The sequence below is a fragment of the Papio anubis genome, chromosome 10 (genome assembly GCF_008728515.1).
Source record: "Papio anubis isolate 15944 chromosome 10, Panubis1.0, whole genome shotgun sequence".
Taxonomy (NCBI): Eukaryota; Metazoa; Chordata; class Mammalia; order Primates; family Cercopithecidae; genus Papio; species Papio anubis.
In genome coordinates this window covers 41790303-41862391 of record NC_044985.1, presented here as the reverse complement: position 1 = coordinate 41862391, position 72089 = coordinate 41790303, and the positions used below count along the sequence as shown (strand labels likewise).

Here is a 72089-nt window from a genome sequence, read left to right as displayed (position 1 = left end):
TTGTTTTTTCCCTCTTGCTGCTTTTAGGACCTTTTCTTTATACTTGACCTTTGGAAGTTGGATTATTAAATACCTTGAGGTAATCTTCTTTGGGTCAAATCTGCTTGGTGATGTATAACCTTCTTGTACTTGGATATTGATATATTTCTCTAGGTTTGGGAAGTTCTCTGTTACTTTTATTTTTGAATAAACTTTCTACCCTTGTCTCTTTTTTCTACCTCCTCTTTAAGGCAGTACCTCTTAGATTTGCCCTTTTGAGGCTATTTTCTACATCTTGTGGGTGTGCTTCATTGTTTGTTATTCTTTTTTCTTTCGTCTCCTCTATGCATTTTTAAATAGTCTGTCTTCGATTGGATTAAGAAAATGTGGCACATATACACCATGGACTACTATGCAGCCATAAAAAAGGATGAGTTTGTGTCCTTTGTAGGGACATGGATGCAGCTGGAATCCATCATTCTTAGCAAACTATCACAAGAACAGAAAACCAAACACCGCATGTTCTCACTCATAGGTGGGAACTGAACAATGAGATCACTTGGACTCAGGAAGGGGAACATCACACACCGGGGCCTATCATGGGGAGGGGGGAGGGGGGAGGGATTGCATTGGGAGTTATACCTGATGTAAATGACAAGTTGATGGGTGCAGCACACCAACAAGGCACAAGTATACATATGTAACAAACCTGCACGTTATGCACATGTACCCTACAACTTACAGTATAATAATAATAAATAAATTAAAAAAAAAATAGTCTGTCTTCAAGCTCACTAATTATTCTGCTTGATCAATTCTGCTATTAAGAGACTCTGATGAATTCTTTAGTGTATGTATTGCATTTTTCACTCCCAGAATTTCTGCTTGATTCTTTTCAATTATTTCAATCTCTTTGTTAAATTTATCTGATAGAATTCTCAATTCCTTCTCTGTGTTATCTTGAATTTCATCGAACTCCCTCAAAACAGGTATTTGGAGTTCTCTGTCTGAAAGGTCACATACCTCTGTCTCTTTGGGATTGGTTTCTGGTGCCTTACTTAGTTTGTTTGGTGAGGCCATGTTTTCCTGGATGGTCTTGATGCTTGTGAATATTCATCAGTTTCTGACTATTGAAAAGTTAGGTATTTATTGTAGTCTTTGCAGTCTGTGCTTCTTTGTACCTGTCCTTCTTGGGAAGGCTTTCCAGGTATTTGAAGAGACTTGAATGTTGTGGTCTAAGATTTTGGTCACTGAAGCTATATCTGCATTAAGTGGCACCCCAAGCCAGTAAGGCTGTGACTCTTGCAGACTTGTAAAGATACTGCCTTGGTGGTCTTGGGTAAGATCCGGAAAATTGCCTGGATTTCCAGGCAGAGATTCTTGTTCTCTTCCCTTACTGTCCTCCAAACAAATGGTGCCTCTCTTTGTGCTGAGCAACCTGAAGATGCAGGAGGGTGACACAAGCACCCCTATGGCCACCACCACTGGGACTGTGCTGGGTCATCCTGAAACCAGCATAGCACTGGGTCTTGCTCAAGGACCAGGATGGCCACTGCTTGCCTACCACCTAGGTTTACTCAATGGCCAAGGGTTCTACAATCAAGAGGTGGCAAATCCAGCCAAGCTTGTGTCATTCCCTTCAGAGCAGTGAATTTTTCTGGGCCCAAGGTAGGTCCAGAAGTACCATCTGGGAGCCAAGGCCTAGAGTTCAGAACCTTACATGTATACCCAGTGCTGTATTCTACTATGGCTGAACTGGCACCCAAGCTGCAAAACAAAGTTCTTCTCACTCTTCCCTCCCCTTTTCTTCCTTCCTTCCTTCCTTCCTTCCTTTCTTTCTTTCTTTCTTTCTGTCTTTCTTTCTTTCTTTCTTTCTTTCTTTCTTTCTTTCTTTTTTTTGGGAGTCTTGCTCCATCGCCCAGGCTGGAGTGCAGTGATGCGACCTCAGCTCACTGCAACCTTCGTTCCTGGGCTCAAGCAATTCTCCTATCTCAACCTCCTGAGTAGCTGGGACTACAGGCATCTGCCACTGCACTCGGCTAATTTTTGCATTTTTAGTACAGATGGGGTTTCACCTTGTTTTTCAGGCTAGTCTCGAACTCCTGACCTCAGCTGATCCACCCGCTTCGGCCTCCCAAAGTGCTGGGATAACAGGTGTGAGCCACTGTGCCCAGCCTTCCCTCCTCTTTTCTTAAGCAGAATATTCCTTGTAGCCACCAGTGCCCTAGATCTACGGTGAGTATTGCCTGGCTACTGCTGATGTTCATTCAAGGCCCAAGGGCTCTTCTGTCAGCTTGTGGTGAATGCTGCCAGTCCTGAGTCTCCATTCAGAGAAGTGGGCTTCCCTGTGGCCCAGGGCAGGTCCAAAAATGCCATCTAGGAACCTAGACCTGGAATCGGGGACTCCAGGAGCCCACTTGGTGCTCTATCCCACTGTAGCTGCGCTGGCAACCAAGCTGCAAGACAAAGTTTCCTTTACTCTCCCCTCTTCTTTTCTAAAGCTGAAGGAATCTCTCCCCATAGCCGCCACAGCTGGGAATGTGCTTGGTCACACCTAAAACCAGCACATCTCTGAGTCTCAACCAAGGCCTGTGGTGAGTATTGCCTGGCTACTGCTGCTGATAATTCAAGGCCCAAGGGCCCCTTAGCCGGCAGGTAATAAATCCTGCAGCAGCTGCATCTTTCTCTTAAAGGCGACAGGTTCCCTTCGGGCCTATGGTGTCTAGAAATGTCTCTGGGACCTAGGTCCTGAATGGGGGCCTCAGAACTTTGCTTGGTCCCTATTATACTGTGGCTGAGCTAGTATCCAAGTTGCAAAACAAAGTCCTCTTTACTCTTCTCTCATCTCCTCAAGCAGAGTGAAGGAGTTTCTCCTGGAGCTGTGAGCTGTGCTGCCTGGAGCTGGCGGAGGGGCGATGCAAGCACTCCTTTGGCTGTCCAAGTTAGTGTCTCACTAGGTCACATGCCCTTTAAGTCCACTGGTTCTCAGCCCAGCACAGCACCAGGACTTGCCCAAGAATTGCAGTCTTTGTGGCCTAGACTGCCTTTCAAGTTTATCTAGAACTCTAGAGAACTTTAGCCCATCGTGGTGAGACTTGTCAGAACTCAGGTTCTGACAACTGGGATGGACAATTCACTTCTGGCTAGGGTTGGTCTAAATGCTCCCTCTGTGGGCACCGACTGAGTTCTACCCCAAGTCGTTTTCCACTATGACAGGCCAGCTCTGAGTTCCAATGTAAATTTCCATGATTTCTGCACTTTTCCTCTCCCAGATGCCCAGATTCTCTCTCTGCATCATGTAGCCACTGCCAAGGGATGAGGAAGGAATGGTGTAGGTAATTCAAGACTGCCTTTCATGCCCTCTTTAGTGCCTCTTATGATGTTAAAACTAGGTGCTGTGGTCACTTACCCGGCTTTTAGTTCTTATGAAGGTGCTTTTGTGTATGGATAGTTGCTCAGTTTAGTGTTCCTGTGGTGGTGGGGGGATAAGTGCTAGAGGCTTCTATTCGGCCATCTTGCTCTGCCCCCTCCTCCAACCTTGTATTTTAGTATACACAACTAATAAAGTCTAATGTTATTTCAAACCTCTCCTGTCCTCTCCAGTGATGGTGGGCTCTTAGGACCCTTCAACTCTATATTTCAGATTTCCATTTTAATATTATTTAGTACTTACTTTTAATCCCTCAGATTTTTTTTCAGTTATTATTTTTGTATTCCTTTGCTCACCATTTCTTCTTGCATCCTATTTTCCTATCTGAGTCAATTATTTTTTTACCTGAAGTGTATCCTTCAATTAGCTATTCTTTCATCAATAACCTAAGTGTAGGGGAGTCTCTCCATTTTTATTTGCTTAAAAATGTTTTCAGTTTGTCCTCATACTTGATTGGTCTTCTACTTGCTTATAGAATTCTAAGTTGAAAATATTTTTCCTCAGGACTCTGCAGATATTATCACCTAGATAATCTAGAATTTTTTAGTGTTTGCAGTTGCTATTGAGATATGTGCTATCCATCTAACTGTTCCTTCGTAAGAAATCTCTTTCCTTTTTTGCTTCCTTTTAACAGTTTCTCTTAGTTTTCTTAGACAACCTTATTACATATATTCATTTGTGATGTATCTTTATACTGTGCTTCTTGAATATTCATGTCTTTTACCAACTTTGGAAATTTCTTAGTCATTATATTTTGAATTTTGCCTCTTTATTGTTCTCTGTATTCTTTCCTTCTGAAACTTTCAGAAATATATTGGATCGTCTTACTTTCTTCTCTTGATTTCTTACTTTTGCTTATATATTTGCCATTTCTTCCTTTTTATACTACATTCTTAGATTTTTTCAGTTCCATTATACATTATTATACATGCCTTTTTTCTTCAACTATGCCTAACTAGCTCTTTAACTCACCTGCTGAATTTTCTCTACAATTACCAACATTTTAACTTTCGTAATTCTCAAATCCTGAAGTTCTTTTGAAATTTCATTTGGAAATAGATTTAGTTCTTAATTTAGTATAGTGCCTAAGGCCCTGTACTCCAAATAAAGAATGCGCTTGTGCAAATGTCAACTCTTGTCACTTATTAGATCTATGACCCAGGGCAAGTTACTTAACTTCACTGTCCTTTAGTTTCCTCAACTATAAAATGGGAAAATAATAATGCCTCATAACACAATAATAATACTATAATGTTGTGAGAATTAAATGAGTTAATATTTGCAAAAATAGAGTGTGTAGTATGTGGTCAGTGCTATGCTATCATCATCATCATCATTAACATCATTCGAAGCAAACTTGTCTTTTTGTATTTCTTTTAAAAAGTTTAAAATTTTTTTTTTTTATTTCTATAGGTTATTGGGGGAACAGGCGGTGTTTGATTACATCAGTAAGTTATTTAGTGGTAATCTGTGAGATTTTGGTCCACCCATCACCCGAGCAGTATACACTGCACCCTATTTGTAGTCTTTTATCCCTCACCCACTTCCCACCCTTTCCCTGAATCCCCAAAGTCCATTGGGTCATTCTTAGGCCTTTGCATCCTCAGCTTACCTCCCACTCATGGCTGAGAACATATGGTGTTTGGTTTTCCATTCCTGAGTTACTTCACTTAAAATAATGGTCTCCAATTCCATCCAGGTTGCTGCGAATGCCATTAATTCATTCCTTTTTATGGCTGAGTAGTATTCATACGTATATATGGATACTACTATACATCTATCTTTGATTATATATATATATATATAACCGTTTATCCACCTGTTGATTGGTGGGCATTTAGGTTGGTTCCACATTTTTGCAATTGTGAATTGTGCTGCGATACACATGCGTGTGCAAGTATCTTTCTCATATAATGACTTATTTTCCTCTGGGTAGATACCCAGTAGTGGGAATGCTGGATCAAATGGTAGTTCTACTTTTAGTTCCTTAAGGAATCTCCACACTGTTTTCCATAGTGGTTGTACTAGTTTATATTTCCACCAGCAGTGTAGAAGTGTTCCCTGTTCACCACATCCATGCCAACATCTACTATTTTTTGACTTTTTGATTATGGCCCTTCTTGCAGGAGTAAGGTGGTATCCCATTGTGGTTTTGATTTGCATTTCCCTGATCATTAGTGATGCTGAGCATTTTTATATGTTTGTTGGCCATTTGTATATCTTCTTTTTAGAACTGTCTATTCATGTCCTTAGCCCACTTTTTGATGGGATTGTTTGTTTTTTTCCTCACTAATTTGTTTGAGTTTGTTGTAGATTCTGGATTAGTCTTTTGTCAGATGTATAGATTGTGAAGATTTTTCCCACTCTGTGGATTGTCTGTTTACTCTGTCAACTGTTTCTTTGCTGTGCAAAAGCTCTTTAGTTTAATTAAGTCCCAAAAATTTATCTTTGTTTTTATTGCATTTGCTTTTGAGCTGTTGGTCATGAAATCCTTGCCTAAGCCAATGTCTAGAAGGGCTTTTCCAATGTTATCTTCTAGAATTTTTATAGTTTCAGATCATATATGTAAGTCCTTAATCCATCTTGAGTTTATTTTTGTATAAGATGAGAGGTGAGGATCCAGTTTCATTCTCCTACATGTGGATAGTCAATTATTTCCGCACCATTTGTTTTGAAAAGGGTGTCCTTTCCCCATTTTATGTTTTTGTTTGCTTTGTCAAAGATCAGTTGGCTGTAAGTATTGGGTTTATTTTTGGGTTCTCTATTCTGTTCCATTGATCTACGTGCCTATTTTTATACCAGTACCATGCTGTTTTGGTGACTATGGCCTTATAATACAGTTTGAAATCAGGTAGTGTGATGCCTCCAGATTTGTTCTTTTTGCTTAGTCTTCCTTTGGCTGTGTGGGCTCTTTGTTGGTTCCATATGAATTTTAGAATTGTTTTTTCTAATTCTGTGAAGAAATGATGGTATTTTGATGGGGATTGCATTGAATTTGTAGATTGCTTTTGGTAGTATGGTCATTTTCACAATATTGATTCTTCTCATCCATGAGCATGGAATGTGTTTGCATTTGTTTGTGTTGTCTACGATTTCTTTCAGCAATGTTTTGTAGTTTTCCTTGTAGAGGTCTTTCACCTCCTTGGTTAGGTATATTCCTAAGTAATTTTTTTCTTGCAACTATTGTAAGAGGGGTTGAGTTCTTGATTTGATTCTCAGCTTGGTCACTGTTGGTGTACAGAAGAGCAACTGATTTGTGTACATTAATTTTGCATCTGGAAACTTTGCTGAATTTTTCTTAGCAGTTCTAGGAGCTTTCTGGAGGAGTCTTTAGGGTTTTCTAGGTAAAAAATCATATCATCAGCAAACAGCAGCAGTTTGACTCTCTCTTTACTGATTTGGATGCCCTTTATTTTTTTCTCTTGTCTGATTGCTCTGGCTAGGACTTCCAGTACTACGTTGAAGAGGAGTGGTAAGAGTGGACATCCTTGTCTTGTTCCAGTTCTCAGGGGGAATGCTTTCAACTTTTCCCCTTTCAGTACTATGTTCGCTGTGGGTTTATCATAGATGGCTTTTATTATATTGAGGTATGTCCTTTGTGTATTGACTTTGCTGAGAGTTTTAATTATAAAGAGATGCTGGATTTTGTCAAATGCTTTTTCTGCATCAATTGAGATGATCATGTGATTTTTGTTTTTAATTCTGTTTATGTGGTGTATCACATTTATTGATTTGCATATGTTAAACCATCCCTGCATCCCTGGTATGAAACCCACTTGATCATGGTGGATTATCTTTTTGATATGCTGTTGGATTTGGTTAGCTATATTTTGTTAAGGATTTTAGCATCTATTTTCATCAGAGATATTGGACTGTAGTTTTCTTTTTTGGTTATGTTTTTTCCTGGTTTTGGTATTTAGGTGATACTTGCTTCATGGAATGATTAAGGGTAGGTTCCCTCTTTCTCTGTCTTATGGAGTAGTGTCAATAGGCTTCATACCAATTATTCTTTAAATGTCTGGTAGAATTTTGCTGTGAATCCGTCTGGTCCTGGACTCTTTTTTGTTGGTAATTTTTTAAATTATCATTTCAATCTCGATGCTTGTTATTGCTCTGTTCAGGGTATCTAATTCTTCCTGATTTAAGCTGAGAGGGTGGTATCTTTCCAGTAATTTATCCATCTCTTCTAGGTTTTCTAGTTTATGCACATAAAGGTCTTCATAGTAGCCTTGACTAATCTTTTGTATTTCTGTGGTGTCAGTTGTAATATCTCCCATTTCATTTCTTATTGAGTTTATTTGGATTTTCTGTCTTCTTTTCTTGGTTAATCTTGCTAGTGGTCTATCAATTTTATTTACCTTTTCAAAGAACCAGCTTTTTGTTTCATTTATCTTTTGTATTTTTTTTTTTTCAATGTCATTTAGTCCTGCTCTGATCTTGGTTATTTCCTTTCTACTGCTGAGTTTGGGTTTGGTTTGTTCTTGTTTCTCTAGTTCCTTGAGGTGTGACCTTTGATTGTCTGTTTGTGCTCTTCCCTCCTTTTTGATGTAGGTGTTTAGGGCTATGAACTTTCCTGTTAGCACCGCCTTTGCTGTGTCCCAGAGGTTTTGATAGGTTGTGTTGATATTGTTGTTCAGTATAAAGAATTTTTTAATTTCCATCTTGATTTCATTGTTGACCCCATGATCATTCAAGAGCAGGTTATTTAATTTCCATGTATTTGCATGGTTTTGAAGGTTCCTTTTGGAGTTGATTTCTAGTTTTATTCCACTGTGGTCTGAGAGAGTGCTTGATGTAATTTCAATTTTCTTGAATTTATTGAGGCTTGTCTTGTGGCCTATCATATGGTCTATCTTGGAGAAAGTTTCATATACTGTTGAGTAGAAAGTATATTCTGTGGTTGTTGGATGGAATGTTCTGTATACATCTGTTAAGTCCATTTGTTTCAGGGTATAGTTTAAATCCATTGTTTCTTTGTTGACTTTCTGTCTTGATGAGCTATCTAGTGCTCTCCATGGAGTATTGGAGTCCCCCACTATTATTGTGTTGCTGTGTATCTCATTTCTTAGGTCATTATCACTTGTTTTATAAATTTGGGAGCTCCAGTGTTAGGTGCATATATGTTTAGGATTGTGATATTTTCCTGTTGGACAAGGCCTTTTATCATTATATAATGTCCCTCTTTGTCTCTCTGAATGCTGTTGCTTTAAAGTTTGTTTTGTCTGATATAAGAGTAGCTACTCCTGCTTGTTTTGGTGTTCATTTGCATGAAATGCATTTTCCCACACCTTCACCTTAAGTTTGTGCAAGTCCTTAATGTTTTAGGTGAGTCTCTTGAAGGCAACAGATAGTTGGTTGATGAATTCTTATCCATTCTGCGATTCTGTATCTTTTAAGGGGAGCACTTAGGCTATTTACATTCAAGGTTAGTATTCAGTTCCATTCATCATGTTATTTGTTGCCTGTATAACTTGGTTTTTTGTTTTTGTTTTTTAAATTATATTTTTGTTTTATAGGTCCTGTGAGATTCATACTTTAAAGAGGTTCTGTTTTGATGTGTTTTCAGGATTTGTTTCAAGATTTAGAGCTCCTTTTAGCAATTCTTGTAGTGGTGGCTTGGTAGTGGCAAATTCTCTCAGCATTTCTTTGTGTGAAAAAGACTATCTTTCCTTCTTATATGAAGCTTAGTTTTGCTGGATACAAAATTCTTGGCTGATAATTGTTTTGAAGAAGCTGAAGATAGGGCCCCAATCCCTTCTAGCTTGTAGGGTTTGTGCAAGACATCTGCTGTTAATCTGATAGGTTTTCCTTTACAGGTTACTTGGTGCTTCTGTTTCACAACTCTTAAGATTCTTTCCTTCACCTTAACTTTAGATAACCTGATGACTATGCCTAGGTGATCTTTTTGCGATGAATTTCCCAGGTGTTCTTTGTACTTCTTGTATTTGGTTGTCTAGGTCTCCCACAAGGCCAGGGAAATTTTCCTTGATGATTCTCCCAAATACGTTTTCCATACTTTTAGAATTCTCTTCTTCCTCAGGAGCACCAACTATTCTTAAGTTTGGTCATTTAACATAATCCCAGACTTCTTGGAGGCTTTGTTCATATTTTCTTATTCTTTTTTCTTTGTCTTTGTTGGATTGGGTTAATTCGAAGACCTTGTCTTTGAGCTCTGAAGTTCTTTCTTCTACTTGTTCAGTTCTATTGCTGAGACTTGCCAGAGCGTTTTGCATTTCTGTGTGTCCATTGTTTCCTGAAGTTTTTTTTTGTTTGTTTGTTTGTTTTTTTTTTTTTGAGACGGAGTCTTGCTCTGTCACCCAGGCTGGAGTGCAGTGGCCGGATCTCAGCTCACTGCAAGCTCCTCCTCTCGGGTTCACGCCATTCTTCTGCCTCAGCCTCCCCAGTAGCTGGGACTACAGGCACCCGCCACTTCGCCCGGCTAGTTTTTTTTTTTTGTATTTTTTAGTAGAGACGGGGTTTCACCGTGTTAGCCAGGATGGTCTCGATCTCTTGACCTCATGATCCGCCCGTCTCGGCCTCCCAAAGTGCTGGGATTACAGACTTGAGCCACCGCGCCTGGCCGTTTCCTGAAGTTTTGATTGTTTTTTATTTATACTATATATTTCCTTGAATATTTGTTCCTTCACTTCTTGGATCACTTTTTGGATTTCCTTACATTGGGCTTTATCTTTCTCTGGTGCCTTTCTGATTAGCTTAATAACTAACCTCCTGAATTATTCTTCAGGTAAATCAGGGATTTCTTCTTGGTTTGGGCCCATTGCTGGTGAGCTAGTATGATTTTTTGGCAAGTGGTAAAGAGTCTTATTTTGTCATATTACCAGAGTTGGTTTTCTGGTTCTTTCTCATTTGAGTAGGTTCTGTCAGAGGGAAGGCCTAGGGCTAAAGGCTGTTGTTCAGATTATTTTGTCCCATGGGGTGTTGCCTTGATATAGTACTCTCCCCTTTTTCCTATTGATGTGGCTTCCTGAGCACCAAGCTGTAGTGATTGTTATCTCTCTTTTGGATCTAGCCACCTAGTGAGTCTACCACTACCTGGCTGGTACTGGGGGTTGTCTGCTGAGTCCTGTGATGTGAACTGCCTGGGTCTCTCAGCCATGGATACCAGCACCTTGTTATGTATAAAGTTTTGGTGCTGCAAAAGAAATAGCACTCGAATATAAAATTTTCTTTTCAATTCTCAGCAAGGCAAGGTACTTCTATAGAAGGGTGCGCCCTTACAGATGAAGCAATGGTGAGCACACACTTGGACAAGGAAGGGGAAAGGGTTCGTATCCCTGATGCAGGTGGCCCATGCTGCTGTGTCATTCCCCTACTGGCTAGGGTTAGACTGCACAGGCTAAACTAAATTCCGATTGGCTAATTTAAAGAGAGTAACGGCGGGGGGAGGTGGTGAGTGATTTGGCGGGAAAAATGGTTATGACAGAGCAGGTAATCAGAATGAGTCAGGGTGGAGCAGGTGATTGAAATGAGTCAGGGTGGAGCAGGTAATCAAAAAAGTTTGCTTTATGAGGAAGTTTAAAAGTAGACGGTAAAGAATTGAACATACTGACATATTGATTCTTTGAAAAGAAATTTAGAACTCATATGTAACAACCTGTTCCAGTGGAGGTGGCAGAGTGGTGAAATGGATTCTGTGAGGGTTCTTAGCTTCAGTGGTTAAATGCACTATTTTTGTGCTGTTTGGCCTCTGGCCGGGAGGTAGTGCTTTCCAGAGAGCATCAGCTGTGATAGTATGGGGAGGAACAGGTGGTGGGCAGGGCCTCAGAACTCCAAGAGTATACACTTTTGTCTTCAGCTACCTGGGCTGAGAACTTGCCCCAGGCTACCTGCCTCCCAGCTGCAAAAGCAAATATGGCTTTCCTTCTTCCCCCACCTGTGGAGTCAGCACATCGGATTGACGCCCTCCCCCAAGTTCTGGCCAGGAGGCTTCTCCATCAGTTCAAATTGTTACAAAATTCAGCTGGAGATTTCCTTCTCCCTGTGGCTTTTTCCCAGCACCTTTGGCTATCCTTTCAAAGCACCCCTGTGAGGCCAGGCAAAAACAGCTTGCCAGGGGACCCAGCGAGCTCCCAGGGCTTTTCCCACTGCTTCCTCTACCCCTGTATTTCACTCGGCTTTCTAAATTGACTCAGCTCCAGGTAAGGTCAAAATCTTCTCCCATAACCTAGGCCTTCCAGGGAGGTGTGTTTTGGGGCAGACAGTCTCCCTTTCCCACTTCCGTTTGGGCACTCAGAGTATTTGGGTTGTCCCCCAGACCCTGCAGGAGCAATCTGCTTTCTTCAGGGGGTCTGTGGGTCCTCTCAAGTTTCCTGATTTATTCCCGCAGCCGTTGTGGAGCAAAAATTCACGATGCAAGCCTCCACACACAGTTCTGTCCGAGATGGAGTTGCAATCTAGTCCTGCCTCCCGTCCGCCATGATCCTCACATGTCTTTTCACATTTCTTATTCTTATGTTTTAATTACTTCTGGTATGGCTTTGAGATTTTAAAGCTATTCTATGGCAGTTGCTTTCTAAGGCCCAATTCTAGTCACATTCTTGGGTCTAATCCTCCTGTTGACTGTGCCTCACACAAATATTGTTACCCACTTATTCTGTGACTTTCTATCACAAGCTTATCTTCAACAAGGCTGGCTATTTTGTGAGAATCATGTGTCACCTGGGTGCGTCTGCTTCCCCAGGTGGTTTTGCATTTATTATGCTAGAAGTACCAGGGGCATCTCTGTTCCATGACCCAATTTTCTGTATATCTTTTAAAATGGGAGTTCCTGAAACATAAATTCAAATTTTAAGCCAGACTCAGGCATGGAGTTTGACTTTCTTAGGGAATTGTATGTTTTTTCCCATTGCCTTGTTAAACAGAGACAAACTAGATTACTAGAATCTCCTGTGTAGGCGGGAAGATTTCTTCAGCTGGGTCTTAGTTCCAATATCCACCTCACCTGACATAAGGCTTCATGTCTACATGAAGCTTTAAACCTTAACCTTCATATTTGGTATCAGCTGTAAGCTCAGGTCACAAACCTGGCTTTAAGTTTTCTCTTTTTTTCTAGCATGTTTTGATTCTCTTCCCAAAATATTTCATGCAGGCTTTGTAGATGTTCTCGATGCTTTGGGGTATAATAGCTCTCCCTCTTGCAGAACCCCCAGTAAACTTCTTCTCATAATATCCTTCCACAACTGTCCTCCTTGCTTACTAGTCTCCCTTCCCTCTCAATATTTCCTTTCATTTTTTCTTATTATTTCCCTCCACTTCATGATAATTCATTTCTTTCTCTAACAACATATTTTGATCCCACAGGGTCCTATGTATGCTATGACAACCTGAAAAGATAAATTACCTTATTAGTTGTTCTTCTGTTAATGAGACACCAGAGTATTTATACCCAGGGTAATGCCTATTGGATTGATGCAGGAAAATTCCATTTTAAACTCACAGACTTTGATCCTGTAGAAATATTCCCTGGTGTGTCTACCTTCTTCTCTTCTCTCTAGTATTTTAGATTTAATCATTCTGTCTGATTGCTATTGATGTGTCAGTCATATCTTCTCACTGCATTCCTGAGTCTGATAAATTGTTTTAAAAAATAACTTCAGTCAGCTATGCTATCTGGAGCAAGAATGCCTGAACTGCCTGATTCAAAGATTTAGGACTTGATACAGTCTTATATTGGAGATAAGAACACTGGGCTACACAGTCTCCCTGCTGGTAGCAATTACGACACTCAACTCCTTTGCTGTGACTCATCACTCACCACAGAACCTTCTTAAAGCCATTTAACTAGTCCTGTAGATCAGAGAAGCCCACATAGAAATAGCAACCTGCAGGCATGAGTATCAGCAATGAGTAAACTAATAAAATTAGTAAATTAGAATTTGGTATAAAAAAACACAAAATAGACCTCACCGAGCCTTTACATTTTTATAATAGTGAAACTTACATAACATTTATCATTTTAACCCTTTTGCATGTACAATTCAGTAGCATTAAGTACATTCACGTTACTGTGCAACTATCACCATTATCCATCTTCAGAACTTTTTCATCATCCCAAACTGAAACTCTGTGCTCATAAAACAATGAATCCCACTTCCTCTTTTTCTCAGCCCCTGGTAACCAGTATCCTACTTTCTTTCTCTGTGAATTTGTCTAAGTACCTCATACAAGTAAAATTGCACAGTATTTATCTGTATGTGTGTAGTATTTCATTTAGCATAATATCCTGAGGTTTATCCATGTTACAGCATGTATCAGAATTTCACTGAGACTTTACTTTTTAATGAATCAAATTTTATACATTTTTTTGGAAAAGCTAATTTTTTATTAGCCGCAAAACCATAAAAGGTTTTATCTGCATAGATGCTGAGATCATCACTGACATCTCTCACTCATCAGTCATTTCAGTGCCACTGTCTTCCACAGCCTCTGCTCAGGCTCTGTCATATTTGAACTCTCCTTAGCCTTTTAACATAAGAAGATTTTGGAAGCACATGATCTTTCACATGAAAAGGCAATTTTTATTCTGAAATATGTAAGCGGCTTGACTTTTTAGGTAAAAATCTGAAGCCACTGACCTTCACAAGTAAGGGAACTGACTAATCTGACAAGCAAATAGTGTCTTTGGAGGCCTCATCTTATCTTTAATCTATCTCCCCCGATCACCCACCACCGCCTTGGAAATTGTGAAATGTAGCCGGTCAAGTAGTGGTCATCTACATCCAGGTGTTCTTGTTAGTGATCTTTATCTGAAAAAGAACCAGTGCTTTTACACTTTTTAACAACTTCCCATTGCCTGGCCAATGCGGTCCAATCTTCTTAAGCTGACTTTTAGGACCCTCCCTAATAGACTCCCAAAATACATTTCCAGATTCAGCCAACCAGGAATCTTCACCATTCTAGTCATAAATCCTGTATTTTCCTCATTTTTCTTAATGCTTTTCCTTTTAGTGGCAACACTTCCCCTAGAACCTCTATCAAAATACCCTTAAGTAAAGCTCATTTCGAATATCCACCCTAGCCCAAAACCCTTTCAAACCCTCTCAGCTCTGTAGTATCATTTTCTTGGTTTAACCTCTCAAAACACTTGTATTTCTACCTCTTTTTTGGAGTCTATCAGATTATCCTTTGAGTCCTAGTCATTCACACATTTGTCTTAGTGCCTTGAACTTATTAGGTTGCAAATTGCTTAACAGAGCTGGCTGCATCTTGTTCTCTCATAACACCTAGTCTTGTGACTTACAGAAAGTAGATTCTTTATAAATATATTTGTTCTGTCATTTGCTTGTTTACTTGGAGTGAGTTCATAGCATTGCAGCCTTAAACCAACAGTGGGACTGGCTCTTTAAGAGGTGAGTCCTCTGAGGTCCTAGGGGAAGGAAGAAGATAGCGCTGAAGGTAGGACCATGAAGTGTAGAACACAGATCTGAGTAGAGGACTCATGGTCACTGCTGATCATTTACCTAGAGGAAGTGGAACCTGGGTGACATTTTATTTCATCTTCTCATTGGTTTTTGTTGGTTGGAATGCTGGTAGGAAATGTACAAACTTGATCTCAAATGAAAAAAGTTGATTTGGATATGAAAAGCATCTAGATTTTTAAAGATCCATCTTCCTGTTTTAACAAGGAATGGGCAAAATCCAATGACCCAGATAATGTCTGTAACCCTGGAACATCCACAGTGCTTCACAGTGTTAACAATTAAGCTACAATAGATGGTACAGCTTTTCTAAGAAATATTAGAAATTTAGAAAAATAGACACAACCTTAAATTACTATTTTTTGTTAGGGTAATTCTAGGCCAGTCCTGTGCAAAATATACTGGTCTAGGTTGTTTGCCTAATGAATTTCTAAACTACTTTATACTAATAAAAATAATATTTAAATCAAGCTTAATGCTTCAAGGGGAAAAAGTGGTTTAAAAGCTTTTGTTCTCAAGTGAAAACTGCTATGCTCAGTTTTTTAGAAAAACGAATGTTAAATTGATTCTAGATTGAATGACTTCTGTTTGGGAGGAGTGAAAAAAATCAGAAATTGAGAAAATCATTGAGAAGTGAGTAATGAAGCAGATTGCAAATGGTAAGTTTTTCCAGTTATTCATTTTAGGAGACAGTGGTTTGCAGAGTCACTGGCTATAGTTTTAGGATCATTAAAAGATGGAGAAAGTCCTGGAGGATTGGGAAAGAAAAAACATGTATAATTCATGTATTTTTAAAAGGAACAAAGGGAGATCTTAACAATTAAAGATTAATTTACATAGCTCCAACCCTGAGGTGAAGACTGTTGATCAAATCCTCAAAAAAAAAAAAAATCTATTTATGGTATAGACATCTAGAGGCGCACAGGATCCTGGAGAGGAACAGTGCGGCTTTATGAAACTCAGTATGTATCAGACAATTTTAATTTCCTTCCATGACGGGATGACAGGACTTGTAGCTTGGAGGCAAACAATAGAGGCCATTAATCTGTCTTTTACTCAAGTTTTCAATTCTATCATACATGTGATGCCCAGCAGCCAGCCAGGAAAATAAGTTGAGCACCATGTTTCTCAAGCTGCAGGCCCTGGAGAGTTCGTGAGAATCTCTAAATAAAAGAATGCATTCTTGTACAGAAGATTATATTTTTAAAAGTATTTTACCAGTTAAAAAAAGAATTAGCTTCTGTTTTGCAATTTTAAAAAAAAATGTATAATTGAAAGATCTTCATATAGAATGACTTCAGTTCCTTAAGTCAGTGATTTTCAAAATGGTTTAGGTCCCCAGATGTATTTTGGAGGTTGTATTACTGAGTCTCAGCAGGAACCAGATGGCATAATTAAACAGGGAACTGAGAGAACTTACTGAAGGGACTGTTTACAAGGGGTGGGCAGGATTTAGGGAGCAACAAGGGATGATGCAGCTGGAAACAACTGTTACCAGCCCTGATCTGAGAGGGCTGAAGCGGGGCAATTACCAGAACCCAGGGAGGACAGCAGTGTGGCAAGAGCCACCCACATGAGTTGTGGCCTTTGGTAGAGGACACAGGTGTCCTGCCACAACCTGGCCTGAGGAAGGTGCACAAACCCATGAAATTATATGCAGATTTGGGAGCATATGTATGAATGTGTGTTTTCCGGAAGATCGGGTTCATAGATTTTATCAAGGGTCTCCAAAATGAATCCCAAATGTTCAGACCTGTGTTTGTAAAAGGAATAAATAAAATTCAAACTGTTATATTCCTGAAGTTGATAGTTTACATCCCTTATGAAGCCTCTACAGGATGCAAACCACTAGATAACATTCTATAGCTGATAAAAATAAGTCAAAAACGTTATTTTGTGTACTTTGGATTACAGATTGAGTTTTTCTAAGCAATGATTAAACTTAATTGTTTCCTGTGCTGATGTTTGGGAATGAAAATGGAATACAAAAGCAAATTATATTGACTAATATATACCTGTCGATCTGAAGACTTGTTCAGGTGATAACATTTGGATAAAATTACCCTGAGAGATAGTCAGCTATTTTTTGTTATTTATTTTTGTGATTTTGTTCATTTTTGTTTCATCTTTTACTGGGGTTTAGTTTTTTGTATGTTTTTGTATATAATTTTATACACACCAACAAATATGTGTGTGTACCTGTGTATATGTATGAATGTATTTATATACACATGTGGCCGGGTGCGGTGGCTCATGCCTGTAATCCCAGCACTTTGGGAGGCCAAGGTGGGTGAATCACTAGGTCAGGATATCGAGACCATCCTGGCTAACATGGTGAAACCCCATCTCTACCAAAAATACAAAAAATTAGCCGGGTCTGGTGGCGGGCACCTGTAGTCCCAGCTACTCAGGAGGCTGAGGCAGGAGAATGGCATGAACCTGGGAGGTGGAGCTTGCAGTGAGCCGAGATTGCGCCACTGCACTCCAGCTTGGGTGACAGAGTGAGCCTCCATCTCAACAAAACAAAACAAAACAAAAACATATATACATGCATAGTAAGACTGAATGAGGTATATATTATTTTATTAATATATAATGTATAGTATACAATTATGTCATAATTATATGTAATTTTTAATATATCACCTGTTATATAAATTGTAAACGTGTGTGTGTGTGTGTGTGTGTGTAAAATTCTTTCAGTGTTACTATGTGCCAGGCACTGTGCAAGTTGCTGGGATATAAAATGAATAAGATACTGTTGCTAGCATCGAGGAGTGAGTCAAGTAAAAGAACTTGATCTTTATATAATATAAAGATCTTTAGGAGACAAGGCCTAAAGAGTTTTAGAAGTTCAGCTGGAAGAGCACGGGCCAGAGTCACAGACTGTCCACTCTTCTAAATTGGTAAATCTCAACTTAGGCTGCAAAATAAAAAATAGAGCTTCCCAGTCCCACTCCCAGAGATTCTTGTTGAATTGGTCTGAGGTGGACCTCTGAACAGTGTTTTCAAAAGGCTTCCCTGGTGATCCTAGTATGCACCCGTGTTGAGAACCTCAGGGCGGTGTCCTGGAGTGAACACACTGATGCCCAACTTGGGCTCATCCCCCAACTCCACACCCAGGCAGTCTGAGATCCACACTCATCTCTGCACACTGTGGCCTCTTAGGATTAGTTGTTCTTCTCCTGATCATTACTTTGCATTTTTATTTTAGAGATGCTATAAATGTGTTCTCTTTATGAGGCAACTGCTAGCTGGCCCCAAGCCAATTCAGGGTCCAAGTTCTGCTGAGGCACAGACTATCTGGAATGCACAGGAGCACAAGCTTCAGACTTGTACCAGTTGATGCCCCTTCCCTTTGCTTTTCCTTTTCTTGCCCACTTAGTTCTAACTTATACTATCTTGATGTGCTATTATTCAACCTTATAAGCTGTCTCAGATTCTACTGGGGAAGAAGGAGGACTATATGTTTATAATGAATGAATGAAAAAAGGAAAAAAAAATACAAAAAATGCACACAAACATACATAGAAATGACCAGAGGAGGGTTTTTGCAGGCCAATCTGCTTCTTGAAGGGTGTTCAAAGAGGGTAAGAGTGAATGAGTAGAGAAGCGTGTTGCAGGTGAAGTAAAAAGCCGGTGCCCAGACCGAGAATATGCATAGGTAAGCAGTCAGAAGATACCTGTAGAGGACAAAACACGCTAAGAGTACAAAGGAAATGAAGACAGCTCAGGAACATGAAAAAAGGATAAATGTTCTCAACACAGCATCTGCATGAGAACGAATTCCTGTCTTCCCAGTGCAAATCTAGTTCTAAAGGAAGGAGGGAAGAAGTGATGACTTGAGGGAAAATTGAACTTGGAGACCTCCCCAAAGGAGGTGAATTTGGGGCTTGGTTTTGACAGAGGGGAAAGCCATGTGCATATGAGGAAACAAGAGGTTCTAGACACTGCCACAGATGTACGCTGATGGTACAGAGGATTTTCCTCCCCACTGTGTGAGATATAAGGGGAGGAACAGCCAGGGAGAGCTGTACTGACCAGGACTGAATAAGGAAAGTATGAGTCTTGCAAAGACTGTGAAATTATAGTGAGAGTTTACAAGGGAAATGCTATGAAAAAGATTCATTCTTCACTTGACAAGTATTTATTGAGTGCCTAGTGTGTGTCTTGTATTGTTTTAGATGCTTGGAGCGATAGACACAAATAAAATATGTACAGTCTTTGTTCTCCAGAACCTTATAGTCTAGACAGTAGGCATTAGTTAAATAATGACCCCAATCATGACATAGTTGCAAGCTGTGTACTTTGAAGAAAGAGTCGAGGAGGCTGTGGAGGGGGCCTACGGGTGACCATGGGAGGAATCTGGTTTGAGGATTAGAAAGACTTCCTAAAGGAAGGGATCTCTGAGTTGAGATTTAAACCATGAGCATGAGTTAAGTGAGAGTAGACAGCAAAAGGCTCTGAAATGGGAAGGGACATTGGCACTGAGAGTTCCCATTATCCCATATAACACCATTGTATAAATTGGGAAAAGGCTCCTCTCAGTCGATGTGGCTCAGGGTGTTCTGAGATTCACCCTGTCCAGGTCACACAGCTAGCTGGACAGGGTGGATTTCAGTCCCACTTGTCCCCACAGCCAAGCACTCCCATTGGATGGATCTGTAGGCAGTCCTTCCCAAGGGACTGTGCCTTTGTGAATTTGTGCCCTGGGTAAGACTAAAGAACCAAGGATGATGTGCCTGGAGGGCAGACACAAGGGGAAGAAGTGGGCAAGGTGAGCTGGGCTACCAAGCTGGGTCCAGTCGGGAATGCCTAAGCTGTGCAGAGGGCTTTGGTCTTCATTCTAAGACCAATGTGAAGGCCTTGAAGCAGGAAAATAACCCAATCAAACTTCAAGAATGGAGGCAGGCTGATCAGGAGCAAGGCTTCCTCAGTGATCTGGAGGAGAGATCATGGTGACCTGGACTAGGATGGGTGCCAAAAAGATGGAAGGAAATGAACAGACTGGGGAAATATTTAGGAGGATCAATTAATACGACTTAGTGATCGACTGGCTGTGAGAATTAAGGAGAAAGAATCATCACAGGGATTTCCCGGGTTTCTGGCTTGTGCAAGTGATATGGTTTACTGAGCTAGGAAATACCAGTGAGGAAGACACAGACACAAATGCACGCATGCGCACACCTGTGCACACACACACCTCGCAGGAGTTGAGAAGATTGACTGTAATTATTTCATTCTTCTCACTCTCATAGCCTCTCCTCCTTCCTGTAAAAAAAAAAAAAAAAAAAAAAAGGATTGTCCAGGAGCAGACAGATAAAAGTTCAAACTGAAGGCTCTCTGAGGTGGCTTCCACTACATGGTCTAAAAAAATATGAAACAAAGTAAAAATCCCATCAGAAAACGATGGCGATACTATTCTAGCTTGCCTTTAGCTCTGATTTTTGAATTTGATGGTCAATTACTGGGATACCCTAAAAACAGCACTTAAAGTGTCTCTAGTGCCAAAAAGAAGTTCACAAACCAATGTACCTCTTGGTGGGTTGTTTATTGGTGACGATAAACACCTCTTGTTTATTGTTGTTGCTTAAAAGAGAAAGCCATTGCCCACACAGGAGCAGGCCAGTTCAGACTCAACCAGCCAGGACCTCTTTCCTGCTCCAAGCCTCCATTTGCTCACATGTGACAATGGCTCCAGGACCCAAATAATCTGTACTATGTTGGAATTAAACTTTATTTGAGCCGCAACCATATAAATATATGTACACCACATTACATACTATACAAGTGTGCCAGTCATCCTCCACCATCCCCCATCCAGTCATTCCAACTCCCAAGTATGTCAAATTGAGAAGAACCCAAGATGCAATCAGTTCACAGAGAGCATGTGCAGCCGGGAGGAGCACCATGCCTCCCAGAGGATCAAACGGGTAGGGTAATAGGCTGGTCTGGACAAGTCACACAAAAGGATTCCTTTAACATCTTGAACTCAAGTCTTAATTCAATTGCTATGAATTTCTCAGCCTATTTGGTTAACATTGAAATGGAATAAAAAATACAGCCTCCTCAAAACACATTTTTTACAAGAAAATAGTGGCTAGAAGGTAATTTAGTCACTTGTGATTCTGAAGAAAAAGGAAGGCCTTTCTTTGCATTACTGAGAGTTTTCAGTTGAAAGGGAAATGTAATCCAGAGTTGTTGTATTCCAAGACAAAACACAAACAGGCATATGTAAATCTTGAATCCTATTCTGTGGTGCACTGAAATTGTGTAGGGGTAAAAAAGAAGTATGGCCATATTTTCCTAATGATAACTTTTCCATATAGACCTACATTTCATTGACACTTTTTTCTGTAAATATTTTTAATGTGGATAATCAGTTTCTGTCACTTGTCCAATACCTAGAAGTGCCTGACAATGTTCTAACATGAATTTCTGGATTGGTTTCAGAAACAGAGTGACTGGTAACTGTATCTGCAAATGGCTGGTCTATTTTGATGTGAGCTTAATTAATGCTGCATATGAAACTCCAAATGTCAGAATCCAGGAGTTTTAAAATTTTAATTATTAGACAGATTTAGTTAACTTATTATAAAATGAAATTTGAATTTAATTTAGTGTGAGTATTAAATTCTTTTACAATAAATTCCTTTTTAAGAGAGAAGGATTTCATAAAGTCTTTCCATTATGATTTTAGCATGTGGATGAGAACTATATAAAAATGCCACAAATAAAATATGACTTTCATGTTACAACTTGAGCTACCAACTTGCAGGGGAGGATTGGGCTGCCCCGTTAGGACGTCTAGTCACAAAGTCCAAGCCGCCGTCTGATGAAGTTGGAGATTAGGAGCTGGGGCCGTTGCTGGTACTCCACAAGGACATCATGAGGCAAGTTGATCTGATCACAGCCAAGTCTGTTGAGAAGTGTCACACAGACCACAGCAGCTAGAAGAACAATTAACACAACTGCTGGAATCAATGGGTTCATCTTCTCTATAGAAGCATTAGTCAAACACGCCAGCATCCATAGCACATGTACTTTGTGTATTCCTTTTTTGTAACGTAGACACGACCTACTGAAACTTCTGGTCTTCAATATAACTCATATTTTTGTGGAATCCCACCAAACACTTTATTTAAATAAGTTAACTGAAATTGTTGCAAACACTCCTCCTTCCTCTTTTCCTCCACAATTGACTCGACAATTAAGGCTCAGGAAAGCATCATATTCAAGATAAAGGAGAAAGCTTTGCAATCTGAGACATGCCATCTCCAGTTTTCTATCCTATTTTCAGTTCTTAGAGGAGGGTCTTCTTACTGGAGGATATAACTAGAGAACTAGCCATTATTCCCAAGGTGACATTTTACTCCTTGGTGCAATGGTTGAGTTTGCCTGCTGCATTGCAGCCCTAGCTGAAGAGAAAAGTAAATACAGAAGAGATATAGAATGCTGACCTCAGGAAATACCAATAAAGGTGAATACTGGTCCTCATGAAATTTGAGAGGAAAAAAACATGATATGAAATGCTTAAATGTAAGAAGCAGCACCATGAAAGAGCAAATATATTAGCATTTGATTTCTAAAGAATGAGAATGAAATCTTATGATAAGAAACTGGAGAAAAAAGAACAAAGGTCTTTTTTAAAAATTGAAATTCTCATTTTTTAAAAGTTGTCACAAGGGCAATGTCTTTGGTTTCATCAGCGAGAAAAATTGAGTTCCATATGAATTCTTTATTGTCAGTTTCACATCAAATCTTTGATTTCAAGGAATGTGGTTACTCACATCGAAATCAGTGTTAGCCACTTTGAATTGCTAACAGTGTGATAATCTCCATCTGAATCTGCATCATTTTAAAAAGGATTTCGGTGCATATGTGATTTGATTAGATGTGTCTATATTAACAAACTTGGAAGGCATGGAGAGAGTTGGGCATGAGGATAATGTTTATTTCGTTGACCTCTCTGCTACTTCAGACTTCTTTATAAGATCTAGATTTGGGAAGTAGTATACTGTAATTATAATAGTACATGCTATCTTTATTTTTAAATGACAAATAGTAACTGTATATAATTATGAGGTACAATGTGATGATTCGATATACGTGTACATTGTGAAATGGTTAAATTAACCTAATTCACATATCTATCATCTCTTATACTTGCATTTTTGTGGTGAAAACAATTAAAATCTACTCTCTTAGAGATTTTTCAATATACATTATTACGAACTCTCATCACTATGCTATGCAATGGAGCTCTCAAGCTTAATCCTCCTTGTAACTGAAATTTTGCACCCTTTGACCAGTTTCTCCCCATTCCCCATCCCCCTATACTCTGGTAACCACCATTCTACTCTCTATTTCTATGAATTTGATTTTTCTAGATTCCACATCTAAGTAAAATCATAGTATTTGTCTATCTGTGCCTGGCTTATTTCACTTAACAAAATGACCTCCAAATTCATCCATGTTGTTGCAAATGAGGGAGTTTCCTTCTTTTTAAAGGCGAAATAGTATTCCATCATGTATATATACCACATTTAAAAAATCTATTCATCTGTTGACGGACACTTGGTTGATTCCGTATCTTGGCTATTGCGAATAATGCTGCAACAAACATGGGAGAGCAGGTGTCTCTTTACAGCACACTGATACCAGTTCCTTCAGCTATGTACTCAGAGGTGGGATTGCTAGCTCATATGGGAATTCTTAGTTTTTTGAAGAACCATCATACTGTTTTTCATAATTGATGTACTAATTTACATTCCCATCGACAGTATTCAAGGGTTCTCTTTTCTCCACATCCGGCCAACACTTTTAATCTTTCGTCTTTTTTGATTATGGCCATTCTAGCAGGTGTGAAGAGACACCTCACCATGGTTTCAATTTGCATTTCCCTGATGACTAGTGAGGTTGAGCGGTTTTGTTTTTGTTTTTGTTTTTTTCATATATCTGTTGGCCTTTTGTATGTCTTCTTTTAGAGACTATTCAGATCCTTTGCCCATTTCTCAATTTGTTTTCTTGCTATTGAGTTCCTTGCATATTCTTTATATCACCTTTTATCAGATGTATCAGTTTAGAAATATTTTCTCCATGTGTTTCTCCACCTTTCTCCAATCCATATATATCTTTTTTGTTTGATATGTTATTGCTACATGCCAAGTATTTATGATATCACTTAATCCTTTACAGCTGTTCCTTGAGCTAGGTATTATTTTTGTCCCCTTTTGACAGATGATTAAATGAGGGCTTAGAAAAATCAACCAAATGACCCAGTATTACACAGCTAGTCAGAGCCAATCAACTCCTAGCTTCCTAAACTGATGAGAAGAGTTCTCTACCTTCCATCCATTCCTCCCCTGAGCTAGCACATGGTGAACCATTAGGCAATCCTGCCCTATCGGTTAGACTGACCCATTGGTCAGACTGACCCCTTGTTCAGTGATGTGAAAAGCAATGAAAATATTCAACTTGAGCTGCGTCAAATATTTCATCACCTAGGACCCTATTTATTCAAAACTCAGTCAGTTGTAAAGCAACTTGGCTGTACAGGTAAACAAGCAAATGGAAGAGCTGGAAACTTCCCACAGCTTTTCAAGTTAATGATCAGCAAACCTGTGAAGCCTAACATGGGCTGGCAGTCACACAGAAAAGTTGAAAGTCCTGCTCTAATCCTTCACTTTGGCAGAAGGATAAAAGGAAACCAGTGCTCTATACTTTTTACAGAGTGGGAACCGACTTTACTAAATGTCTTTTCTGGATTTCAAGGGGAATGCCAAAGATAGAAAAGAACAGGTTATAGCAATCTCAGTGGTGTTTTCTTGACCCTTGAGAATCCACTAACGAGCAGCATATAATAATCTTGTCACCTAAAATTACTATTTCCATGAGCAATTAAAAGGGACTAATTACCCAAAACAATTTGCTGAAATTAAGCCTGACAGCTTTGCTAGCATAATCCTCAGATTAGGCAGGGAGGCTGGCTGCTGGGGAGGAAGAGATACTTAGTGACCCAGCTGCCACCAAGGAGATTGTCAATGAACTGACCTGAGGCTAGAATGTTCTGGGAACACACAGACCGGAACATGGAGCTTGATGCACCCTGAACTGAACTAGGACTGCCCAGTGATTGTCAACCCTTTGGGAACATTTATGACCCCTTTGAAAATCTGATGAAAGTCTTAATTGGAACCTCTTTTCACACAAAAATACACTTCTGCCTATACACACAAAATATTTGTGTATAACTTCAGGGGTCCCAGGGTCCCTGAAAATTCACTCATGAATCCTTAGGAATCCATACACCGCTATGGATCACCACTTTAACCCCACCTCTCTGATTCAGAATGAACTTCCAACAAGGATTTCCCATGAACAATGGGCAAAAATAGCAGGGCTGGGCACAAATGCCCATGTGCACAGTAGAAGCCAAACAGGGCTGGTCGTTGGAAAATGGCAAAGCAGAAAAGATTAGCTTTGGAGTTCCCAGCCTGGCCTTTCTTCTACCTCTTCCTGATTGTGTTCATACCCTCCCCCACTGCTCCTCAAGGGTTTGAGTTTATTAAGCAAACACTACCTTTGCTCCCTATATGCCTGGTATGTAAAGCACTGAAAATGTTTTTTAATCAACAACCCAGAGCCTTTGCACTTCCTGTATCTCCGCTGAAACATTAATCTCAGGCTGTTGGCTACTTATTAAAAACAAGGTGGGGAAAATTTATATTCAAAGGGGCTGGTCAATGGTAAGAGACATAGAAACAATTTGTTCTTCTAGATTGGTGTTTCTCAAAATGTGCTCCACTAGTCTCTTGCAACAGAATCAGAGATACTTAGGCTTTATTTCAGACATACCAAATCAGAATTGGGGATGGGGGTTGGGAAAGGGCAGTGAATCTGCATGAAAAAATCTTCCCAGTTAAATTATTTGTACATTAATATTTGAAAATGACTGCTTTAAAGACTTGAAACTCTATCTCTGAATCATCATTACCACAAATGTACATACCTGGACCCCAGTTCTTTGGGTGCCCAAACAATGCTGAATTAGAACCAATTCATTATACCTATGAAGAATTGCCCCATATCTTTTATAAAGGTGCTATCAGAGACACTGCACATTATAATATAGCTGATAATTTCATTTAAGTTTAACATTTGGATCAAGATTTTGTGACAAACTGCAAATGTTTTTGTTTAGTAGCTAAATTTTGAGACGGAGTCTTGCTCTGTCGCCCAGGCTGGAGTGCAGAGGTGCAATCTTGACTCACTGTAAGCTCCGCCTCCTGAGTTCATGCCATTCTCCTGCCTCAGCCTCCCGAGTAGCTGGGACTACAGACGCCCACCACCACGCCTGGCTAATTTTTTTTGTATTTTTAGTAGAGAAGGGGTTTCACCATGTTAGCCAGGATGGTCTCGATCTCCTGACCTAGTGATCCGCCCATCTCAGCCTCCCAAATGTAGTGTTTTCATTTACAGCTTGGTTTCCAGGAAACTCGGAGCTCAATCTAAGTGTTTAAATTAAGTATTGTACTCCTGGGTGGCCTCTTTAATACTGATAACTTCTAGCCAGACACAGTGGCTCATGCCTGCAATTCCAGCATCTTGGGAGACTGAGGCATGAGAATTGATTGAACCCTAGGAGTTCAAGACAGCCTTAGCAACAAAGTGAGACCTCAACTTTGCAAAAACAACAACAACCACAACAACAAACCCACACCCCCCACACACAAATTACTGGTGGTTTGAACCTGTGGTCCCAGCTACTCTGCAGGCTGAGGTGGGAAGATAGCTTTAGCCCAAGAGGTGGAGGCTGCGTGAGCTGTGGTCATACCACTGTGCTCCAACCTGAGTTACAGAGAGAGACCTTGTCTCAAAAAATAAAAATAAAAAAAGGATACCTTCCTATCTATTCCCTTAAATAAATGCCTCCTATTTTTTTTTTTTACTTCTGTTTAAATTATATTATTATGCATTCCTCTTTCATTGAAAGCTGCCACAAATGCTTTTTCAAACACAGGCAGTACAGGTCATCTTTCAATAGATGAATACAGTACTTTTTTGCACCTTATGGAATAGTGAAGAGAGTGGTGATCAGGAGACAGGAGATCTCTATTCTAGTTCATCTCTGTTTCAGTCTATCTGTTTCCTCAGGCAGGTCAATTACACTCTCTAGACCTCATTTCATCCTCTGAGCAAGGAGCAGGTTAGATCTCAGAGGCTTCTTGCAAGTCTACATCCTCAGCTTACCTGCTTCACATGATTTGGTTAGTTCAAAAAACTGCTGTCTTCTCCAGCAGGTCCAGAGGTAACCTCGAGGACTGGGGCTTCTGCCAGATGTGGGACCCTTAACCAGAGATGTGGCAGGATAGGCAGAGGATGGAGCCTTGCGCACTTACTGGAGGTGGGGGTGGGAGGCTCACCAGGGGAATCCAGATGGCCTCCCTGGGGCCAGAGCAGGGGAAAAGAGGGCCACAGATAATGACAGCCACAGACAGGGTGGAATCAATGGCCCTAAATGATCTCTAATGTGTGAGTTGTTGGCAGTGGGGAGGGAAGAGTGGAATAGAGGCTAGGAGGGTGGAATTAAAATGAATGAAACAAAGCTATAGACACTGACTTTGATTAAAATATGTGAAAACAAAGCAAAAAGAAACATTTTTTAAAAATCTTGTCCCTCTAAAAGTAATAAGTGAATTATGTACCATTTATACCTGATTTATCAGCTACAGTGACTGATTTTCTTGGCAAAATAAGGGCTCTGCATACTAGTAAATAAGTATCTGCTTAATGTTTTGTTTGATCCCATCACTAAGTCAATTGGTATGTGCTCAGTCCTTAGGGTTTGCTTGTAGCAGTGGTGCAACTATCTGCTCACGACACTTAAAATGGAAAAGTCTGCATTGACTTTTAGTGGTGCACATTTTGGCTCTTCTGTCCAGAGACTATGACCATGTTGTCTCCATGGGGAGGTTGCTGGCAAGAAATGGCAGGCAGGGTGCAAAGGGGCCTGAGTCAGCAGAGCTGGGTTCAAAGTCCAGCTCACCTGTTTCCCAGCTCTGAGAAGGTGGGAAGGTTATTTAACCTTCCTGAGCTACAGTCTATTTTTCTCTTGTAAAGGTGAAGAGCACTGCAATTGCTTGCCTTGTACCCCGGCCTAAGGATTTTTCAAAATCTGGATTTATCTCCATTTTAGGGTTAAGAAATACTCTAGCTCCAAACTGATTACAACCTTTAATCCTTGTGGTATCTTTTTACCTTTATCAATGATCCTCATGTAGTTCTCAGAGTCCAATATCCTTCATTGTTGGGAACAGCAGAAGAATATAAACATGGAATTAAAGTCAAGATTCTGCTCCCTCTCATTGAACTGTATTAAGATAATATTATAAAGACTAAATATTTCCCTAAGTTACCAGTGTCTGTCCAAGGAAATAACACTGAATTCTTTAAAGAAAAGCCACTTTGAGTGCTGCAAACAACTAGACATAGAAGAGGATTTAAGCAGAACCTAAGCTTAGACAAATATTAGGCTTCATATATTGTCATGCAAGCCTGTGTCAAAAGGCAGCACTGTCTTTAAAACATGAATGCAAGTTAAACATACTTATCACAAGTTCACAGTACAAGAGGATTATCATCTTTAACCAGAATGTTTGGGGCTTAATTAAAGTAGATTTTGCTTTAAGAGAGACACAGATATGTGCATATTATAAAGTGACAGGAGAATGCATTTATTGAGCATTACACAGTGCTTCCATTGTACAGGTTTACCTTATGCTGACAATTTAGCCTTGGAATAATTGAGTGAATTTCACTATTTCCCTTCACCTGAATCTTTGTTAAAACAGCACTGGATTCCCAACTCTCTTTTCTAAGATAATGAGATCCGGATAGCAGCAGTGACTTATGGGTGTCAGTGGCCTTATTACAGGTAGTTTGTCCACCTATCAAATATTGAAAAACCCAGAGGTTGTAGATCTAGCAAAATAAATATTTGTATAGACCTTAGAGCAAAGGGAGACTTGACTTTAAGGCTTTACTTCCTCTTTTGTGGACAGTTAGGAGATACTCCTAAGTCTTTTAGACAATTCTAAGCCACTTATATGGCTGGGGAATGAAGGTTAAAGTTTGCAATGGCCATTTTCCATGGTGAAAAAGAGTCTAGTGGCCCTTTTTTTTTCATTCATTCACTCATTCAGTAAATATTGAAAGCCCGTATGGCAGGCAATATTCTAAGTACTGGGGATACAGCAATGACAGACAAGGTCCCTGTTCTTATGGCACTTATATTCTAATGGAGAGAAATAATCAATATAGGCCTTCACACATTAATATGCATGAAATAATATATAAGTTAATTTACAAACAGACTGGAAATATAGTCAGTAGTGGTAAATGTGATGCAGATAAATGAAATAGAATGACACCATTGTGAGTGAGTGAGTATAGGTAGTCATGCAAGACTTTTTTGAGGAGGTGAGATTTAGGGTGAGATGTGTAATACTAACTGCAAAAATAATAAGTGGTAATCCACATGGACCCAAGGCTTCCTTGTGCTAAGTAGATATAGAAAGATCTGTTTCTGCAATGGTCCAAACTCTGAGTAATTCATCTAAATTAGTACAATGGTTCTCTAGAAGACCATTGTTTATGTAAAAAATTGTTATTTATAAGCCATCACCTTAGTATGAATTCAGATTGGTTATCCAGTCATCTGGTAGTACTAAAGGAACAGAAGAGGTCTCAGAAGGCTGTCTGGTGAAACAGGCTAGGGTGGGCCATAACTAACAGTGGCGGGGAGGGGGTTGCGGAGACATGCCTATGGACCCTGGGCTCTTAGTGCCAGGTGAAATCTTTTTTTCCATGTTGCTTACCATTGGATGCCCTCTCTAACTTTCTCTGTTTCAGCAGCTGTCCGTTAATGCATTCTCAGCCCTTCCCCAAGCAAGCTTTTCTGGCTCACACACAGTGTGTTATAAATGGGTTAAAATCAGAAGGTGCCAGGTGCCAGCTTCCAAGTTTCAGTGTTACAGGAACAGGATGTTATGAAGTAGTAATGAAAGAAGAGAATATGATAGCATCCTATGTATGGGGTTTTCGTCTCTATACTTGGTGGCTGATCTTCCAAGGGGCAGCATACCAGGAGTCCACCTTTTAAAACAGTAATATCTGAGGGAGATAAAGAGCCCCTGGCACCATGAAAACATTCAGATAGAAATACTCCCAAGAACTACAGAGCTGCAGATGCAGCCTTTAGTGTGAATGTTGGCAGTCTAGAAGGGGTCTACTCCATGAAAGGCTGCAGCAGTGGCCTGGGAGAGAGCTATTTGCAGGTGAAAATCAGCTACCAGCAGGTCCAGCAGCAGCATAAGAAAGAAAATGCAGTGGGGGCCGGTAACTACAGAAATGTAGAGAAGAAAGTATCCAGGAGGGAAACCTGCAGGTAGCAGAGAGACCAAGGTCACAAAGATTTGCAGCAAGGACAGAAAGGCTCTTAGAATAACTTCACTTAGGTTTCTGCAACATTCTAAAGAGAGAAAGAAAGACTCAGAGTCCAGGGTCCACAAGCCTAGAACTCTTCTTGGCTGCCAATTGGTGCCTCTTAAGAAAGAACTGCTGGTTATCACCCAGTTTTCACAAAGGCAACATGTTGATATCTCGGCATTTTATATTTAACTATTAATAAAGTGGTTAACAGATTATGTTACACTTACATATTAGGTGGAGACATGACTCAAGTGATCACTTGTTTATATAATAAATAAACGTGAGGAGGCATTTCCTAGAGCAGAAACATCTGAATCCAGGTGTCCCTGTGGGCTGTGTGGGGTGCTGCTTTCCCACTGTCACTAACTTGTAGAGAGAAAAGCAGATGCTCTTGTTCTCTAAAAGAGGGTATTAGCAATGACCTTCAAAAGAGTACAAAGATGGGCTGGACATGATAGCTCACTCCTGTAATCCCAGTACTTTGGGAGGCCGAGGCAGGCGGATCACTTAACATCAAGATTTCAAGACCAGCCTGGCTAACATGGTGAAACCCCATCTCTACCAAAAATATAAAAGTTAGCTGGGCATGGTGGCACAAGCTTGTAATTCCAGCTATTCGGGAGGCTAAGGCAGGAGAATCGCTTGAACCCAGGAGGCAAAGGTTGCAGTGAGCTGAGATCACACCACTATACTCAGCCTGGGCAACAGAGGGAGACTCTGTCTCAAAAAAAAAAAAAAAAAAAAAAGTACAAAAATGCATTGTGTGTTCCTCCCACATTTTTACCAATAATTTACATGTGCATATATTCTGACAGATGCAAGTAGTTAAGGATAGTACTTCGACAATTAATCTCCTTAGCTTTTTTGTAAAACGCATTCTTAGAAATATGACCACATATATTCTGTTTGTAATGTATAGATTAAAATTGATTGACTATAAGGACAAGTATTGCAAGGCAAATTCCACTTATGATAAAAATGAAGCTTTATTGTGCTATAATTCTTTACTTCTTTGAAGCCTTCCTCTCTGCATATCAGGATGCGACACTTCCCTGGTGTATTGCCAACTTCATGAGCCACTCCTCCTTGGTCTCTCCCATCTCCCTTAACTTTTGATGTTTAAGCAAAGACCTCTTGTCATCTGTGTCTAGACTCATTGTTCATTATCTTATCCATTGCATAGCTTTAAATGCCATCTATATGCTCTCAACTTAGAATTTTATGTCTCCAGTCCAAACGACCCACCTAAACTCCAGATTCATAAATTCACCTGCTTGCTTGGCCTCCATTTTGATGTCTACTACCCCAACATCTTCACCCCAATTTTTTCTATCCCAGTTATACAACCTCACGCTTCCAGTAGTTTAGGCCATAAACATGGGAGTCGCTTTTAACTCCTGCCTTTCTCCCCAAATTTACATCAAGTCATCAGCAAATGTTGCTGGGTTTGTCTTCAAAATGTTTCTACAATCTGACTACTACTCACTACCTCCGCTGCTATCACTTTGTCCATCAACTCTCACTAGACTACTGCATTCGCCCTCTCGTTCTTCTCCCTGCTTCTGCCCTTCACCCCATTCGGGTCTTCCCAGCTCAGCAGCCACCGTGATTCTGTTAACACACAGGTCAGATCCAGCCACCTCTTTATTCAAAGCTCTCCATTTCACCTGGAGTTCTCACAGTGTCCTATACAATCTGTGTACCTTCCCTCTCTCCTACCATTCTCCACCACTGCCTCTCCCCTCCTGATCTCTTCCCTCTTCCTCCAGTTCTCCCTGAGTGCTCCTCCTGCCTGTGGCCTTGGATTTGCATTGATCAGAATGCTCTTCCCCCAGATAGCCATGTGGCACATTCTCCTCCCATCCTTCCCTGACCGTGCTATTTAAAATTATGACTGATGGACTATTTTAGGAATTTTTTTTTTGTATCTTGTCTCGATAAATTCAGTTGTAATAGAAACTACCAACCACTACCAGGATGAAGGAAACCGAACTTGCTGTCGAGTCCTGAACATGTCGCCAACTAGCTGTTGACCTTGGGCAACTTGATTTTGACCTTTGAGGTTTAGTTTCCTTATTTGCATAATAGGAATAACATCCTGGCCACTCACAAGATATTATGAGATAATGTATATTATATACAATTACAAGTCATGCATTCAGCCCAAGGTAGTATATAGCTGGACCCCTTTTTCTTCTCCTAAAGTGTAAAAGTAGCTGCATGAAAGAGGAGAATTTGAGCCTAAGCATTCATGAAAAGCTTACCTTTTAGACCACAGAGTCCACACATGGCTGCAAACACTGTAGATTCCATTTCAATATTCCTGACGCCAGCTTTATATGCTCTCTTCAAGTAATCTAACTTTTTTTCTCTGGAAAAGGAGCACAGTGCTCCATCTAGTCGGCCTTGGCCTGAAAGAGAGGGGAGAACATTTAGAGACTTGATGTCCCACCCCACTGTCAGTGGCGTCACAAGAGGCTTGCTGTTGGCTGGAGCCCTCCGCAGCTGTCTCTAACTCTGCAGTGTGCTTCCCATGTAGGATAAACTGAGCTGTGTGACTCTTCCTACCGGAGAACCATGGAACGAGGCTGTCCCTGGCTCAGGAGTCTCATACGTAGAAAGGAGCGTCCATGGCCGAGGGCCTCAATTCTGGCGTCAGTCACTGCTGAGTGGCTACGGTAGCCAGCACTGTGCCCAGGCAAATCAGGAAGTGGCGGGTTGCTGTGAGAGCTGCCCTTTGAGGAAAATCTCAGGTTGCTCGAATGACTGGGGAATGGCCCAGGGACGGGTGCTGGGAGAAAAAAAGAGGCTTCCAGACACTAAGCTACTTGAGGATCAGGACAGTGTTTGCACATTGCGCCTCTCCTTATGCCCTTTGCGACACTGTCCGCCTTCCCCCTTTCCGCACACCTCTCAGGCTGCATGCCACCCCTTGTGATCATGTTTTCCTTTCCAGGCTGCTCCCAGTGTTCATTCGTCACTGAATTTCACCTGTATCCTCCCGTGCAGGCAGAAGCAAGAAAAGGAAAGTCTGATGTCATTACTCCTCCTGTACGCTGTGCACACCCAGAAATAGACCTTCTAATGCCTCCCCACTCCTGAAAAGGCCTGGATTCAAGCAAATGGCCTAATAGCATGCGGTTGCCATCCATTATTTTCACAATCCCCTTTTTGGTACTCTTTCCTCTCTTTTTCTCCCTTTCCTCTAACTCTTTCATACTACTTTCACACCAGCAGTCTGCTTCCCCTTGTTCCTTCTCTTCTCATTAGAGCTGCCTGCCGACACCTCTGACAGAGTGCGATTTAAGCTGATTCAAACAAGACCTCGCAGAAGCCACGCAGGTAATGCCGACGCAAGTGTCTGGTCGGAGGGGAGCAGCCTCACCCCCGCCTCAGCAAACGTAGCCCCAGATGTGGGTCAGGGCTTACCAAGGCTGCCATGCATATATTCTACATTTTTAAATGTTAGTTCTTTCAAAAAGCCAGAAATGTGGATGTTCATATAACATCTCCAGATATTGTAAATGTTGGCAAAATAATTCACATTTTAAAAAATGCTGTGCAGGCCAAAGGAAACATTGACTTGAACAAGCTGCCATTTGCAAACTCTGCTTAACATATCAGTGAGTGACCCTCGAGATGGAGGGACTGTGAGTCAGTGGGCTTGAACAGAAGGTCTCAGCCCTTTCAGACCCCAACAGCCCTGCTATTTTACAAGTATGTGGTAAAACCACCTTTACTAACTGGAAGTAAAATGTATAGATAATATGGCCTGTCTCCAAACATAATTTCTCAAAATTCAATATCGTATTTTAAGTTTGATCCAAAGGGAAAATAAAAATAATTTATAATGAAATAGTATGGCTTTTGAAAAGAATATAACTATACTGCCAGATTTTCAGAATGCCCTTCAAGGCACGGTACCAACTCTATGTAGATTCTTTCTTCTGGGACGAGAAAAGTCGGGGGTCTGTCTTTGAAGGTTTCTTCCCCTGGGCCTTTCATCTCTAGTAGCAAGCCCGCTACATAGCAGTCACCTTCCATTTGTCTCTAAACTTGGTCTGGGGACCCCTTACTCATGGCTGAGAGACAAAACCCCACTCAGATCCCACCATCCAGTGGGATTTATACCTCCTCCCCAAGCATTTCTCCCCATTTTCTGGCCCACTCTTTCCTGGGGACAGAATCCCTTTTAAGGTACAGACGAATGGCAGAAACACAGAATCAGTATACTTCCCTTCTCTTAGAGCTGCTAATCTAAGTTAAAGGCATAACAGAGATAAGATTTTGTGAACATCACTAATTACATTTTAGTGTTCAATTTGTTCTTGGAGGATTAAATTCACCCTCAATATAAATTCATTCTGGGTGTTTCTCTGCTGCTCGTTATGTCCTTGTGTCTTTATGCTTTAGTAAGTAAAAAAAGGCTGTTTCAGTTCCTTTTTAATCCACAAATATTAATTTTCTAAAGGAGAGCTTTTAATATAAATTATGGGTTTGAATAACAAAGAGTTGCTGGCATTTTTCTGTTGCCTTCCCAGTTTATAAACTGTTCTCACCTTCATAAAAATCATAGGTACACATTGTATGTCCAATGAAGGTTGGGAAGTTAGGGATTTCTTTGCTACAGTTGAACAGTTCTTCAGATAGTTCCTTGTCAAGTTCAGTACTTCGGGTGACGATGTTGTCCAAAATGACCTGTTCAAACCGGGGCTTAAAGAAGGAGTCTACAGCTATATCCGTTATTACAACAGTCCCTGGTGCAATCCCTGCAATGTGATAATAAATGATTACAGAAGAATATCATTTAGAGTTTACTTTTGACACATAGCATATGTAACCAATTCTGCGAACATTAATGCTAGCTGCTAATGAGTCTCCCTGTTTTCAACTTTAAAATTTTTTTCTTTTCCCAATGCAATTAAGTAACATTCAGAAGAGGCATTTACATTTGTTGTCTTTCCAAATGCACATTTACAATGTGATGGGGTTTAGATTTCAAGACAAACATGACTCTTGGACATGCAAATTAGTGCCAGCCTTTGGGCTCAAATCTGAATAAATTAGGTCAGGAAAAAAATAAATAAGCCTGCCAGCAAGTAGCTTTCATAAAGTGATGTGACTTCTTAATATTTAATCTTCTCGTGACTTCTTGATTACTGTAATTTCTTTGCATCTCTATCCTCTTTTTCTTCTGATTCTTGTCACATTTGTTCCCTCCCCGACTCCATGTAAATCAGGCCTCTTGGCTGACCTTCCATGGCTACAAAGTCTGGGGTGCTCAAGGGACTTGGGCTTACTTAAGAAACTGTTTTCTGCCAACTGTTAGTCTCCCTGCCTGGCATGCCCTCTCATCCTCCCCCCACCTTTTCATCACACACCAAGTCACTCTTCAGGTGTCAGCTTAATTTACTTCCTGAAAAAGGTCTGAATCCACAGAAGGGAAGCAAACAAATGAAAAAATTAAAAGGCAACACAGACAGGTTACACTAAATTTCCCCAGGCCCAGTTTTGACCCAGCTTCTGACCCAGTCTCATTTCTATTTAGAGCCTGAATAAGAAGATCTATCTTCATAGATGCCCTAGACTCTCTCTGTCCTAACAGTTTTTATAATTACCCATTTGTTTATCTTTTTCTCTGATAGAACGTAAACTCTATAAAGACAAGAACTGTGTCTGTTCACTGCTCTCTCCTGGTCTAGCTCTGTGCCTGCCACATTATAGGTACTCAATAACAATTTGTCGAATGAGTGAATGTTTTCACAAAGATGCCATAGATTATAGCTCTGCAAGCCTATGGTTCATAAACCAAATCCTGTCTTTGTAAATAAAGTTTTATTATCACACAGCCACACCCATTTATTTACATATTGTCTATAGCTGCTTTCAAGCTCTAGTGGCAGAGTTGAGAAGTTGCAATAGAAATCACACAGTCAGCAAATCCTAAAATATTTACTATCTTGTCCTTTACAGAAAAAGCTTGACAATCCGTGCTATAGAGTATAGCCTTATCCTTCAGGGTGGCATAAATTTTGATATTGATCAAAGTAGACTTAATTACAAAATGTTTTAGAGGATCCAACTACAGACCCAAGGTGGCCACTGATAATAGGTCCTTGTTGGGTGAAATACTTTTTATTTTTTTATTTTATTTTTATTTTTATTTTTTTGAGATGGGGTCTTGCTCTGTCACCCAGGCTGTAATGTAGTGGGGTGATCTCAGCTCACTACAGTCTCCGCCTCTCGGGTTCAAGCAATCCTCTTGCCTCAGCCTCCAGAGTAGCTAGGACTACAGGCACACACCACCACACCTAACTAATTTTTTATATTTTTAGTAGAGATTTCACCATGTTGGCCAGGCTGCTGTCAAACTCCTGGCCTCAAGTGATCCACTGCCTCGGCCTCCCAAAGTGCTGGGATTATAGGTGTGAGTCATCGTGCCCTGCCAGATACTTTTTAAACAATCCAAGTAAGTGGCTCCTTGAATTGTTCACAATGTCCTAAGAAAGTGATTGAGAGGGAAGTTGAAAGCGTATACATAAAAATAATGTTATTTATATGCCATCCTGATATTTAAATGTTTGTGTATTATGTCATGGTTAAGGTTTCTCAAAGGTCAACGTACTATTTAACTGAGTACTTTATGCTTATCAAGGTGTGTTGGCTCATGTAGGAAGGGATCATGTGAGCAACATAATACTGTGTACATCTTTCATCTCCAAATGCAAAACTGCTTAAAACAAAATAAGCAAATACAACTTTTTGATAAGCTAAGGGTTCTTAATAAGGATAAAACTTCAAAATGAAGGTGTCTATACCAGCACAGTGGGTTAATTTGCCACCATCCATGGGCCTTCATTGTGTGCTGTATGTATCATGTTGCCATGAAATAAAAGACCATTATCAAGAGCTGGATGGTCATTGGAGCACCTTGCCCATGCTGGTGTTCATTAATATCAAGTGGTAACCGTAGCAGTCAGGACTTTACAATGCATGAATGTGGGCTCTGAAGGCAGATCCTTGTAACCCACAACCCAAGAATTATGAGCAACTTTAATAGCTATGTTATCTGAAATTCATGCCCAAATGAGTAGTTCCCTACTACTGATTATTTGGGGTATTGGATAAACTACAATCTAGAAGGATGCCTGATCTAACACTTATTGCTAACACTCTACTTCTCTCTCTGGATGGATATCCACAAAGGTCTTACTTTCTCCCAGATGTAAGGGCCTTGGCTGGACTTGATTCCTGGACCACGGCTGTGGAAAGGCCACCATCTTTTCCAGCGTGTATGGTTTCTAGTGACGCATGGCTCAGCCATGGTGGCTTTGTGATGTTGAACACAACACTTCTCCAGCTATTTGTGTGAGGATTTCTGACATCCCTTTTTGCTCCTTAAATGTCTAATTCTACAACCATTTCTATTCCCAAATCTCAGCCCTTTTTATAATGCCCATTCAGTTCTATCGCCCTGTCAACCAAACTTCTCCATTTACCATGTGCAGTCTGTATTTGCATTTTGGTGACATGGTAAAATCATACCCTGACAAGATGTGCTCCTTAAGAAAAAGCTGAAGAAGAAGACGTTTCCTCAAAACTTCATCACAACACATTCTGGAAGCAAAAACAAGGCCTCTTTACAGCTGCCTGAGAAGCCAAAGAAGAAGGAAGGTCAGGAGGCTCTGTGAAAACTTTAGGAAGCATCACTTAAGCCTTCCCTGAAAGCCTGGCCTGGGTTCTTTCTGGTGTACTGATGAGGAAAAGATACAGCCAGTAGAGGTGATGTAGTAACTGATGTGGGCAAAAAGCAATGTTTTTCTAAGAGCTTTGCAGTTTGCTCACTTAGCTGATGAAACTGGGAAATTTTTGTGATTTTTTTTTTTTACTTGAACACACTTATTTCTGTTACTTTAAAAAATTCCTGGCTGGGCGCGGTGGCTCACGCCAGTAATCCCAGCACTTTGGGAGGCCAAGGGGGGCAGATCACGAGGTCAGGAGATCGAGACCATCCTGGCTAACACAGTGAAACCCTGTCTCTACTAAAAATACAAAAAATTAGCCGGGCATGGTGGCGGGTGCCTGTAGTCCCAGCTACTCAGGAGGCTGAGGCAGGAGAATGGCCTGAACCCAGGAGGCGGAGCTTGCAGTGAGCCGAGATTGCACCACTGCACTCTAGCCTGGGCGGCAGAGCAAGACTCTGTCTCAAAAACAAAAACAACAACAAAAAAATTCCTAAGACTTGAAATTTACCCCTACCCTCAAAACACATCTTCTAGCAACTTTTCTACTCTTCCCTTTATAAACACCTAAGACCATCCTGCAATAGGCAGTGAGATCTCTCCCTGTGGGTTTCAATAAAGAAAAAAGGAAGAAAAGAAAAACGCAATGTGGGCAGATTTCCTTGAATTTCCTCAAGTCCAGCCTTCTGACACATTTTAGCCCATCTGGGCTTCTGCTGGGCTCTGAATAGGATGGTATATTTTGGCAGCTACCACGTGTGTAAGGATCACTCAATTCTAATAGAAATCAATCCGTCTCACCTATTCCCCCTGATGTGCCAATTCTAATAATGGTGACATCGCAGCACCGTGCATGGTGGAGTAATGTGATGAGTTCATGAAGCATAATAGAAATGGAGGGGATGACCATGACGTGCTGTTGAAAGAAAGAGAAAGTCTTCATACATCTTGCAAAGTGATACATGAACAGGACATATCTTCTTCCTTCATTACAAGTTAACAGGCCTCAGATAAATTTACATAATCATTAAGACTTTGCCAATGCTGAGGAAAACGTAAGTCCTCCCTAACTGGCGCCTACATGACATGCTGACAGATGTGTCCATCTGTGAAGATCAGAGGGAGGCGTCTTGCTGCCAGTTCTGTTGACTTCAGCCCTCATCAGCAAGAGCAGAACGTGGGGATGGTATGGTATACAGGTGTGTCAGGGCAGAGCCATTTCCCATCTTCCCACTGGGCTCTTCATGATGAGCCTTTGAAAAAGAGCTTTTTGCACGATTGACTTGATTTTGAGGAAATATAATTTCGGCCGCCAAATCAAGAGTCCTTTTCAACCATACTAAATGAAATAGTGAATCCATTTCATTTGCTTTTAATTTTGTGTGCTTTGAAAGGTACTAGGGTAGAAACGTGGGCTAGATTCCCCACTTCACAATTTTAAACATATACTGAACATGGAAGTGAGTTTAAATTACTATAGATCATGATCATAACCCTGTTTTATTCAGTATTCAGGACAGTGGAATCAATGTCAACAGGAAAGGGATCAACACAGGCTGGAGGATTTAGCAACTCCTGGTGGCCACATGATGTCCTAATAACCCTCCAGAAAGATCTTCCATTCTGTAATTTTGTAGAAACTGGAACTGAATTTAAAACTGGTAGTAACTTCATTCCTGACATGACAGCAGAGAGTCAAATGTGCTCCTCAATGTGTCCTACTCTTGGATACAAAGACTTTGGAAAACCACTGGCCGTGACCATGATGTTTTCACCTGAACTTCCTCCTTCTATCAAGAATGTTGAGCTATGGAAATTTCGAAACTCTGCGTTCCCCCTTTCTGGTTCCCACTGAATATGCCCTGACTTTCAAATGCTTAGTAAGCATCCTGGAGCCAGGAATCAAACTTGTATTGATTTGTATATCCAAAATTAACAAGTCTGGGACTTTGGAACTGCCTCTGTGACTAATGAATAAACTCTCTCAGTATTATTTTTTCTTACCTAATTTTCTTACTATAATTAAGATGAATTATTATATGATCTCTCAGAGTCCTTTCAGTTCAGACATTTAGTAAGTTAATGATTGTCACTTATTATGTGACGCGTTGATGAAAGGTCAAATGGACTTGTGCTGTCTGTCACACACATGCACCCCATTCAACCGCTACTGGAGAGGAAGAGTTTTCAAAGAAGGAATCACAGTTGTCAGTCCCCTGCCTGCCTAGTAAGGCCCATTTCTAATTGGTAACCTTGGCATGACACATATTTCAGGTCTTTTTCCCGACAGGACAGCAGGATCAGTCTATTGCTGTTTTCATTTCTTCCTCTGAAGTTTTACTGCTTATTTATGGCAGTGCCACATTTTTAAGAAACTTAACATTTTTGTGTTTCTCCATTTACTGTACAAAAAAACAGTTATCGTCTAAAAGTCCAGCAAATGTTGGTAAGAAAAAATTTGCCAAGATCAGTGGATATTCAGCTTCCTTCTAATGTAGATATTCTGTAATCGTTTATTGAATGCACAAGCGAATAATTGAATGGATTCTCCCATTTGAACAGGTTTCAGGCTCTCTTGGCCCAGAGAGGAGATCAATTTAGCTGCCTCATTGTTGTTGCATAATTTTCTCTTCTTTACCCCAGGTTTTCATCAATGCTCGTCCACACTGTAGGGCAATCCATGGATGATGCCTATTCCCTCTGGTAGGAGCCACTTATAGCTCAGTTCCTTAGAATTGCCACCCTGTGCAGGAGATTCTTCCCCTGTCCCCTGGCATGCCTGCCTGTGCCTCTTATGAGGATTGCACTGCCCAGAAATGTGATGGCTTCAGAGTTATTGCTTCGGAATACAGCCCTGTGCAGAGGGATAAACATGGGAAGGCAAATTGGACACCTATGCACATACGCCCTCATCAGTGTGTGCCCAGCTGAGTCCAAGGGGGAAATGGTCTGCATGTTCCCTAAAACTGCAAATCATTCCCCTTTCATTTTGTCTTAGGACACTGTGTGCTTCCGTAACTGTTCACATGTTCTAAATGCAGGACAGTAATTCACAAGAGCTCAGTAGAAATGCATTAGCAGCTTTTCAGCGAGCGTATTATGGTGTTAAACAGCAGCACTTTAGCAGTCCTGAAAATTAGCCTATGTGTACTAAAAGCTCAACATTCCCAAAGCTGGGTAAGGGGTAGAGGAAGGAAAATTGCCGTTGGGTGGGGGGAGTGAGGGGTGTTAACCAGTTACAAAGTAAAGAGAAAGGAGGGGTGCTTTGAGTATTTTCCCCCTAATTTGAATATCTAAGTGGTAACGAATAAACAAAAATGATGCTGCATGCTATGTTCTGCCCTGGAGGCTTTTTCCAATAAGAAACTCATACCTGGACACCTAGCTTAATTGTGTAAGAATGCAAAGCAGGAGGGAAAAAGAACTCCTGCATGTAAAAGTTCCCACTTTTTTGTCTAGCCTGCAATGACTAGCTGAAATGCAACCATGTGCTCACATGATGGTGAGCACAGGCCCGGTTTTGTACATACAATATCTGTCTGTCCCAGCACAGATGTCTTTTATGTCTTCTTCAGCTTCCTCCAACCCAAGCTCCTTGTGCATAAACAGTGCAAATGCTTTCATTCTGTTGGGGCTCCCAACACAGACAAACTGTTAATAAAAATAAACAAGGGCCTGTCATAGTAACTGGGATAAGAACCACGGGTCAGTTTCAACTCTAATTTTTTATTTTACTTTTTAGTTAATTTACTTAAGAGTGTGTGTAGATGTCATGGTTTATGTTCCATGAATTAGCTATTTTGCATCAACCTGTAAATAAGGCAACAGATGCAAAGTTTTATGCACTAAATTAGTAAAAAAAAAAAAAATCACAAATCAAAATAAATGTTCATATTATTCAAGGAGGTGTTTCCTGGTGTTTTTGTTTATAGTGAACACCAACCAGCATGTTAAATTGACATAGACAGCTATTGTTGAGCATTACCATGACATATGCTTAGGATGTAAGTTCTGAGGCCACAGCATGTAAGTGATACAAGAGCAAAAGGAGAACTACCGGTTTTAGGTATGTTTTCTGATTCCGCATCCCCCATCATAAATTTGTATTGTGAAATGGATTATGTGAACTTAAAATTTTAAAGGAATCATTTCAAGACTTTTAAATTTCTTATTCAGAAGAAATTCTCATGGAACAAGCCTTATTATTGTAAATGTGGGATCTTCCTGTGGCATTTCATCAATTCCAGTGATTTATTTTTGTTTTTGCTTTATTCACATTTTCCCTTCTCTGAAATTAGGATAGGTGTTGCAGTCAGGGATGTCTAATAGAAGATGGCAATACAATTGTCTGGCAGTTACTCATACAACAGTCTGTTTAGGGGTACACTAGCCCCAGGGACCAGGAATGGGAGAGGTAGATGCCAGGGAGAGAAGCAGAGAAGCACTAGGGGTCGGCAACAAGAGAGTGAGCACCGGCAGACTCTCACACCCAGGAGGAAGCACAGGCCACAGCAAGGTGGCAAGAGTCAAATCCTCCAGGATTCTGAAGTAAGTGGCGAGGAAAATGCAAAGAGAGAGAAGACAACATAGCTGAGGGTCTGCCCTTTGAGGTTAGGTAAACCTGGCTTTGAACTCCAACCCCATCAGTGAGTAAGAAGCTTGCTCAGTGTCACACAAATAAGCTATGTGCCTCAGACCATCTCCAATACAGGAAAAACACAGTACCCCTCAGAGAGTTTTGAAAGAAGAACGTGAGATTGCATATGGCAAAGGACATTGCACAAGTCCAGACACGTTCTCAGTGATGGACAAATGGTAACCATTAATTTATATATCATGTAGCAATTTTCTATTCCTGCTTCTGAACTTGCTTACTATTCCTATATTGCAGAATTTAGTACAAATGAAGCTGGTCTGAGTCCTCTGTAAGGAAAAGGCAGTTGGTGGTATCTAGCTGATGTGGGCAGCATTGGACAGAGGATTGGGAGGGCTGACGAGGTCCATCACAGGGATAAAGAATATCTGTCTAATGAAATACCTAACTGAGGTTATAGAATAGGTGGCCCCATTCACAAATGATTTACTCTAACTATTGGGTGGTCTGATAACATGATACATCCTGTTTCCATTTAGCAATAGTTCCTGAGCTACACTCTTTCGCAATTAGCGGTGTTATTAGCCCTGTATCCAGGCCCTCTGCTTCTCTTCTACCCTTAACATTGTCATTTCTCTGCCTTCTTATGAGTTTCTCTGATGAAGCCTTAAGCTAGTAATGAACTGCAATAGAAGTCAGCCATAAAGACTGGTAACAAAGAGGTTAAGACCATGGTTTCAGGTGAGTTTTAAACTTGTTATTAATAATTCATGGAATTTTCTTCTTTGTTGGTGTGGATAGTTAAGACTTGGCTCACGATCTAAGTCCGAGGAAATTTTTAAAACACAGTACAGTAGTTTGAAAATAACCTCATTGTGTGGTGCCAGCGAATGTAAATTACAACTATTCAGATTGACCATAAAACCAAAACAGATGTTAGAATAGCTTGTGGTTTGAATTCTCCTTTGAACTGTAGATGTTGCTATAATCAACAGGAATTTCTGAATATTTCTGGAGACATAAAGATCATATGCACAGACAGAAGCAGCTTGGTTTTTAAAGCCTTCCTTACTCCTAAACCAGACTCACTAAACATCATCTCTGGACACAGTTTTCAGTCTGGCTGCTTTAATGAGAAATAAAATATGGCTGAAGACCACCAACCAACATTGACCTTAAGTGACATTTACGGTGTTTTTGTCTCAAACAAAACGATCAATTGTCCTGGTTTTATCAAAGAAGTTAGAAACACAATGGGAAGGAGTCAGAGGCATTACAAAAATATGTTAAGGACTTTGGCTAATGACTGCCAGAAGAAAGCTCAGCTTTAGATATCCCTAGTATCTTAAAAGTCTTAACTATGCCATGTTGTATGAATCTGGTCTATTGCATCTTATGCATTTTCTACGTTAACAAGGGAATATAAATACATTCAGAATGCATATTATATGGTATTATAAAGTAATAATTTTACATATTACTAGAAATTTCTAGTGAGAGATTAGAGGATACCAGTTAGTGATTTTATAAAAGACATATTTGGATGTTGATATCGAATAGATAACTCCTAAGGATCCTCCACCGTATGTATTAATTGTCTGAATCTTTCTAGTGAATGTGGCAGAGATTGATTAGCTGTTCACCTAAACAGTTTGCCGTTCTTTCTGGGCACCCAGCTAAACTTAACTTCTCAGCCTCCTTTCCAGTTAGACAAGGTCATATGTCTGAGTTCCAGTGACTAGAATTTGAGCAGAAGTAATGGGTACCATTTCCAGTCCTAGCCCATAGAAATCTCCTATCCTACAAGGAGGATGTATTGGTGACCCTACATATTGTCACTCTCATCTGCTGGACAGATGTTGACACACTGGGAAACAGCAATTTATGCCTTGAAGGAAACAGAGTCACAATAATGGAAGGAGCCTGGGTCCTTGAATCATCAGTTGTAGGGAAACCATCCATCAACCAAGAACTCCCACTTTGTACCTAATATGAGTGAGAAGTAAACTTAACTTGTATTAAGCTACTGAGATTTTGCAGTAGCACATAGCAAAAATTTTTAAATATGGTAAGAATATGAAGGAAATGGGAGCGACTGCTGGAGTCTGAAGTTTCAACTTTATACACCCAGAGTTCTCCTTTCTTTGAAGATAATGCTATTAATAATGATTATCATCTCTGTGAAGACAAGGCTGAGTTTTCAGGTACTGATGGATTATGTCCTCTTTTCTGAGCCAGGACTGCTGCCCTGAGATTTAAGGGACTCAAGAAATTGAATGTAGAATGTTCTCGTTCAAAGAGGAGAACATGGCTGGAGGAAGGCAAGTTTCTGAGGAAACCATCTATGAGAATAAATCAGGCTTTACCTGCTGCCTTGAAAAAATTCTAGTTCAGGTTAAATGGCCAGTTCCGATCATTTGGAACTAGGTTACCTGCTCCTCAATTTATACACACACACACACACACACACACACACACACACTCTCTCTCTCTCTCTCTCTCTCTCTCTCTCTCTCTCTCTTGCCTCCTATTCATCAAAGTGGCTCAATCAGTAGAGTTGCTCTCTGATGGGATAAACAGGTTTGAAACAGAGCATATCTTTGTATCCAAAAGATAATTTACTGAAGGTTCACAACCAGGTGGGTGGTGAATGTATAAGGTTGGATAGTGGTTATGATAAACAGTGTGTGAGAATAAGTGCTGAACAAAATCTGGACAGACAGAGATGTGAAGGTCTGGTTCCTGGGATTATAACCGAGATGGGACAACTATGTGTGTGCATGTGTGTGTGTGTGTGCGCGCATGAGAGAGAGAGATACATACATGCGAGTCCCTTTATTTTTATCTCTAAAACAAAGCTTTCCATCCCAGTGATTTCCCAGAAACTAATACTTGGAGTACTAAAAAGTACTAAAACATAGTGCTTTTATTTTTGTTTTTGTGTTGGTTTGTTTCGTTTGAACAAAGAGCCATTATTTTTTTTTAATCAGAGAAACCTAAGTTTTAATCTCAGTTGTTTCACATACCAGCTGTGTTGTGCCTATTACAGATAAACATATATTATATATATGTTATAACACTATGTATATATTTGAGCCTGGGTTTTCTCATCCGTAAAGTGGAGATAATAACTACTTTAGTTGCTGTGGGGACTGACTGTACCATTCGCACGTGCCACACAGAGTCTGATATATAGAAAGCACTCCATAAATGGTAGAAGAGAGACAGAAACCCAGATATGTAGATAGCAAATCACTTTCTGCCTCAAATACATGTCTCAAGTCTTTTAAATGTATTAACCAGCTATGTGTCTTAGTTCATTAATTATGAAAAGTCTTTCAATTAATCAGAGTCATCTCTAGACAAGGGTCCTGGGATATTATTGTGAGGCATGAACCTCAAATCTAACATTTGAATTCTGGTACAATCTGATTATTGAGTATTAAAAACCGCCTTGATCAATGACTCTTGGAGCATAAGTAAACCAAAACAGCAGCAGGGGAAGAGGTTACATTGAGAAGATGAAGCACAAGATAGAGGGAGGTGACACAAAGGCAAGGAGGGCAGCCTGGAGAGGAGTGAAGAAATGGTGGGTCACTCGCTGTGAGGACACCCACCCACACCCTCACACCTTCCTGCCTAGGAGAGAGGAAGCGGGAGAAGGCCACTCAGCACCTACTGACCACAGCCATCGTAGATCGATTTCTTCTCATTTTCCAACTTTTTTTCTTTCTCTCCCTCCTTACTTTCTTGTTCCCTTCCTTTTCCTCTGCCTCCAACCTCTTCCTCCTCCTTCTTCTTAACCTCCCCCTCTTCTTCCTCCCCTTTTCTCACCTGCCTCTTGACCCAATGGGTAAGTGAAAGAGCTAGGATTAAATAATTATGGACAATCCTGAGTTACTGTGACCCAAAGGGTCCTCCTGGTACAATGAGCAAGGACCCTAGAGATTGGACTTGGAAGAACTTGGTCCAGGTCTCAGCGCCACCACTCTGTGGTGTAACTGTAACCTTCTTCCACCTCTCTGAACTTAATTTTCTTGTTTTATGGAGAGTTAATATCTGCTAAACCCACCTAAAAGAGCTAAATCTGCAGATGTTAGTGAGATAGTACATGTGACGCTTTTATTTTTGTTATTGTAATTGCCAAAGAAATGAAAAAGTCAGATGAAAACTGCACGATTCTCCATTAGTGCAACTGTAAATATATATAGTCTTTTGGAAAACAAAGTTCTTTAAAAATCCAGTCTCTTTGAGCATTTCTGTGAATCACCCTAAGCAAACTGACCTAAATGTAGAAAATCTTCAGGTACAAAAATATTCATTTGAGTCCTGTTTATAATGGAAAATATTTTAGCATAAAAGTTAATAATAGTCTCTATAATGTGTGGTACACCACTTGACACCCATAAATGATATGTTTCAAAAGAATGTAATAATATGGAGAAATGTTAATGATGTAATGCTAAATGATAAAGTGTAGAATGCAGCTATATAGTAACAACTATTTTAAAGTCTATTCATTAAAAATGATTGAAAGAAATAAATGAGTTGATCGTGTCTATGTTTAGGTGGTAGGACTACTGGGTGTTTTTTAAAAATCATATTCTTTTTTGTATTCCCTGTTTTAAATAAGGAACACAAATTGCTTATATAATTAAAATACATGTCAGATAAAACAAATAATGCAGAAGTACAATTTTATGTAGTATTTAATAAATAATTTTTATGAAATATTTCTTATGAAACAAAATCTTAATATGAAATATTAGATAATGATTATTTTCCAGAAGTGAAATAATATTGTTAGTTTTGTTGAGTTATTTTTATGATTTAATAAAATGAGAACTAGTGAGATTAAGCTATAAATGTAGATGTTAAATAGTGAGCTGAATCTGTTAAAACATAATGAATTCTCAACACCCAGCAGTATTGTCAATAAAATTGTATTTATCTCCAGGGACCAGAGTAGTCAAATAACATGTTTGCATTAGATTTAGTTTGGGAACCTTTATGTCTTGTTGGGGTGGAAATGATTGTTCATGATATACACATTCCAAATTGTTTCAGAGAATGAGTGTGACTTTAGTTCCTATTGGGACTTCACTAGCCAATGGTGTATAGATTATTTTGGCAAGGTAAGAAGAAAAATTAGTAGAAAAAACTCAATCATTTTTCCTGAAATTAGAAATGTTTTTACCTTTACATCTCCAAACATTGCTGGTAGATTGTGTGTTTTTGTTCCCAAATCCAAGTGATAGAGAATGTCTTCATCCATTGAATCCAAGTAAGCATTTTTAACATGAACAAACCGTTTTCTGGAAAAAAAAAATTACACAAAGAAGATATAAAAGAATTTTGAGAGAAAGCTCACAAGAAAGAAAGTCTGAACATAAACCTTCCTTTAGGGTTAAATTATTCGTTGAGAAGCAATGCAGTATAACAATAATTATGGCGAATATTTGCTCTCACTATGTGCCAAGCATAGCACTAAGCATGAAAATGGCATGAAAACTGCATATAACAAATTCATTAAATCATTTGTGCCATAACTGCTGTATTAGCTGGGTAAGATTAATAATTTAGTTTACAAACAAAGAAGCCAAGGCTTACAGAAGTTGAGAAACTTGTGCAAGATTAACAACCAGTAAATTACAAAACAGCCATTTCTATTCAGTTCTGATTGTAATGGTCATCTGATTTCTTTGCATGGGAGGCTGTGGAATATAAGCTACTGGGCTGTGGATTCAGATTGCCTGGGTTCCAGTACAAGTTCAACCATATATGTCCTAATTGTGCAAACTTGAGTAAATTATTTGTATTTTATTTTATCTTCTCAAAGTGTAGCATGCATAAGAATCAGCCAGACACTTCATGGACTCCTCTTCTGGAAATTCTGATTCAGCGGGTTATTGATGTGTGTCCGAATTTGCATTTGTAGCAAACTCCTCATTGGTCCTGACGCTGATGGTCTGTGGACAACACTTTGAATAGCACTGCCATTGAGGACTCCACCAACCAAGCTGAATACACCACTTTCTTTCCAACCCAGTGGCCACGGCCCTGGCTCAAACCCCCATCACAGCAGTACAGCTAGAACACCAATCCTCTCTTTTCTTTGTAAAATACCATGAAATGCAAGACAGTGAGCTGATGACGGCTCTAAGAATGACCTTAATTCAATCCAGTTCATATTTATGAGCGATAATACTTGTAGCTTTCGGTTATTTTGCAATCATGCCAATTTCCGAGCATTGCGATAAAGGTATTTCCACCCCACAATTACGGTCAAGATCGCCTTTGCCAAGAACTGTCTGGGACTTCTTTGTTCTTTGTTCCTCCCATTTCTCTCCACTACGCCTTTCTCTGTTCTCCTCCCTCCCTCTCCCCTTTTCCAATGCACGAACTGGTCAACGCGTGAATTTGATCCTGATCCTCAGCCTCGGTTCAAGCGATTCTCCTGCCTCAGCCTCCTGAGTACCCGGAATTACAGGTGCCCACCACCATACCCAGCTATTTTTTGTATTTTTAGTAGAGATGAGGTTTCACCATGTTGGCCAGGATGGTCTCAGACTTCCGACCTCAAGCGATCCACCCACCTTAGTCTCCCAAAGTGCTGGGATTACAGGTGTGAGCCACCATGCCTGGCCTTTCCACATGCTTTCATTCCATACACTTCAAAACATTTTACCAAGCCTTGTGTCTTTCTATCTCTTTATTGATTCTCACTTTGATTGTGCATTAAAATTACCAGGGAGCTTTAAAAAAAAAACAAAAAAAAAAACACCGTTGAGCAGGCACTAATTAATTTAGACACTCTGTATTTTAAATCTAAAAAATTTAAGTATTTTAAAAATCCTCTCAAATGATCTTTGGTACAGCCAAAGTTGAGAACCCCTGCTTCAGGCCTTTGTCCTTCAAACATCCTTCCTCCTTTCTTCTACTTTTCACCTACCAAAATTCCAATTTTCCTTCATGGTCCAATTCAAATATTACGTCTTCCATAAAGGCTTTTCCAAGCATCTTCTCTCCTTGGTCAGTATTACTTTTTTTCTTACTGTGTTCCCAAAGCATTTGTTTCATGCTAGTGCTGGTAGATAGCATTTCACATTGTAATGTAGTTAAGTTTCCATCCCCCTAGAAAGACTGCGAATCCCCTGAGGCAAGCTATCTCAAATATCTTTCTTGAATCCCTAAGTTTTAACAAATTCTATTGTTGAATTAAATTGAACTGTTCAGAAAGTAGAACAAAATATTATTAATTTCCTTCTCAAAAACATCTAGAGTAATAGATTTTTAATTAGTTACTGGGTCATACATACCTAGTTTCCAAAATAAAGTATTCCATGGTGTTAGTGCACTTTACTACTACAGAACAAGCTTCAAAATCTCAAAGCAAAGGGACATTTCCTTTCTTCTCTTGTGAGGCAAGAATTTAGCCCTAGTCCCTTGTTATACAGTGTGTGGTCAGTGAACCAGCAGCATCAGCAACACCTGGGGAGCTCCTTAAGGAAGGCAAAATCTTAGATTCCACCCCACATCTGCTGAATCAAAATCTGCATTTTAACAAACTCTGTGTGATTCACATGCACATTAAAGTTTGACAAACACTGCCATCCACTTTTTCTTCCAAATTCTATTACACTTTCTGTTTCACTCTGCCAAGACTACTTTCATGACCTGGAAATATTCCTTTGGATTCCCAACTGAATCTATGAATCATTATTCTATAAAAGAGTCTTATTCCTCTACCCTAGGGATTCCAAACTCTAGCTACATATCAGAACCACCAGGGGCACTTTAATTCCTAGACCCTATCTCTAGAAATTCGGATTGACTTACTCAAGGAGACCTGGGCTTTGGTGTTTTTAAAATCACTCATCTATACCACTCTTCCTATCTCCGGGGAGAAATTCTCCAACCACCAGAGCCATTAATTATTTTCACTTGTATTATAACAAATTAATTCATTAGGATTACTTTTCCTTGATACCCTGGCCCACTGTCTAATGATTTCTCAGTCAGAAAATTTGGGGGACTGCCTGTAGAAGTGTCTTGTTTCACTGGGTTCATCAAGCAGCACTTCTAAGATGATCACTCTGTCAGTACCAAAGAAAAAGTTTGTTTGGGATTTCACACCAAATTTCTACCCAATATGAATGTAGTTTTTGCAATACTTTGATTTCTCCAAAATATATACTTTTTACTAAATAAGTTTGTACGTGTTTTCTCTTCAAACTCTTTTTCCTTTCCTAATACAGATAATAGTCTTTTTAGTAAATCATGACAAATTACACTACATGATGAGTATTAAATATTGCCAAACAAAAGAAATTGCTGGCTGGGAAGAAGTCTTTCCATTTGCCATTACCTTCGTCTTCATAATTTTTCTTTTTCTCTTTCTCCTGGGCTTCCCTGAGGAAGGGAACATGCAGGAGGCTACCTCTGTTTGGGGTGGGCAAATGGAGTGTTTTCTGAAATGCTGATATAATGGAGGCTCTGAGCAAGACATTTCACACAACTCTCAGGAAATCAGAGGGAACCATCAAAATCTCCTTATGCCTCATGATGATTAATGCTCTGTTGTGTTCTGTTAACCTGGGGCAGGAACTGGAGCTAAATTTGTAGACAGCCTCAGCAATTTTATATCTACCCATGAGATTAATCACATAAATGGTATTTCAGAAGTAAATTCTCTGTAAGGTCCATCACGAAGCATATTAAATCACTCCACAATATCCTGCAACACAATTAAACCTCCCTCAGGCACTGAGAGACCCTTTTAATTATTTCTCAATTGCAGCGCATGGTCTTGGAATTAAGGGCTGAACGCTATAGTGAATCCCAGGCTGAACCTTGAATTTGTTTACTACTGAAGGTTGGCTAAATTTTTGCATGTTTTTTTGACTTATTTTGCCCCATTTTCTTAGATGAGCCAAACCCTAACCCCCAAAATCAAGGAGTAAAAATGTCATTGAAAAGACATTTTGCATTGTTTTTATTGTTTTATGAGCTGTATCCAGTGATAACTGTAGAGGCCCATTATCTAATCATTTAATACAAAATCTAAGGAGCATCCATCTGATCAAAACAAATTTAGAAAATCAAAATTACTCACCCAACATATGTATTCCTATCAGATCTCATGGAACTATTGGAGGCAGGTATAACCGAAGCCATTCTCTCTACTATGTGAATAGTCACTCTTAAATTGATGTCAAGAAAGAGAAATATTGTGACTTGCTATTATAGATCTAGTCATAATAGTTCAGTTCCAAGTTAGAATGATACCCTCTCTTAAAACTTAGGTTTTCCTGTAAAATTGCTAAGAAAAACTTTCCTTTAGCGTTTTAAATTTTCCTATCAAATAAAAAATGCCCTCCCTGACATGCCTTTTATACCACAGCCCAGCTCTCAGAGCAGAACTTTCTCAAGAAGGTAGGTCCCCTTTGATGGTGTGCCATCCTAGCTCTTTGACCAGGTTGGTTAGCTTGTTAACTATTGGTGAGAACCTTTCCCTTACATTTGTCCTTGATCCCAACACAGGTTTGATGTTGTAAACAGGCTTATTTGCTTTGAGAAAACTGTATACGGATACAAGTCCTCTTTTGGTTTCTATAACACGCCTACCAGGTCTTCTCAAAACTGTGTCCAATACATATGAGAACGTCCAGTTCTCAAACATTTCAGTTTCCCCTCTCCATCCAGCCCCTCACCAACTTGTTTTCATTCTTTGTCATCACAAGTTAGGAAAGCATCCAAAGTCAGGACCTCAGAATGTCCCTTTATCTGAACTTTGCTCATTCCAGTTCACACAGAAGGACTGATAATTATTTTAAAAAAAAAAAAAAAAAACTTATTTCCCAGGGCCTCTTTCTTTAAACTGTAGGCTGTTGGTAAAATTTATTGAATCAGGGGTTAATCCACATGGAATAATATAGCATAGTATTTTCAGAAAACGAAGTCTCTGCCAAGAAAGGCATGAATTCACTACTTTTGCTAATGCTTCTCACTTTTCACTTTGGGGATGGAAAAATCTAGAAAACTAGATAACTTCATCCTGATCTTTTTTCCCTTCACTCCCAGAGCAATCGACTGAAGTTCTATGCTGGTGAGAGCTTCAAGAACATAGTCTCATGGCTTTCAGGCGAATCAGAACCTAAAATGTCTACAAATGCCAAACAGCAGCAAATATAAGACACCTCCTAAAATGCTTGGATTTCTAAGAATGTGCATCACAGTCAAGAATCAAGTGCTCATATCCTAACTGAGTTCTCCATGTTAGAAGACGCTTCTCTTCCTGGTGACAGTCATTCTTGGCAAACTCTTTGAATGTCACACTGGCCTCCTTTGGCCCATCTTGGTCAGACAGCAAAGTTTACAGAATAGGAAGGAAAAAGAATAGGGGACTCTATATTGAGGAATCCATGTAGCCTAAATCTTGCCATTGTTACCACCAACTAGACGTTTGCAACTGTGCCCAGATATCAAAAAATTCCTGAGGACACTTATCCTGGAAAAGGTAATGATGACTGTGAGGCAAAATAGTCTTTAACATGTGTGTTGCCTTTGTAACTTAGGACAGTAGTTATTGTTGATAGCTTGTAATAATACATCTGTCAAACTTAGGACAGTAGTTATCGTTGATAGCTTGTAATAATACATCTGTCTCTTACCCCTGACTCATCTCAGGCTGGTCTACCTGCTGCTCCTTCCCAGGAACCACTGGCAATTTTGAGACTCACCACACTCACTCACTACCACGGGCACCAGCACACTTTTATTTGATATTCCATGCCATACCTCTCAATTTTATTTTTAAGATATAATAAGGAGAACCACCAATTTCAATCTGGCATTTACCTCTGGGTTTGAGAGGTAAAAGCGTTAGCTAATTAGATAAGTGTTCAGTAATTAATTACCACAGTGAATTAACTAGGTGGATTAACACAGTGGTTTCCAGTGCAGATTCAGTCAACCAGTGATCTTGATCACTAACAGTGCCAGGTAATGCCATCTGAGATTTATGGACCCCATGAAACAACTTGGCCAGACATTAAGGCAAGTGATTGTCTTTTGGATGAAGTACAGAATAGTCTTATGGAATCTATAAAAGTTGATCTATGAAAGTAGAATGCTAGTTAATGCCTTCTGGGCAGTCTTAAATTATTCTCCCCACTTTTCAATCTTCTCAAGACTCAGTCCTGCTCTTATGGTAGGTTGTTTCTCAGCAATGTTTTTTGATTGACTGTATTGCAAAAGGCCAGTCTCCTGAAGAGCATGGGAAAAGGTTTCGTTTTTAAAAATTATGCACACAGGAGTGCCCAAGGCAAACTCAGGCTCGGCCACTGGGTGATTTGCAAACAAAGGCTATGTGCCAGGCACAGCCCATGACTCAGTCCAGCCCTGTGATCAGGAGGGTCTTGCATCAGATCTGCCAAATCCATGCTCCACAGTGTCTGGCCTGAGACAAAACATTTCACTTCCTACCGTCTTCCTTTATGATGCCGGCACTATCACATTCTCAATTCCATTACAATTTTCTATCTGGCTTAATTTTGTCCCTGAACCTCTAATATTAGAGGGGGGGAAAAAAAGCATGGTCTTGATGTACCACTGGATAGCATTTAGGCCTCCCTGAGACTAAGTTTTTGTGCTCTTTCCCTGCCTCCTAGACTGACCCTGGGACCAGAGTCTCAGTTCTTAGATGCCTCTCCATGGGGTATCAGCAAAGGTTGTACTCGTTCACCTGAGGCTGCAGCAAGCACCCATACCCAGAAAACACTGCCCCTTGCACATGCACGCACACGCACACACACACGCACACGCACGCACACACACACACTCACACTCACACTAGCCTTACAGCCTATGGGAGCAGGGGTGTCCAGGCACAGCAAAGTCCTCACATCTCCTTCTTTGGCGGGTTTTGTCAGAGTGGGGATGGGGTAACCAAGAGCCCTTTCCTCCTGCCACATCAGATTCCCCTGGCTCTTCCATTCAGCCCATAGCACCAGTAATGGCTTGAGAGAGCTCCAAAAATGTCCTAAGCTATCCATTCTGAGGCTAAGCAATTTGTATTTTCATTTATTCATTCAATAAATATTAACTGAGCATACACCATGCTCTAGGAAGTCTAGGAAGTGCTGAAAATAAAGGCATTAATAAGACAGTTCTTGCTTCTTTTCTTCCACAAAAATATTGACATTCCGTGAATAAAGAAAATGCAAGTTACCACACTTCTCATACTAACCTTCTATATGTTAAAACACATATACTAAGTGTAAATTCAGCATTCGCTCCTTCATGACAAATAACTAAAACTAATTAAAGGTCTTTTGATCTTTCCTTGAGTGTTTATTTTCCAATACAAAGATTATAGCTGCCTCAAAACCTTTGTATAAAAGGGGAGCTGTTAAAAATATACAATTGTTTTGTAGTATAGACGTGTTATAGTTTAACATTATTACACATATGTGCAAAGAAAACGTCCAGTATTTTCTATCAGCTATCCAGTCTTTCTCACTATACCCACCCTCCTGGGAGACAGAGCAGAGGATAGTGTTTTTAAACTTGCCAGTTAGCATCTCTGTTAATTGCATCTTTGGTTTAAATAGTCTCATTTAAGTGATTTATTTTCTTTTAGATATGTATTCATCCAATTTCTTCCTTGTACCCACTGCTCCCGTCTGAGGTGACACATACTAAATGGAATAGTGGAGAGGAGCAAGGAGGAAGAGAAGGGTTCTTGGATCCATGCACTCAGTTCCTTGTATTATCCCTCAGCTCTATGTGATGTTGTAGCTCAGGCATTGTCCGCTGTGTCCTCATGAGGGACCTGTGGCTACTTAGGTATAGTCTATGGGTCCTTGAATGGGCTCACTGAGATGCAGCTGGCCCCATCTGGCCCTAAGGGAGCATTATGCTGGCCCTCCCCATCACCATCTTGGATGCGGGCCTGAGCTGACTATGGAGATTCTCCTGGAGAATCGCAACCTTTTTTAGGCTGCATCGAAGGACACAGGCCTCTGGCTCCAGTGTTCTCAGGCTGGTCCATGCCTAGTTGGATAGGAATAGTGCCCTCCTCCTTTATTTTCACCCCCAAGGGTGGACGGTCACCGCAGACCTTGGCCTGTCTCTTGCCCCATGTCTCCTGCCCTCTCACTCTCATAACTAGAAGAGGAGATCCTCTTTGTACTTTTTCTCTCTGTTTTATGTGAATTCCCCTTATATTCTATCCTGAGTTCTCTTTGGTTTCTAGCAATCTCCATGTTCAAGTCCAGACCTAGGTTTTGTTGTGTTAATGGCAGCATAAACATATCTAAAATCTTTATCTTTCCTCACATTGCTTTATTAGGGACTCAAAATTGCTATAGAAAGAATCCTAATTTCCTACTCTACCTCCCATTCCCCCAGCAGATAGATGAGAGTGTGCACTATGAAAAAGGCCATGTATACAGAAAAGAAAAAAGAGATTAGTATTAGGTTTCACAGTACTCTATTGATTATAATTATAAACAATAAAGAATTGTATCCCGAGGACAAATGCTATGACCCTAACGTGTTTGTTTTGCTCTTTTTTGGAGGGTGTTTCCCTCCACAATTCTGTCAAAATGCACTGCTCTTCTAGGCAGGGTCAGGCAGAGGGGTGGCAGCTGAATGTTTGCACAGATACCTTCCTCCGAGGGTTAGTGTAGCGGAGGCTGACCCATGCTGAGGCGCTAGGGAGGACTGCAGCATCCCCCAATCCTTGCAAAGGACTGGAATCTTTATAAAGCTGAAATTTGCCTGAGGAAAATTTCTTGATTGACAAAATTTATTTTTTACCAGAATTATGCTTCCTAATATTTAGAGTGTATATATATATATATACACACACACACACACACACACACACACTCTCTCTCTCTATATATATATATAGATAGAGAGTTATTGATTTAACTCATATATAGAGAGATGCTGTATATATATAGAGAGAGTGTGTGTGTGTGTGTATATCTATATATAAATATATGTAGATATACACACATATATATATCTCCAGGAATTTCTCTTTGGACAACGATTAAAGTCAATAAAATGACAAGTTTCAAATTGTGTGAACATTTATTTATAGGCTTTTGTAGGGGTTTTGGTAGGGAGGACTGACTATCGTCAACCATTCCAGAAAGGGCCTGTCTCCAGGTAAATGGAGACTCCACATAAGAAGTGTCATACTTATCATGCAGTAAGTGATTATTAAGCACCTACTATGTGCTAAGTTTGTTAATGCTTGAAGATGAGCAATGACTTATTTTAGTATTTTATAATAATGGTCTTTGTTCTCAGCCTGTTTTTTCTGGCAACATCCAAATGAAAAGAACTTTACTTACAACTTCCTGGCTTTTCTGGAGGTCTTTCTTAGCAGGAGCCTGACTCCCACAGTGTGACCAAAGCATAAATGCACTGTTTTCTAACAGCTGACCTTAAGCCAACACCAGAGCCTCAGAGTCAACAGAAAACTGAAAAGCCAGCAAAGGTCATCAGTGCCTCTAGTGGCTTGGTCAACAGAGGGCCTTAAGACTGAAGACCCTTAACTTCTGCATGTACTTGACTTCAATTTTTAGGATGTTTCTGTTCTTAATGATGTTTGAGAAAATATGAGGCACCACGTGTCTAACAAAAATTCAAGAAAAGCTATTTCATTGGAAATAAAGCATATCTTAAATCAATACCAGTAGGGAATAAAATGTAAAAGCTTTTGTCTAAGTTCAAAATAAACACATTCAACTCAGAATAGAAATCTGAAGGACAAGGAAAAATAATGAAAAAAGCAGGAAGAATGTCAGTAACAACAGTGGCTAAAAGCGTTACTCCAGGCCAGGCTTTGGACTAAACAGTTCGACTCTGTATCTCATTTCATCCTCACAACACCTCTGTGAAATAGGTATTATTATTTCCCCAATTTTCAGATGAGGAAATGGAAGCCTAGAGAGGTTAAATGAAATGCCTGAGATCCTACAGTGAGTAAATGGAGATTGGAGTTCAGATCTAGATCTGTGCAGCCACAAAACCATGAAAACTCTTTCTACTTCGCTTCTGGTACATGTTGGAGTCCATTAAAGAAGACAAGAATCCAAGGAGAATGGTGTCAACAAGAGAAGGGAATTTGATCTGGGTGTTGAAGGTGAAGTAGGATTGGGATGTAAGGAACATCTCTGCCACATTTTACCCTGCTAGTCATCAGGTTGTTGATTTAACTCATTTATAGGAAAAGAGGGCACAGTTAAACCACAGCAGCTGTGTGTTCTGTGAATGCCGATGAACAAGATGGCCCCATCAAAATGATGGCCCAGTCCTAAAGGTGATTTTAAAATCATCTCATTGCCAAATTTTAAATTGACCCTTAAAATGTGTCTCACATACACTTTATGATTAACTCTTCTCAGACTCAACACTTCCCTATGATTTTACCCAAATAGCAGGGCCCAACTCACCACCCTGTCTGGAGCAATTTCTGACTGCCCCTGAGCCGTCCCTGAAATGTGAGTTAAACGGCGTGAGGCTGAAAAGCTCTGTTTCTGTTGGTCTCCTAGCCTGGCTTCTCACTGCCTGTGATTGGCCATTCTGGTGACTTCAGGCCTTGGAGATTAAAGCCCGTGTTTGTCTTTCAGCACCTGATGAAAGTGCCTGACCAGAACGTGAAGTACACTGGGAAATCAGCCTCCACAGCTGGAGGAAGTGTGTTTGACAAACCCCACACTGAAGGGAGAGGGGGTGATTTTCCTGGGAACTCAAGGAAGGTTCAGTCCTAACCTCTAACACACACCACAGATTATTACTGCTGCTGCCCAAGAGGGCTCAGATGGGAAAATAATGCTAATACATTGTGGAGGTGGTGAATTCTAGGCCCCCAAAGTCATGAAATTTCAAAGCTGACTGATTCTAATTTAGGTTCAGCTGAGTGAAAGAGAACAGCGTGTTTTATGGTACTCTCTTAACGTTACTAAGTGCAATATATTCAGTTAACCATTAATTTTTTTCTAAAGAAGTAGAAAACCTTGGTTGTATAATCATGGTTACATTCACATTTCTGTAAATGCTTCACCTTAGGCATGTCATGACTTTTCAAAAATGTTATTCTTTTGAACTCTTGTTTTTTTATTTAAAATAAATAAACAGAAAATACTGTTGCTGTGATGATTGTTAGGTCTTTGTGACTACTTCGTGTTAGTTACTATATTTTACATTTTTAATTTTAAAATATTTTAAACATAAAGAAATGTACAGATATAGTAGATGCCTGTGTAGTTACTACCCAAATTTAACAATTGTTAATATTTTGCCATATTTAACACATATTTTTTAAAAGAAAGATTTCATTAAAGCCCTGTCCACATTCTTTACTTTAGATTACCTTTACTTTCTTCCTGAAGGTAATCACTGTCCTAAAGGTGGAGAGTTGGTAGATGTGCTTTTGGGGTACGTTTTAAAACTCGTACTCCTAAGTATGTACTTATAACTACATGAGCAGGTTTCAGGGGTGTGTGTGTGTGTGTATGTGGTATATGTACATATACGGTAGATATGTATATATAAGAAATATATGTATATATAATATATGGCGCATAATTAATGTAACATATACTATACATACATTTTTTAAAACTGGCTTTTTTATGTTGCTTCCAATTTTTTCCTGTAAACATCCTTATGGGTATCTTCTTGTGTATGCACCTAAGAGTTTCTCTAATGTGTGGTAATAATATGTTTGCATGTATTCAATTTTGCTAGATAGTATTACACTGCCCTACAAAATAGTTTTACCAAGTTACACTTGTGTCAACAGTGTATACTATACCCCATTTCCCCATATTCTTGCCAATAAATCTGATGTTGTTAGCCTTATAATTCCTTTGCTAATGTGGTGACTGTAAAATGGTATCTCTTTGCTTTATTTCATTTCCCTGATTACTAGTGAGATTAAATGCCTTTATATGTGTTTGGCAGTCTTTCAGCTTTCTTCTCCATTCTTTGCCCATTTTTTCTTTTGGGTATTTTATTTTTATCTTACTAATTTATAGGAGATTTTTATATATGATGAATACTGATCCTTTGTTGGTTATATATATTGTCCTTTACTTCCAAACTTTCCATGTCATTATGTTTTAGGAGTGTATCAGGTAAACAATACATCGATGGATTTTCAAAGAGTTGTCTTTTATCTCTGTTTTACAAATACTGTGATTCCTGATATACTTTTATTCATTTCTTATTTTGTTTCTAAATGTGTCTCTGTGTGTGTGTGTATGCTTCTTTTTACCTCCTTCCTACCTTCTATAGAATGATTAAGTTCTCTGTGCTGGGCGCAATGGCTCACGCCTGTTATCCCAGCACTCTGAGAGGCTGAGGCAGATGGATTACTTGACGTCAGGAGTTTGAGAACAGCCTAGCCAACATGTTGAAACCCCATTTCTACTAAAAATACAAAAATTAGCCAGGTGTGGTGGCGTGTGCCTGTAGTCCCTACTACTGAGTAGGCTGAGGCATGAGAATCACTTGAACCTGGGAGGCGGAGGTTGCAGTGAGCCCAGATCATGCCACTGTACTTCAGCCTGGGTGACAAAGCGAGAAAAAAAAAAAAATGATTACATGATTCTTTGCAGACTCCATTTCCGTATGCTATTTTGGAAGTTATATATTTTACTTCTATTCTTTCAATAGTTACCCTTACATTTTAACAAGCATACTTGACTTAATAAAATTCAAAGTTAATTAATACCTATACTCTTCTGCATAACACAGGCAACTTGGAACAATTTAACTCTAATTACTACTTCACATTTTTGGTATAAAGTAACTTAATCTATCTTGTTTTCATCCCTCCTTCCCTTTTAGTCTTATGGTTACCACTTTGTTGACAGTTAATAATAATGTATATTATTCGTGCCTGCCAATGTCTTTGATCACGATTGATTCTCAGATCTTCTTTCTGGGTTTCTTTCTTTCTAAAGCACATTATATAATAGTTCTTCAGCATGGGCTTTGAGCTGAAAACTATCTTTGTTTTATCCTCATTTTTGAGTGACTATTTAGCATGGTCTAGAATTCCAGATTGTCAGTGATTTTCCCTCAGCACTCATAGCATATTCATTCATTATCTTCTGGTACCCATTGTTGCTGATGAAAAGTTTGTTTTCATCTGCTTGTGTTTGAGTAGGTAATCTGTCTCTTCTTTCTGGTTGCATCTAGATTTTCTCTTTATATCCTGAAGTTTCATTAAAATGTGTTTAGGTGTGACTTTTTAAAAAAATAAATCATTCTCATGGGTCACTGTGCTTTCAAATTATGAAAAAGTCTATCTGTTATCAATGTTAGGAAATTCTCACTATTTCTTCCTTGAATATGTTATCTTCTTCTGGCACCCCTCTTAGATGTATGTTAAGCCATCTCAGTTTGTCCTCCTAATTTATTAACTTCCCTTTCATACATTCAGTTTGTCTCTGCAACAAAATGAGAAATTTTCTCAGATCTTTCTTCTTCACACATTCTCTGGATGTGTTTAAACAGCTCTTAACCTATCTGTGGTTAGTTGCAGTAATGTCCTCAATTATTTACTCCTCCCTGTATCTACACCCTGTTCCATATAACTATGCAATGCCTTCTCACCATAAACTGGGTAACATTGACTGCTCCTTGACCACAGACTCGATCATGCCATTATTTTGATCAAGAAAATGAGGCAGAACTGACAGTGTGCCACTTGTTCATGCCTTTGCACTTCCCCATTGTCACACTAACATGACCAGGGTAGTCTGCTGGGGGAAGAGAAGCATGTGAAATGGAGCCCAGGCACCTCGTCACCCCAGTGAGGGCCAGCCTAGATCATCCAACAGTCAGCTGAGCCCCAGAAGTGAGCCAGCCCACCAAGATCAGCAAGGTCACTTTGCCAGCCCTGCTGACCCCAGGCACATGAGTAGGAAATGCTTGCTGTGTGCCTTTCAGGACCTAGGCAATAGCGTTGTTGTGGCAACAGGTAACAAATATACCATGCACTGAGATTTTTATTTTACTAAACTTTTTTTCATTTGTAGGTAAGCTAATCATTACTTTTTCAAATTTACCTATTTTTAAAAACCATATCCTATTTTTTCTATATATTTCTGTTTCATCTTTTGTCTATTTAATCATTTTAAACATAGATATTTTATAACTTCTTTCAGGTTGTGGATCTATCTGAAGTTCTTGGAGTGCTAATCTTCCTGTTATAGCTGATTTCTGTCATTAGTGTTTCCTCATTTCGCCTATAATTTCAATTTTTTAGTCCATATCTATTTTACCATGGGAATCCAGTACACAGAAATTTTTGAAAGCATCCGCAGACAGCCGTTTTGTATTTGCTTCTGCTAGAGGCTACAAGTGTGTCCACAGTCTAGGACCAGTTGGACATTAATATCTTATTTTAAAGATTTTGGTACCATGTAGGTAGCATAAAGTGTCATTCTACAAACACAAGTGACACGTTACTTCAGTTTCTCACTGGAGACTGTTTTTGTACCCACGTGCTGCAGAGACAAACTTTCTTTGCATTTCAGAACAGTCATTGGGATGTTAACCCTCTTTCACTGAAGGTACAGAGTTTCCCAGTCCTGGCTTAATGTAGAAGTTTCAGGTTCAACGGTCACCTCCTACAGACCAGGACCCTGTGTTTACATCCCGCAGAACCCCAGCACCGTGGCATGGGGGCCTATTCCAAGTTTGATCCTCTCTGGGCCTCAATGGCATCAGCTCATGAGCTTACACTCTTCATTTCTAAAACTTGGGGTTTATCTCTTTTATTCCTTAAAACTAGCCCATGCTAACCTTTACACAATACTCCTTTTATGTCTGTTAGGAAAGTTGTCCATGTGGGTCAGTGTGCCATGCTGCTGGCAGATGCATTGTTTAGCAAGCAAAAATAATATTGCAAAAAATTAGAAATGAAATGTTTTTAAAATTTATTTTTAATTACTATGGGTAAATAATGTGTATATACTTAGATACATTTGATGGGGTTTTTTTGTTGTTGTTTTTTTGCTTTTTTGGGCTTGTTTTTGAGATGGAGTCTCATTCTGTTGCCCAGGCTGGAGTGCAGTAGCACAATCTCGCCTCACTGCAAATTCCATCTCCTGGGTTCATGCCATTCTCCTGCCTCAGCCTCCCAAGTAGCTGGGACTATAGGTGCCCACCACCACGCCTGGCTAATTTTTTTATTTTTAATAGAGAAAGCGTTTCACTGTGTTAGCCAGGATGGTCTCGATCCCCTGACCTCGTGATCTGCCTGCCTTGGCCTCCCAAAGTGCTGGGATTACAGGTGTGAACCACCGTGCCCAGCCTACATTTGATGTTTTAATACAGGCACACAATCTGTAATAATCACACCAGAGTAATTAAGATATCCACTACCTTAAGAATTTATCATTTATCTGTGTTACGAACATTCCAGTTCCACCCTTTTAGTTATTTTAAAATATATAACAAATGATTGTTGACTATAGTCACTGGGTTATGCTATCAAATACTAGATCTTGGGGAAAATGGAGGCTAGGAGGCAGGACTCATTTGCAGCTCCCACTTGGATGGACAGAGCAGCTTGTGGAGACTCACATCATGAACTTTTGCTCCAAGAACTACTGCAGAAACAGCCAAGAGAGTCCACAGACCCTTTGAAGGAAGTGGGTTGCTGCTGCAGGCCCCTGGAGATAGCCAAAACACTGTGAGTGCCCAAAGTGTGAAAGGGGATATTCCACCCCCAACATACACCCTCACTGGGGAACCTGAAGGTCCAGATCCCAGATCACAGGAGAAGGAATTGACCTTACCTAGAGCTGAGATAAATTTAGAGAGTCAAGTGAAATACAGGGGTACGAGCAGCAGCGAGAAGAGCCCTATGGACACTTTCATTCCCTAGGGAAGCCATTTCTGACTTTGTCTCACAGGGGTCCTTAGGGAGGACTGCCTGGGGAACTCGGAAACGACCAGAGAGAAGGAAACTTCCGGCTGAACTTTGTAACAGTCTCAACCGAATGCAAAGTTTCCTGGACAGAACTTGGGGTGGGGGGTCGTTGAATCGGGAGTGCACAAAAATATTGCAATCCTAAACATATATGCACCTAATATTGGAGTGCCCAAATTTATAAAACAATTACTATTAGACTTAAGAAATAAGATAGATGGTAATATATCAATGGTGGAGGACTTTAATACTCCACTGACAGCAACAGACAGGTCATCATGACAGAAAGTCAACAAAGAAGCAATAGATTTAAACTATACTTTAGAACAAATGGACTTAACAGATATTTACAGAACATTCTACCCAACAACTGCAGAATATACATTCTATTCCTCAGCACATGGAGCATTCTTTAAGATAGATCATATGATAGGCCACAAAACAAGTCTCAATAAATTTAGGAAAACTGAATTTATATCAAGTACTCTTTCAGACCACAGTGTAATCAAATTGGATATCAACTCAAAAAGGAACCTTCAAAACCATGCAGATACCTGGAAATTAAATAACCTGCTCCTGAATGATCACTGGGTCAACAATGAAATCAAGATGGAAATTTAACAATTCTTTGAACTGAATGATAATAGTGACAACCTATCAAAACCTCTGGGATACAGCAAAGGTGGTGATAAGAAGAAAGTTCATAGCCTTAAATATATATCTACATCAAAACATCTGAAAGACCACAAATAGACAATCTAAGGTCACACCTCAAGGAACTACAGAAATAAGAACAAACCAAACCCAAGTCCAGCAGAAGAAAAGAAATAACAATGATCAGAGCAGAAGTAAATGAAAGTAAATGAAATTGAAACAAAAAAATACAAAAGATAAATTAAACAAAAAGCTGGGTCTTTGAAAAGATAAATACAATTGACAGATCATTAGTGAGGTTAACCAAGAAAAGAAGAGAGAAGATCCAAATAAGATCAATTAGAAACAAAATGGGAGATATTACAACAAATACCACAGAAATCCAAAAGATTATTCAAGGCTACTATGAACATCTTTATGTGTATAAACTAGAAAATCTAGAGGAGAAACTAGAAATATACAATCCTCCGAGATTAAACCAGGAATAAATAGAAACTCTGAACAGAACAATAATAAGCAGTGAGATATAAATGGTAATTTAAAATGCCAAGAAAAATAAGTCCAGGATCAGATGGATTCATACCTGAATTCTATCAGACATTCAAAGAAGGATTCGTGCCAATCCTGTTGACACTATCCCACAAGATAGAGAAAAAGGGAATCCTCCCCAAATCATTCTATGAAGCCAGTATCACCCTAATACCAAAACCTGGAAAGGACATAACAAAGAAAACTACAGACTAATATCCCTGATGAACGTACATAGATGCAAAAATCCTCAACAAAATACTAGCTAACTGAATCTAACAGCATATCAAAAAGGTAATCTGCCATGATCAAGTGGATTTCATACCAGGGATGCCGGGATGTTTTAACGATGCAAGTCAATAAATGTGATATACCACATAAACAGAATTAAAAACAAAAATCACGTGATCATCTCAATAGATGCAGAAAAAGCATTTGACAAAGTCCAGCATTCCTTTTTGATTAAAACCCTCAGCAAAATCAGCATGCAAGGGACATACCTCAGTGTAGTAAAAACCATCCATGACAAACCCACAGCCAACATCATACTGATAGGGGAAAAGCCGAAAGCATTCCCTCGGAGAACTGGAACAAGACAAGAATGCCCTCTCTCACCACTTCTCAACATAGTACTAGAAGTCCTAGCCAGAGCAATTAGACAAGACAAAGAAATAAAGGGCATCCAAATCAGTAAACAGGAAGTCAAACAGTCACCATTTGCTGATGATATGATTGTATACCTAGAAAACCCTAAAGACTCCTCCAAAAAGCTTCCTAGAACTGATAAATGAATTCAGCAAAGTTTCAGGATACAAAATTAATGTACGAAAATCAGTAGCTCTGCTATACACCAACAGCAACCAAGCTGAGAATCAAATCCAAAACTCATTCCCTGTTATAATAGTTGCAATAAAATAAAATAAAATACTTAGGAATATACATAACCAGGAAGGTGAAAGACCTCTACAAGGAAAACTGCAAAACACTGCTGAAAAAAATCATAGACAAAACAAACAAATGGAAGCATACCCCATGCTCATGAATGGGTAGAATCAATAATGTGAAAATAACCATACTGCCAAAAGCAATCTTCAAATTCATTGCAATTCCCATCAAAATACCACCATCATTCTTCACAGAACTAGAAAAAAAAATTATAAAATTCATATGTAACACAAAAAGAGTCTGCATAGCCAAAGCAAGACTAAGCAAAAAGAACAAATCTGGAGGCATCACGTAAACCAACTTCAAGCTATACTATAATGCCATAGTCACCAAAACAGCATGGTACTAGTATAAAAATAGGCACACAGACCAATGGAATACAATAGAGAACCCAGAAATAAACCCAAATACTTACACCAAACTGATCTTCAACAAAGCAAACAAAAACATAAAGTGGGGAAAATATATCCTATTCAAAAAATTGTGCAAGGATAATTGGCAAACCACATGCAGGAGAATGAAACTGGATCCTCATCTCTCACCATATACAAAAATCAACTCGAGGTGTATCAAATACTTAAATCTGAAACCGGAAACTGTAAAAATTCTAGAAGATAACATCAGAAAAACCTTTGTCGACATTAAGTTAGGCAAACACTTTATGACCAAGAACCCAAAAGCAAATGCAGCAAAAACAAAGATAAGTAGATGGGACGTAATTAAATGAAAAAGCTTCTGCACAGCAAAAGAAACAATCAGCAAATAGACAGCCTACAGAATGCGAAAAGATCTTTGCAAGTTATATATCCAACAAAGGACTAATTTCCTGAATCTATAAAGAACTCAAATCAGCAAGAAAAAAACAATCCCATCAAAAAGTGGGCTAAGGACATGAATAGACAATTCTGAAAAGAAGGTATACAAATGGCAAACAAACATATGAGAAAATGTTCAACATCACTAATTATCAGGGAAATAGAAATCAAAACCACAATACAATACCAGTTTACTCCTGCAAGAATGGCCATAATCAAAAAAATAAAAAAATAATAAATGTTGGCATGGATGTGGTGAAAAGGGAGCACTTTTACACCGCTAGCTGGAATGTAAACTAGTACAGCTACCATGGAAAACAGTGTGAAGATTCCTAAAACAACTAAAAGTAGAGCTACTATTTGATCCAGCAATCCCACTACTGGGTATCTACCCAGAGGAAAAAAATCATTATATGAAAAAGATACCTACACAGGCATGTTTATAGCAGCACAATTCTCAATTGCAAAAATATGGAACCAGCCCAAATGCCACTCAATCAAGCAGATAAAGAACTTGTGATATATATATATATACATACACACACACACACACACACACACACACATCACATATGTCTGTTTCTTCCTGTTTACATGTATATGTATGTACATCTTGAAATACTACTCAGCCATAAAAAGGATGAAATAATGGCATTCAGAGCACCCTACATGGAATTTGAGACAATTATTCTTTTTTTAAAAAAAATTATACTTCAAGTTCTGGGATACATGTACAGAACCTGCAGGTTTGTTTCATAGGTATACACATGCCATGGTGGTTTGCTGCCCCCGTCAACCCATCATCTACATTAGGTATTTCTCCTAATGTTACCCCTTCCCTAACCCCCCAACCCCCAACAGGCCCTGGTGTGTGATGTTCCCCTTCCTGTGTCCATGTGTTCTCATTGTTCAACTCCTACTTATGAGTGAGAACATGCGGTGTTTGGTTTTCTGTTCTTGTGTTAGTTTGCTGAGAATGATGGTTTCCAACTTCATCCATGTCCCTGCAAAGGACATGAAATCATCTTTTTTTATGACTGCATAGTATTCCATGGTATATATATGTCAATTTTCTTTATCCAGTCTATCACTGATGGACATTTAGGTTGGTTCCAAGTCTTTGCTATTGTGAACAGTGCTACAATAAATATACGTGTGCATGTGTCTTTATAGTAGAATGATTTATAATCCTTTGGGTATATACCCAGTAATGGGATTCCTGGGTGAAATGGTATTTCTGATTCTAGATCCTTGAGGAATTGCCACACTGTCTTCCACATTGGTTGAACTAATTTACACTCCCACCAACAGTGTAAAAACATTCCTGTTTCTCTGCATCCTCTGCAGCATCTGTTGTTTGCTGACATTTTAATGATCGCCATTCTAACTAGCGTAAGATGGTATCTCATTGTGGTTTTGATTTGAATTTCTCTAATGACCAGTGATGATGAGCTTTGTTTCATATGTTCATTGGCTGCATAAATGTCTTCTTTTGAGAAGTGTGTGTTCATATCCTTTGCCACTTTTTGATGGGGTTGTTTTTATCTTGTAAATTTGTTTAAGTTCCTTGTAGATTCTAGATATTAGCCCTTTGTCAGATGCATAGATTGCAAAAATTTTCTTCCATTCTGTAGGTTGCCTGTTCACTCTAATGATAGTTTCTTTTGCTGTGCAGAAGCTCTTTAGTTTAATTAAATCCCTTTTGTTAATTTTGGCTTTTGTTGCCATTGCTTTTGGTCTTTTAATCATGAAGTCTTTGCTCATGCTTATGTCATGAAGGGTATTGCTTAGGTTTTCTCCTAGAGCTTTTATGGTTTTAGGTCTTACGTTTAAGTCTTTAATCCATCTTAAGTTAATTTTTGTATAAGGTTTAAGGAAGGGGTCCAGCTTCAGTTTTCTGCATATGGTGGAGACCATTATTCTAAGTGAAGGAACTCAGAAATGGAAAACCACACATTGTATGTTCTCATTCATAAGTGGAAGCTAAGCTATAAGGATGCAAAGGCCTAAGAATCATACAATGGACTTTAGGGACTTGGGGAAAGAGTGGGAGGGGTGAGGGATAAAAGGTTACACATTGGGTACAGTGTACACTGCTCTGGAGATGGCTGCACCCAAATCTCACAAATCACCATTAAAGAACTTATTCATGTAACCAGACAGGGTGTAGTGGCTCATGCCTGTAATCCCAGCACTTTGGGAGGCCAAGGCAGGCAGATCATTTGAGGTCAGGAGTTCAAGACCAGCCTGGCCAACACGGTGAAACCCCATCTATACTACAAATACAAAAATTACCCGGACATGGTGATGGGTGCCTGTAGTCACAGCTACTCAGGAGGCTGAGGCAGGAGAATTGCTCAAACCTGGAAGGTGGAGGTTGTAGTGAGCCGAAATAGAGCCACTGCATTCCAACTTGGATGACAGAGTGAGACTCTGTCTCAAAAAAAAAAAAATTTATTCATGTAACCAAACACCATGTGTTCCCCAAAAACCTATTGAAATAAAAATAAATAAAAAATACTAGAGCTTATTGATTTTATCTAACTATATTTTTACACCCATTAATCATCTTTACTTTGTCTCCACTCCCCACTACCCCTTTCAGCCTCTGGTAACATCATTCTACTCTCCATCTCCATGAGTTCAATATTTTTAATTTTTAGCTCCCCAAAATAAGTGAGAACATGTGAAGTTTGTCTTTCTGTGTCTGGCTCCAGTTCCATCCACATTGTTGCAAATGACAGGATTTCATTCTTTTTATGGCTGAATAGTATTTTATTGTGTATATGACCACATTTCCTTTATCTGTTCAACCACTAATCGACACTTAGATTGCTTCCAAATCTTGGCTATTATGAACAGTGCTGCAATAAACATGGGAGTGCAGCTATCTCTTTGGTATACTGATTTTCTTTCTTTTGGATATATACTTCACAGTGAGATTGCTGCATCATATGGTAGATCTATTTTTAGTTTTCTGAGGAGCTATCATGCTATTCTCCATAATGACTGCTGATTTACATTCCCTTCAATAGAAAAAAATGTTTTAACTGACCTAGTCCTCAAGCAAAATAAGAACATAGTGCAATAAAAAAAATATGGTCCAGGACACAAGCTTTTCTTTAAAGTGACCTTAATTTTTGTTAAGCATTAGAAATATTCTCTATCTTTGTTAAGCAGTAAAAATTGACATAAGCAATGTTTGGACTTATGGTCCTGTTTTCCCAAAATCATGATTTTCATACAATTCCCCTATATTCTGTGATTTAATTTATGAGACTGTATCCATTCTTTATTTTCCTGGCAACACTTGATTTTTATGCCTGTAACTCATTTGAGATGTAACAACACTGCAAATCAACATTTAGAAGAGTACACAGGCATGACACACTTCAGTTTTTAATGTTAGATTTTATTTGAAAATATTTTAAAATAAATGCCTTTAAATGAATACTTTTAAAATTCTAACAAATAACTGAGGTTTCTGGAAATCTTTCCTCTCCTCTCTCCAGAGCCTGTTGGGGTGAGAGAAGGTCAGGGGATCAGAGAGCAGAGATGTTCCACACTAATTCTAATCCTCCCCTACTTTGCCTTAATCCCTTCTTCATTCCCACACTAATGAGGGCACAGTCTGGTGGACAAAATACAGAGGCTGGCTTTTTGGTAAGAGTCGTAATTTTGTTTCAAGGTAGAAAAAATATTTCCGATGTTTGGCCAGTTTTGAATTGAACTGGACTAGCTGGAAAAGATAACTATGGCTTCAATAAGTTGGAAGGGAGTAGCGCATCAAGGTTTATAAAAATAGACCAACAATATACCAAATGATGCATTGTTCCTGAGTATAATCAGCGTGTGGATAAATGGAAAGTAATTGTACTCAGAGAAAAGCCATTCTCCTGGCTGTGGAAGCAGGAAAAACAGTGCATCACAATTCTGTCACAGGATATAGATGCTGTTTTATTTCAAAATGGTAGACTAACAAATTGCACCTAAAGAGGCAGTGTGATATACAGAAAGGACAATTCTTTTAAAGCCAAATGGACCCATGTATCATTGGGCCAGCAAGCTCATAATCTTAGTGTTTTCTTCTTGTAAAGTGGAAAACAATAATGATTACTATGCAGGAGTATTGGGAAGATAAAAATGAGAAAATATATATTAAATACCTGGTTTATAAGCACATAAATGGAAGATACAATTACTGTTATTTTAATACCATTTATCTTAACATATACTTTTTAAATAAAAATTTATGGAATATATATTTAAGAAGCATGAAATGGTGTATGGCTCGTGGAACCCAAATCTCTTAATCAAATGAGAAGGCTCTGAAAGGGAAATTCCAGAGAGTCAAGGGGCTGAGACCAGGGATATTTATGTGGCTGTGTGGATCTAAGCAAGACTCTGCCCCCAGACAGTCAGACTTCAAACACAGATGATGATTACACTGAATGACTTGGTTGTCTCTGTGCGAATAGTGCCTGACAGGAAACTGACTCCCATGATACACTTCACAGAATACAGTTAGCTTTACATTTGTTAACACTGATTATGCAAAAGAACAATGAATGAGGCAGCATGGAGCTTACACCTCTCTCAACTCTGACTCACTTGAACTCATTGAACATTACTCTGCCAGAAACGCACTCATTGTTGAAGAGCAGAAACAGTGTCAAGTTGGTGAGAAAATATTGGAAAAGGCTTTTTTTCAGCCATTTGAAAAAATATATATGTAAGAGAAATGTATGAGTGGGGAAAATAATTGAATGAAGTGGAATGGGTTTAGTATGATTTAATCACCTTTTAATTTTTCTAAATTTGCCTAATGATGACAGGTGCTACCTGTCTGTGATCTTGTTTTGTCATCACAAGCACCCTGTAACATAGATATTTCCATTTTACAACAATGTTAGTTCATTTGCTCCAAGTCCTCCAGGAGGTGAATAGCCCAAGTCTCTCCGATCCTAAATTCCACAACTCTTTCATTAACCCCTGGTCAGCCAACCCAAGAAGCATATCTAGGACCAAATTCTTATATTTTGAATATCTTACAGGGACATATACAAGTAGGCTTTTTTTCTTTTTTAAAAAGATTTTTAATTTTTGTGAGTATATAGTATGTATATATATTTTGGGGTATGTGTTAGTCTGTTCTCATGCTGCTATGAAAATATACCTGAGACTGGGTAATTTATAAAGAAAAGATATTTAATTGACTCACAGTTCTGCATGACTGGGGAGGCCTCAGGAAACTTACAATCATGGCAGAAGGTACCTCTTCACATTGTGTCAGGAGAGAGAATGAATGCCGAGCAAAGGGGGGAACCTCTTATAAAACCATCTGATCTCATGAGAACTCACTCACTGTCATGAAAACAGTATAGGGGAAACTGCCCCCATGATTCAGTTATCACCACCTGGTCCCACTTTTGACATGTGGGGATTATTACAATTTGAGGTGAGATTTGGGTGTAGATGCAGAGCCACACCATACCATG

At 39.5% G+C, this 72089-nt stretch overlaps 1 protein-coding gene across 1 annotated transcript; it reads right to left on the bottom strand.

Annotated features, from left to right (window-relative positions):
* Window positions 1-20568: 20568 nt before the first annotated feature.
* UPP2 (uridine phosphorylase 2) lies at window positions 20569-52495 on the bottom strand. The gene is made up of 8 exons (XM_021923408.2): window positions 51791-52495; window positions 47873-47990; window positions 41578-41732; window positions 40865-40935; window positions 38883-39086; window positions 34899-35108; window positions 32604-32750; window positions 20569-21797 (listed from the first exon to the last, which is right to left on the bottom strand). The coding sequence occupies exons 1-8, from the start codon at window positions 51850-51852 to the stop codon at window positions 21655-21657; spliced, it is 1110 nt and encodes a 369-aa protein (XP_021779100.1). The 5' UTR covers window positions 51853-52495; the 3' UTR covers window positions 20569-21654.
* Between the last annotated feature and the right edge of the window lie 19594 nt (window positions 52496-72089).

Bases quoted from the DNA above. Each gene is read 5' to 3' on its own strand.
- UPP2 (XM_021923408.2), bottom strand. From the start codon at position 51,852: ATGGCTTCGGTTATACCTGCCTCCAATAGTTCCATGAGATCTGATAGG. The intron at 32,751-34,898 runs GTGAGAACAGTT...CCTCTCTTTCAG, and splicing joins TACCTATGATTTTTATGAAG to GCCAAGGCCGACTAGATGGA. The intron at 21,798-32,603 runs GTAAGCTTTTCA...TTGTTCTTCTAG, and splicing joins TGGACTCTGTGGTCTAAAAG to CTGCTGTGGTCTGTGTGACA.